Source organism: Salvelinus namaycush, chromosome 25 (genome assembly GCF_016432855.1).
Source record: "Salvelinus namaycush isolate Seneca chromosome 25, SaNama_1.0, whole genome shotgun sequence".
Classification (NCBI taxonomy): domain Eukaryota; kingdom Metazoa; phylum Chordata; class Actinopteri; order Salmoniformes; family Salmonidae; genus Salvelinus; species Salvelinus namaycush.
In genome coordinates this window covers 31,787,648-31,859,736 of record NC_052331.1, presented here as the reverse complement: position 1 = coordinate 31,859,736, position 72,089 = coordinate 31,787,648, and the positions used below count along the sequence as shown (strand labels likewise).

The 72,089-nt window shown below is 43.8% G+C and overlaps 3 protein-coding genes across 3 annotated transcripts in view; all 3 read right to left on the bottom strand.

Moving 5' to 3' along the window:
- zgc:154006 (uncharacterized protein LOC563016 homolog) overlaps positions 1 to 7,289 on the bottom strand; it is a 19,188-nt gene extending 11,899 nt beyond the window's left edge. Inside the window, exons 1-3 of the mRNA XM_038964193.1 lie at positions 7,085 to 7,289; positions 4,302 to 5,071; positions 3,742 to 3,903 (exon numbers count right to left, since the gene is read on the bottom strand). Of these exons, the coding sequence (XP_038820121.1) occupies positions 3,742 to 3,903; positions 4,302 to 5,051 (912 nt within the window). The 5' untranslated portion in view covers positions 5,052 to 5,071; positions 7,085 to 7,289. The remainder of the gene's footprint in view (positions 1 to 3,741; positions 3,904 to 4,301; positions 5,072 to 7,084) is intronic.
- A 776-nt stretch (positions 7,290 to 8,065) lies between these two features.
- Positions 8,066 to 13,805, bottom strand: LOC120019892 (MARVEL domain-containing protein 2-like). The gene is made up of 4 exons (XM_038963302.1): positions 12,684 to 13,805; positions 9,208 to 9,416; positions 8,853 to 9,024; positions 8,066 to 8,182 (listed from the first exon to the last, which is right to left on the bottom strand). The coding sequence occupies exons 1-4, from the start codon at positions 13,803 to 13,805 to the stop codon at positions 8,066 to 8,068; spliced, it is 1,620 nt and encodes a 539-aa protein (XP_038819230.1).
- A 9,639-nt stretch (positions 13,806 to 23,444) lies between these two features.
- On the bottom strand, positions 23,445 to 49,076 carry LOC120020422 (small conductance calcium-activated potassium channel protein 2-like). Its single transcript, XM_038964078.1, has 8 exons — positions 48,708 to 49,076; positions 45,950 to 46,045; positions 44,973 to 45,391; positions 34,168 to 34,309; positions 33,795 to 33,905; positions 33,082 to 33,209; positions 27,826 to 27,895; positions 23,445 to 23,759 (listed from the first exon to the last, which is right to left on the bottom strand). Exons 1-8 carry the CDS (start codon positions 49,071 to 49,073, stop codon positions 23,445 to 23,447), a joined length of 1,647 nt encoding a protein of 548 aa, XP_038820006.1. The 5' UTR covers positions 49,074 to 49,076.
- Positions 49,077 to 72,089: the final 23,013 nt, after the last annotated feature.

Below are 72,089 nucleotides of genomic sequence, written 5' to 3'. Positions count from 1 at the left end.
AGTGCAGTAATATCTAACAATACACACATTTAAAAGTAACATGTATAAAGTGAGCCTTCATTGCTGGTAATCATGTGAGAAAGTGGATGTGAACCCAGGTTCCCTGCTTGTCAAAACACTGCCTTAGGCCACTCAGCCAGTCTTCAGAAGGAAGCTGTTGTGCTGAACCACCTTTGTTACACTGATCACATGGGGCCTGATTCAGGCTTAACATGGACTCAATAAAACATTTACCGAAGTCCCATTTTTTAAAGTGCACGTTAAATCAACTTATCTCAAGTCTGAATAGGGCCTAAGGAGAATGTTTTTTGGTGAAATTCCACCTTTATTTTTTCATATCTTCATATCAGAAGACGAATGTTTAGATTAAAGGCAAAATGTGAACTTAAACATTGTGCTTCTGTAGTGTTCAGAATTCCCCCAGTCTGAAGCATAGCGGTGGAGGGAGGGCATTCAAAACTCTATGGTCCAGTATAAAAACAGACAAGTTTGCAGGCACCTTCCCTGTATTTGGGTCCTTCACAAACTCCGACAGGTGAGCGCAAATAAGAACATTTATTTTGTGTAGCATTTTGGATGCTAATTGTCCAAGTAAAACAGCCATTTTGTTTCATTGATCAGTTTTCTTGATGCTACATGTAGTTAATTGACACGTCATTGTTTGCACCTTTCGTGCACTTGTTTTATATGCAAATGAAGGCCAGCTTTTGAGATAATACTGCTGGCTTGTTTGCCTACTAGCTTTATGAGTTTTATCTACTGTTTGATGTATACCCCACATGCTATATGCTACACTTAACAGCCACTGCGATTGAAGCCCACTTTTGACATTCATATTGTTATCTTGTTGCTATATTTGCATAGCTTAATCAAGTATTTGCTTTTTGCATGTTATTATGTTTAATAATTGTATTCATATTGCAATTTATTAATATTATAGCATTTGATAACCTCATTTTACATTCATGCACTATCATTATGGCTTGTAATTTTTTGCTATTTCTGTCTCCCTGCAGAAAATCATACACACACATATATAGATATACATATATACTGTATATATGTATATATGCCAATATACTGTATATACACAACGTTACCCACCGGCTGGCCAATCAAGACCAGCATCAAAGACTAATGCCAGCTGAACTGTCAACTGTCAATCATATCATCTAACTCAACTGTACTGTGACTCAATTCATCTGAACAACCTTCCATGTACCATCATCTGAATTTAAAGACTCGGGTCAGGACATTAGCATAATGGATGACTGGTGGATCGCATTTAGCCCCGGGCTGAAGTTTTTTTACAAGTGCTTTTTGCCCTCCAGAACGTCCTCATTTCATCGGGGAATGGACTCTACAGGTGTAGGATCTTAATATGAGCCTGTTTGCTACAGCAGGAAAATAATCCTGCAGCAACAGCAAATGTGAATTATTTTGTGGATTTTTTTGTAGAGTTTGATACATTTTTCATTAGGGCAAATCAAGTCTGACATTTTAAAGTGTAAAATACAAACTTTAGAAGCCTTTTTAAACATAGAATACACTAAAAGTTAGCTTTTTCTGCTGTGCAGGAAAATTCTCAGCAACAAAAATGCTGAAATTAAGATCCTACACCTGTCAAGTTGGTTGGATGTCTTAAGGGTGGTGGACCATTCTTGATACATACGGCAAACTGTTGAGCGTGAAAAACCCAGCAGCGTTGCAGTTCTTAACAGAAACCGGTGCGCCTGGCACCTACTACCATTATACTACCTTTGTAGTAGAATGGTAGTAGGTGGTAGTAGGTGCCATTCTACCTCTACTACACCCTCTGAATCGCACACATACACAATCTATGTCTCATCTTAAAAATTATTCTTTAACCTGTCTCCTCCCCTTCATCTATACTGATTTAAGTGGATTTAACCTTTAAAAGTACATATGGAATTGTTTTAAGATGGTCATACCATCGTTCATTTAGCTATTCGATTTTGAATGTTAGGACCCCTTTAGCGTTATACATTCCTCTATTTCTTGCCTAATGGAATTCCTATCTCCTCCTTTCTCTAATATCTTTGGCAGAGCAGCCCAAGTGGAGCCATTGCTATGTATACACAGAGCCGCCATGAGCAGAGTGCATGCAGAGCGAGCTGCCTGCGCGCAGGGAGGGATAGAGTGACAGACAAAGAGGATTTCAGGTTTTCGGACAGGGCCTTAAATTTGGCAGAAGCAATCGGGCCTGGGTAGGGTTGAGCCTGAACGTCACAGGCATGGGTAGGACTCAGGCGTAAAATTCATGGCTGTGCAGGGGTCTAGTTAGCGCTCCCAATCTCTGGCAAGGTGTTGCACAACTCTTGATTATGTGGTGTTACATCACACCGTCATGTTTCAGAACACCTCAGGATGAATGTTTCAGTCCACCTTAAATCTGTCTCAATACACTCAGAACCATGTGTTTCAATACTCCAGCAAAGTTAACGTTTCATCTCCTTTAAGGTGGTAGCAGCTCAGTTGCCACTAGTTTTAGTGTTACAAAGCACTTCATTTTTAGTGTTGTGCCTGGTGTTTACACGCATATACCCCCTCTCATTGGCTAGAATGGTCCAACCTGTCACGTTCCTGACCTGTTTTCTCTTGTTTTGTATGTGTTTAGTTGGTCAGGGCGTGAGTTGGGATGGGCAGTCTGTGTTGTTTGTTCTATGTGGGAGTGTGTTGGTTAATTAGCCTTATATGGTTCTCAATCAGGGACAGGTGTTATTCATTTCCTCTGATTGAGAATCATTTATAGGTAGGCTGTTTTACACTGTTAGTTTGTGGGTGATTGTCTTCCGTGTCTGTGTATGTTGCGCCACACGGGACTGTTTCGGTATGTTTGTTCGTTCGGTTTTTGTGTAGTCTGTTTTCCCGGTTCGTGCGTTCTTCGTGTTACATGTAAGTTCTTACGTTCAGGTCAGTCTACGTTTTGTTATTTTGTAATCCTTCCAAGTGTTTGTTTTCGTGTTTCGTCGTTTGCTTTAATAAATCATTATGTATTCACAACCCGCTGCATTTTGGTCGAATCACTACTCCTCCTTTTCGGATGAAGAGGAGGAGGAATTCCGTTACACAACCTGACCTTGCCTCCTCCCAACTGCCTTCCATTTTTTAAGACATTTGTTTTCATTGTTCGAGAGGCCACTTGAGTATTTGGTCAATATAATGGATAATCTGTGACCACAGCCACTTAATGATCACACCACAATGCCATGTTTATTCTTCCAACCACTATGTTGAGAGCTTTTATAAACTGGGTGGTTTGAGCCCTGAATGCTGATTGGCTGACAGCCGTGGTAATTCAGACCGTATACCACAGGTATGACAAAACCGTTATTTTTACTGACCTAATTATGTTGGTAACCAGTTTATAATAGCAATAAGGCATCTCGGGGGTTTGTGGTATATGGCCAATATACCACGGCTAAGGGCTGTTCATAGGCACGACGCAACACCTCCTCGGGCCTTATTGCTTAAATATCACCACCACGCAATGTTTACTCTTCCAACCACTTTCTTGAGAGCTTTGCTATTGCTCTAGTTATCCAGGTGACAGGTTGGGACACAAAGGAATTAATTGTAACGCACTTGGTCAAACATGTGGGCTGTTTGTGATGTAACCAACCACATTATGGATGTTCTTGGCCAACGTGAGTAGGATAGGACTACTGCAGTGAATTTCTGGCCATTTTTGTACCGCAAGAAATCAAATTTTCCACTTACCCAGTCCTGTACATCATTTCGTTCAGGTGGTCTGAGCAGAGGTCGGTCCCAGATAATGTTGGGTTTGCCGTGGCGCCAGATCTTACTGCGGGTTTTGTAGGCGTAGTATGCAGCTACACACAGCGCCACCACTACTAAGAACCCAAGCACCAACGCCACAGCCTGAAACGGAGGGTAAATTAGATGTGTCCTCATCACTACATACAGTATGATTAATTTCTTTAGGTGAATGAAAGAGTATCTATAATTAAATGTAATATGATTAGCCACAATGATTGCCATTTATTACAACAGCTATCCAACTGAGAAAACAAAAAGGTGTCAAAAGTATTTCATAGCATGTACTGTAGTAGTAAACTGTTAAGGTTTATAAAGGAAAGATGTACAGTGCTCTCCGTAATTATTGGGACAGTGAAGCATTTTTTCTTCAGTCTGCACATTAACCTCATGGTCATTGTTTGATTTCAAATCCAAACTTTTGGAGTATAGAGCCATAAGAAGAAAAAATGCTTCACTGTTCCAATAAATACGAGTGGCATTGAAATAAAGCTTTGACCCACCTCTTCAGGGTCCATGTAGCAGTAGTGTTGGAGATACTGGTTGTACATGGGGAAACCCCCAGGGAACCCCGCTGCCACACTCCCACTCAGACTGGGGCTTCCCTGCATGTTCTGGCACATCATAAGCATGGGGTTATAGAGCATGCTCTGAGAGCTCTGCGACATGGGGTTGACACCGATCACAAACACAATGTCAATGATGCCCTGCAGCACCGCCAGTACGACGTCACAGACTAACACTGTCAGGTAAAACCTCCGACCGCGCATAGCAGGCGACCGAGAAAAACTCCCCACAAGGAAGCCCAGAGAAACCAGGAAGTTAATGGCCGCCATGGATATCATGGCTGACTTGGCCGAATACGGGGTCATGTAGGAGCTGGAATAGCCATAGCTGCCTCCGTAATAGCCACCAGTGCCACTGCCAACCCCCATAGACCCCGTTCCATAGCCCCCCATTCCTATTCCTGCTCCGTGCATGTCCCAGACCAACGTGGAGGCTACACAGGCAAAAATTAGGAAACACAAGATGACTGTTGCTCCTTCCATTGTTTTGACAAACCCAGGAGCAGAGAACCATTTGTAGAAGTGTTGAGGCCTATCTTCCATATAGAATGAGTCAGGGGGAGGAGGGTAGGGGTCAAAGTTGCTCCTTGGGGAGTGCACACTTCTGTGGGTGTAGAATCCATTGGAGGTAGCAGTGTAGGGAGGACTATAGATGGGTGGGTTGTCGTAGTGCCGCGGCTCATACATGATTCAGAGAGAAGGGAGGCCTGCAAAACAAGACATACATTTTATTATGTCACACTAATGTACTATCATAACAAATCACATCTTATCGCAAATTATATAAATGATATTATGGTATCAAATGACATCACGTGCTATTACATCCCATTGGACTGACACATTGGATAGATCTGGAGTGTCTCTCTTCTCTCTGTGTGTTTGCCCAACCGACGGTATTCTCATTAGTTTTGTTGCCAACAACACTCCCTCTCCCTCAGTGAACAGCACAACTCATCAGTCCACTGCAACTCAACCCAGTGGACCTCAATAATTTAGACAGCCAGCAGCAGCAGTGTGTGCAGTGATGCGTGGTGTTTTCCACTGTGCTCTCTACCTCTCAGCTGCTTAAGTCCAGGTGTCATGTGGGTACAATATAGGGAAGGGTACAATATAAGCCATGTAATGATGATAGTGACTATGCCCTCACGGTTACATCTGACTGTCACCACTCTAACCTGAGCTATGTTTAGGTCTACACACACACACACACACACACACACACACACACACACACACACACACACACACACACACACACACACACACACACGTTGGTTTTACTATCCAAGTGGGGACCAAAACATTTATTCCCATTCAAATTACTATTTTCCCTAACCTTAACCCTAACCTTAAACCCAAACGCCTAACCCTAACCATAAACCTAATCCTAACTCCTAATTCTAACCCTAACCCTAAACCTAACCCCTAAGCCTAAAATAGCATTTTTCCTTTTGGGGACAGTGAAATGTCTCCACTTGTCAAATGTTCCTTGTTTTACTATCCTTGTGAGAACTTTTGGAACTCAAAAGGATAGTAAAGTTAGAACACACATCTGTGGTCTCTGATAGGCAGGATACAGTAAATAATTCAAGAGCTGAACTCATGAAAGGCTGACAGGCATCAAAGCAAGCAAGTTCAAGGCTTCAGTCATACAAAATACACGATACTGCTATATTCACTGGCCACAGTCCATATCCTGTATGAAATTATTATTACTAATGGTGAAAACTAATTTAACATGCTTTTGCATACAATTCTAAAAATAGGCCTGCACGCCACAGTAAAAGCACAAGAATATGTGCCCAACCAACAAACATGCAGGCCTATAAATATAAACATGAAGGTCTAGTTTTTTTGCGCCTCTTGTGTGGCATGATCTCCAAAAGGCCTTAAAGTTGGTGGATTTGGTGCCTTTAGGACAGGGATGCTCAACTACTGATGGATGTGGGGGCCACCATTTCAGTAATGGGATAAGAATAACTACCAATTGGCTATCACGAAAAAGTGGTAAAAAGTACAAAATAAAGAATAAAAAATATTTTACAAATATATATTTTTTTAAAGTCAGCTGACATAGGCTAATTAAGTGCAGTCAGTGACTGACATAACAAGAGAAACTGCTGATGCACATAAAAAAAATCGAAATTGCACCTTGTGTATTGTACAGTTGAGACTGTTGAGAGTTGAATAGTAGAATACACAAGGTGCAATTTCTACAAAAAAAAAACAATGTATTTTATTTTGGGGGGGAAAGGATATGCGGGCCTACATAAATTGCCCATCCCTACTCTAGAGCGATTCAGGCTGATGTTAGAGGGCCTTTTTACTGAAGAATGTGTTCGTTTTATATGATTGTGTTTCTTTTTGTTTTTGCTTTTCATGTACTGTGTAAATGATGTGTAATAGATATGTTGTGCAATTGTTGTTTGTTGATGTGTTGTTTATTAATGTGTTAGACAGGTCGTCATTGTAAATAAATAACAATTTGTTCTTAATTTACTTACCTGTATAAATAACGGTGAAATAATATAAATTAACAAGAGAAAGACTAAAAAAACGCAACCCTTAAACGTTTAGCAGCAAAGAATTGTATCCTATATGCCACTTTAATTTTCCACGGTTTATCAGATGGAGTCATTACATTACATTCCAAATTTCGTGTCACCAACACAGCCTGTCAAACATAATTGTAGTACCAACTGATAACGTTCACTTACCTGAAACGTCTGTAGGCTAATGTTATTGAAAAACGGTCATTGTGCAAAAAAAAAAGTTTAACATTACAGCTATTATCACTTCGAATATAGGCCTAGTTTTCGAAGCTTTTTCACGCATGTAGGCTACATCTCCTGAAACTATTAAAACGTGTGCGTGCACTGCCTGTTCTCTTGGCTGCTCCAATGCGCATGGCGGTGCGCAAGGATCTCAACCAGTCTATGGTCTCAACACAGTAGACTTTTCAAAAACTATCGCGCTCTCCTTCAAAATGTGGAGACTGGAGAGAGAGCCTACCTTAAACTGCATGTCGCTTATCACGTTTTTCCAGATCAGTAATATAAAGGTGGAGGAGATACAACACATCTGGAAGAATGTGCATCTGCTGTATAGGCTTACCTGCAAAACTATTGACAGGAATAGATTTTTATAAAAATATATATACAAGTTACAAAAACATTTTTTATTTTTTATTCTTATGGATTCTTTAAAAAATGGAAATATTGCATATGTCATTACTGTGTTATAGATTCAAGTGGATTGTTGGTTCCCTACTGCCCTTTTAACGTTTCATATTTAACAATTCATATAAAGAAAAAACAAAAAAACTCTCCACGTTATGTAGTGTATATGTAAAGCCCTGCAAATGCAATGCTAGTCAATGAAATGTGAATTGACCCTGTTAGCATTGTCCACAAAAGTCCAAAGGTACACAATTGCGCTCTGGGTTGGTTTACGAGTTCATTCACTCCATGACTGAAACTCACTCACAATATTTCTGGGCAAGTAATCTTTACAGTAGCACAAAACATGCTGTAGGCTATAATGGAACAACACACAGTTACTGATTTGTACAGACATTTACTGAAATCTAAATAAACAACACACCAAAAAAACAAATGGTGCTTCAATAACAAAACAATCAAAGGCGTGACAGAAACAGAATAATGATGGTCCTTTTGTTCCCTCTGTATGCTATTTCTTCAGGTCCGACCCTTTGCCAAGCTGTCCTGGTCGAAATTGCGGATCCTGTTCTTGATGTGGCCTAATTTAGCTTTCAGATAGTCACAGCGTCCCTTCTTCTCCAGGAAGGCAGGGTCCTGTGAAGTCAAAAAGAAACACACGTCGTGTTGACTGCAGCTCCATCACTTCTCATCTTTCTCCACAGCCTGATTCTTTTTGTAATGTAAGCGGTGTTAAATGAGAAATCTAGAGGCCCCGTTTCAAAGTAGCAGCAATATTATTCACATGAATGGGCAGCTTTATTGAAAAAGCAAATATTACCTGGGTGTTTACACAACAGTAACAATTCTACTACATCTCAGTTGAACGTTAAAATGATTGCTGAATGATTTTTGGAATTGTTTCAGCGTGAGTGAGGAAACGTGAGAGGAATGTTAGGGGTCTCCATTCACCACATACACTTTTGTTTTGCTCATACTTCTTCAAAATCCGCTGGATTCTCTTCTGCTCCTACATAATGGACAGAACAAACACCCACAATTAAATTGGTTAAAAGGAAAGAAAGATATTCATGTTTAAAAATAATATTATGCAGATGTCACATGCTATTTTTAGTGGAAGCCTTTGTGCAGGGAATGGAATGGATTGTACCTCTCATTGCTCAGTGACAGTGACAATGAGATAACAAAAATATATTGAGTTCAAGCGTAGTTACACTTCCAGAAAAAAGGAAAGGGGTATCATATCATAGTGAGATCGAAAACACCATCGAGGCCCAGATTTGCAGAGTTAGATGAAATCACTCACCTCATGACTATTGCCATCTTTGAGGAGTTTGCCCATCATGGCATCCAGCTCTCTGAACTTCATGAAGGTGGTACTGATGTCTTTGTGAAGGTCCTTGTACTCCTGATACTGGTCGTTAAAAACAGCTTTGTATTTTTCCCTTTCTTCCATAGAGAAGATTTCTGGATATTTACTGAAGGGATAGGGTAAGACACAAGGCTATGTTAGATAATGTCTTATTACATATCATTATTACACCTAGTACAATTTAACCAAATATGAGCACTTCCTGTTGCTCCATGTGTACCTCAGCACGAGAGCCTCACATCCTTACCCAAAATCAGTGTCAGGATATTAGGCAAATCCTCTCACTCACATTATATAGTCTGCGATGACTCTGGGCTTCTGGGCATACCCTGTGTGGTTGGCTCTGTTCCGGCTGCCTGGCTCCTCCTGATGGAAATCTGTGATGTGCAGGCGTTTGGTCGCCCTTACTGAGCTGTCCATCTCATCCTCAAACACAATCCTCTTGGTCTGGCGATTAGGAGGTTTGGTCTGGGCAACAGAGATGGACCTCAGATGCTCCTGAAGCCAAAGTTGAAGAATTATGTATCATGCAACAACTCAAAGTATATTAGATACCAAAGCATCCAATGACACATGTACACTGTGCTGAAATGGTGAAAACAACCTGCCTCATATGATGATTGCAACTGCGTGAAGTTATGTACAGAACCAGTCAAAAGTTTGAACACACCTGCTCATTCCAGGGTTTTTCTTTATTTTTACTATTTTCTACATTGTATAATAATAGTGAAGACGTTATAACTATGAAATAACACATATGGAATCATGTAGTAACCAAAAAAGTGTTAAACAAATCAAAATATGTTTCATATTTGAGATTTGTCAAAGTAGCCACCTGTCACGATCGTCTTGAGGATAAAGAGTGGACCAAGGCGCAGCGTGTGAAAAATACATGCTCTTTTATTAGAGACGAGTGAAACACGAAACGAACACTTATAACAAAACTAAACAAAACAACAAACGACCGTGAAGCTACAAACGTAAGTGCAATACAAAAGCTACAAACGTTATACATAGACAATTACCCACAAACGCATAATGCCTATGGCTGCCTTAAATATGGCTCCCAATCAGAGACAAATCAAAGACAGCTGTCTCTGATTGAGAACCACTCAGGCAACCATAGACATACCTAGACACATTCACTAAACACAACCCCATACACTAAACCCAACACCCCCTTACCATATAACCACCCAAGACGAGACAAAACACAAACATTCCCCATGTCACACCCTGACCTAACTAAAATAATAAAGAAAACAAAGAATACTAAGGCCAGGGCGTGACACCACCCTTTACCTTGATGACAGCTTTGCACACTCTTGGCATTCTCTCAAACAGCTTCATGAGGTAATCACCTGGAATGCATTTCAATTAACAGGTGTGTCTTGTTAAAAGTTAATTTGTGGAATTTCCTTACCTCTTATTAATGAGTTTGAGCCAATCAGTTGTGTTGTGACAAGGTAAGGGTGGTATACAGAAGATAGCCCTATTTGGTAAAAGACCAAGTCCATATTATGGCAAGAACAGCTCAAATAAGCAAAGAGAAACGACATTCCATCATTACTTTAAGACATGAAGGTCAGTCAATGCGGAACATTTCAAGAACTTTGAAAGTTTCTTCAAGTGCAGTCGCAAAAACCATCAAGCGCTATGATGAAACTGGCTCTCATGAGGACCGCCACAGGAATTGAAGACCCAGAGTTACCTCTGGTGCAGAGGATAAGCTAGCCAGCAGCAGCATACCACCCTGCATCCCTCTGCTGGCTTGTTTCTGAAGCTAAGCAGGGTTGGTCCTGGTTGGTCCTGGTTGGTCCCTGGTTGGTCCCTGGATGGGAGACCAGATGCTGCTGGAAGTGGTGTTGGAGAGCCAGTAGGAGGCACCCTTTCCTCTGGTCTAAATAAAATATCCCAATGCCCCAGGGCAGTGATTGGGGACATTGCCGTCTTTCGGGTGGGACGTTAAACAGGTGTCCTGACTCTCTGTGGTCACTAAAGACCCCATGGCACTTATCATAAGGGTAGGGGTGTTAACCCCGGTGTCCTGGCAAAATTCCCAATCTGGCCCTCATACCATCATGTCCACCTAACCATCCCCAGCTTTCAATTGGCTCATTCATACCCCCTCCTCTCCCCTGTAACTATTCCCCATGCTGTTGCTGTAAATGAGAATGTGTTCTCAGTCAACTTACCTGGTAAAATAAGGGTTAAAACAAAAAAATAAACGTTTCTTAGAGTTACCAGCCTCAGAAATCAGCAATTAACTGCACCTCAGATTGCACCTCACAGAGTTCAAGTAACAGACACATCTCAACATCAACTGTTCAGAGGAGACTGCGTGAATCAGGCCTTCATGGTCGAATTGCTGCAATTAAACATCTACTGAAGGACACCAATAAGAAAAAGAGACTTGCTTGGGCCAAGAAACATGAGCAATGGACATTAGACTGGTGGAAATCTGTCCTTTGGTCTGATGAGTCCAAATTTGAGACTTTTGGTTCCAACCGCCGTGTCTTTGTGAGACGCAGAGTAGGTGAACGGATGATCTCTGCAGGTGTGGTTCCCACCGTGAAGCATGGAGGAGGTGTGATGGTGTGGGGTTGCTTTGCTGGTGACACTGTCGTGATTTATTTAGAATTCAAGGCACACTTAACCAGCATGACTACCAAAGCATTCTGCAGCGATACGCCATCCCATCTGTTTTGCGATCAGTGAGACTGTGATTTATTTGGCCCATTTGTTTTTCAACAGGACAATGACCCAACACGCCTCCAGGCTGTGTAAGGGCAATTTGACCAAGAAGGAGAGTGATGGAATGCTGCATCAGATGACCTGGCCTCCATAATCACCCGACCTCAAACCAATTGAGATGGTTTGGGATGCGTTGGACCGCAGAGTGAAGTAAAAGCAGCCAACAAGTACTCAGCATATGTAGGAACTCCTTCAAGACTGTTTGAAAAGCATTCCAGGTGAAGCTGGTTGAGAGAATGCCAAGAGTGTGCAAAGCTGTCATCAAGGCAAAGCTGTCATCAAGGAAAAGGGTGGCTACTTTGAAGAATCTAAAATCTAAAATATATTTAGGTTACTACCTGATTCCATATGTGTTATTTTATAGTTTTGATGTCTTCACTATTATTCTACAATGTAGAAAATAGTAAAAATAAAGAAAAACCCTTGAATGAGTAGGTGTGTCCAAACTTTTGACTGGTACTGTATATATTTAACTGTATTGTTCAACTTTATCAATCATATGTATTTCGTCTTCCTACAGAGATGAAACACATATGGTAGAGAATCATAATTTTCCTATATGTTGTCTTCAATTGAAAAACTAAGCTTATTTGGCTACATTGGCTACTCCTCCTGCTGTTGTTTTGAGATCTATGTAGTTTTTTTACTCATTCCTCTAAGAACTGCTTGATCTAACACCATTCCCAAAACAACTTCCAGATGGCAATTTTTTTTATTAAATTTTTTTATTTAACAAGGCAAGTCAGTTAATTATGAACAAATTCTTATTTACAATGACTGCCTACCCCGGCAAAACCCTAAAAAGGACGACGCTGGGGCAATTGTGCGCCGCCCTATGGAACTCTCAATCACGGATGGTTGTGATACAGCCTGGAATCGAACCAGGGTCTGTAGTGACACCTCTAGCACTGAGATGCAGTGCCTTAAACCAATGTGCCTCTCAAGAGTGCCCATTCTATTGCCCATTCTATTGCCAATGGGCAATAGAAATGCCATTAGTCAACCACCTACCTGGTTCTCAAAGAACTCCATCTCCCTGCGGGTGGCCTCATGCCTCCACATTTTCAGACACACCAGGAAGCTGATGAGGTACATCAGCATGTTGATGAAGATGAAAGCCGTGCCAGCCATCTGTCCTCCGTCAACCCGACACAGGCTGGACATTATGGGGTTAATGCCAATGGTCATGTAACACAACCCCCCACGTTTGAGGTCATTCAGGTACACGATACCAGCCGCCATGTAGAGGAGGAACAGGGCGACGTTGATGATGCCTTCTGTGAGCGGCCACCAGGGGGAGTCCAGAAGAATAGTACGGTAGTACATGGTCAGCCCTATCACCAGTAGGAGAATGGTTACAATCCACGTCACCCCAACCACCGCCATCACGAATGGAGTCATGGGTCCATTATAGGAGTACCCCGACGTGCCATGACTATTGTTATACAGTCCATTGGCGTTCGACCACTCACTGTCCTTATAGATGTAGGCACAGACACAGGCAAGGACCATACCCCCAAAGAGAAGTTCAAACCCAGCCAGGAGTCTCAATAACCCAGGCCAGGATTTCATATAGGAGTACTTAAGTTTGTAGACTTCCACCTTCTCCGCATAGTACTCAGCTGGATGGATACTGGTCAACTCTGATTCCTCTGGAAGATAATGTAGTTGGTCATTGTCTATGGGACTGTCCCTCAACAAGGGCCTACGGGAACTCTTGCTGGAGGTCCCCAGTGAGTCCTGAGTGTCCCAGTACCTCCTCTCTATTATTGGGCTGACAGGTGGACTCACCCTGGTGCCATTGGGCACAATCTTGACCCCATTGGAGCTCAGATCAGAGTCTGCATCACCTTTCCCCAATTTGTGGAGAATACTGCCCCATGATTGGGGGAGGAGGGTTCTCAACCTGCCCTTTAGAGTCCCCTCGTCCCCATCATCACCCACTCCTTGTACATGTGGAGGAGTGATGGATGAGTGGGCAGTGGAGTTTGCATCATGTGAAAGGTTATCCTCAAAGGTTCTCTGAGGTGTTAGCTCTGCTGGGCCATTGTTCGAGGAGATCCTCTTCGAAGAGGAGTTCCCATCCACACTCTCAGGGTCTCCGCTCTTGAATATCTTACTCCAGTTTTTCATGCTATGGGCTGATATACAGTAAGTGGGCTTATTTAATCATTGAGGATAGAAGAAAGATGAAGAAAGTTTAAGTTCATTTTCTTGTCGTAGAGGAACTGTGTGAATCAAAAAGGAACAAAAAACAAAACAGGCTTAGGCCTACTGTAATAGCGATTTAGCATTTTTGAATATGTATGCTGTGTATTTTTTCACTTGTAATAATTGTTGATATTAACTAACATTTTGACCAATTAATCCTATATTTACATTTTAATTTTAATCCTTTTGTAGATGCTCTTGTCCAGAGCGATTTATAGTTAGTGCATTCATCTTAAGATAGCTAGGTGAGACAACCACCTATCAAAGTCATAGTCAGTACATTTTTCCTCAAAGTAGCTATCAGCAAAGCAGTGCGACACTCTTCGAAAAAAAGGTGCTATCTAGAACCTAAAATAGTTATTCAGGTGTCCCCATAGTCCAAGTCGATATTCATGGCCTAAGAAGGAATTCCCCTCGACCACGACCAAAAAAATGGGGAAAACAAACATTATTTCCCATTGACCGCTATTGTAAAAGAGCCAACTTCGTTGTAATGTTTTTGTTTTACAGAAATAACAAAACATGCCGAAAAGCTGCTGTGTTGTTCAATGTAACCAGGTCAAAAATATCGACCTATGGTTCGCAACGCTCCCACATAGGGAAATAGATATTGCGAGAAGAGCCCTGTGGCTTCAGGCTATTCGGCGTGGTAAATGTGGGGACCTAGTGTCCAAGTAGGCTACACGTAGCTGTGTGTGTGGAAAACATTTCATCACAGGTAAGACATTTAACTTGTTTAGTATAGTCTGTTTGTAACTCCACTCATTAGTTGCAACTGTATACAGTGGTGGGAAAAGTACCCAATTGTCATACTTGAGTAAAAGTAAAGTTACCTTAATAGAAGATTACTCAAGTAAAAGTCACCCAGTAAAATACTACTTGCTGTAAGTAAAGTAAAATATATACGTAAGTTTCAAAAGTAAATGTAATTGCTCAAATATTTTTAAGTATCAAAAGTAAAATTAAAATCATTTAAAATTCCTTATATTAAGCAAACCAGAAGACACAATTTTAGTTTTTATTTATGGCTAACCAGGTGCACACTCCAACACTCAGACATCATTTACAAACTAAGCATTTGTGTTTAGTGAGTCTGCCAGATCAGAGGCAGTAGAGATGACCAGGGATGTTCTCTTGATAAGTGTATGAGTTGGACAATTTTCCTGTACTGCTAAGCATTTAAAATGTAACGAGTACTTTTGGGTGTCAGGGAAAATGTATGGAGTAAAAAGTACACTATTTTCTTTAAGAATGTAGAGAAGCAAAAGTATAAAATATATATAAATAGTAAAGTAAAATACAGATACCCCAAAAAACTACTTAAGTATTACTTGAAATCATTTTTGCTTGGCTGTGTAGTCCATTTGTTTGTGTTGTTGGTCTTGGCTAGTTTAATGTTCCAGTCGGTAGATAGTTATCACTCACGTGGCTGCTAGCACCATCATGAAAAGGGTCATGAGGGAAGCCCTACAAGATTTCGTTTTTTTTAAGAGAACACTTGAGAACAGGCAATGTTGAAAAGTAATCTTTAGATGTACTTTTCTTAAACGTAGCTTTGTAATTGACTAAAACAAGCAGACAACAAGAAAATAGTGCCTGAAAAAGGTCAAGTTTTTGCTGTGAGCCAATGGGGTAACCTAGGTAACCACAGCTTGTTTTCCCCACAGCCAGGCGGGGCTGCAACATTCTATTTAATACTAACTGGGACTATAGGAGAACCCTTTGAAGAACCCTTTTTGGTTCCAGGTAGAACCCTTTTGAGTTCTATGTACAACCCCTTACAAAGAGGGCTCTACAAAGACCCCAAAAGAGCTCTACCTGGAACCAAAAAGGGTTCTACTATGGGGCCAACCGAAGAACCCTTTTGAACCCTTTGCTTAAAGTGTAGAAAAAAGTGTGAGTGAGAGAGTGTTAGTGCAAGAAAATGGGTGTTAATTGTTTTTTATCTCTTATTTCTCCCTATATGACATCATTTTCTACTCACCCCCCTTTATTATAATGATGTGGCACAGATATGTTACTATAGGTCAGCTAAAAATAGAGCTCCACAAGAATGTTTGATCTTGAGAAAGAAAATTACTGTGGCGGAATGTTTATGAAACACTTTTTTTCTTTACAGCACATACAATAGCCTCTCCCTCACAGGAGTCTGAGGAAAACTCATTTATCACATTGTGCAGTCAATGTCAGAAACAGTTCAGGTTCTCAGCGGGAGCATGCTGTTTCCAGCTCCTCGCTTCCAACTCAAGAAAGGAGAAAACAAAATTGCTTTCTGGTTTAAACTGTGCATTTCTACATTTCTACCTGCTACAACTCACAAGACAAAAGAGGCTTAAAACGTACCTTTGGCTCACAATAAACTGACACGTAGGCTTAACGTCTACACAAATTATCAAACTATAACTTCAAACAAAGTCCTAATTAAATCCCGCTATGATTTTCTTTACATGGAAAGTTAGTTTTATATGTGATGTGGAAGTTAGAAACTTCCTTTAAAATGTAGGCAGCTTACCTTGTTGTTGCTAAGGACAAGTTCCACACTGAGTAGCACAACTGTGATGCAGAAACTGTGATGCAGAAACTGTTCTCAAAATGATGTGATGCAGAAACTGTTCTCAAAATGGCTGCCCCTACAGCAGGCCCAGCCAGCTCCTCTCAGGTGACTCTGTGTTATCGCAGGCGGTCGAGCTGAGAGGGAAGCAGAGCTTAAATATGAAACCTGAACAGTCCTTGTGTTGGTGCTGCCGGGTGGCTGGCACCGCTAGGCTAATCTCTGTGGGAGAACGGCTATAAATATTTACATCCAAAACCTAGATAGTGACAACTCTGAGAGAACACTGCTCAAACTTCTCTGACGCTCAGTGTATTTGACCTCGGCAGGTATTTTGAATATGTTTTGGAAGAGAATAGTATTTGACCTCAACAGGTGTTTTGAATGTGTTTTGGAAGAGAATAGTAATTTACCTCAACAGGTGTTTTGAATGTGTTTGGAAGAGAATAGTAATTTACCTCAACAGGTGTTTTGAATGTGTTTTGGAAAAGAAAATACTTCCCTATTAAAGAATTATGTTTATTCTGAAAAAGGTTATCTCCTGTAATACCAAATCTATTCTGTGAATTCATCAGGGGCATCTCTCCAGTTTGATATCAATCCTACCCTATTAATCATATTACAACCACTATCTAAGATCTGCAAAATAGCTTATCTCATTATCTATAATTCAATTATATTCTCATAACCATAAACATAGCCTAAGTCTGGCACTAGAGGCCAGCATACTCCAGTTATTAGGCTTCTCTCTCTCTCTCACACTCTCTCTCTCCCTTTCTTTCTCCACTCTCTCCATTTCTCATTCCCACTCTTATCCCCAATTGCACAGAGAGCACAACCCCAGCAGCGATGTTCTTGCCTCTCATGACCGTGTTTTCTCAGTCATGTGTAAAAAGGCTTTGGGCCTGATTCCTCCCCACCTGCTTTGGGCCTGATTCCTCCCCACCTGCTTTGGGCCTGATTCCTCCCCACCTGCTTTGGGCCTGATTCCTCCCAACCTGCTTTGGGCATGGATAACAGGGCTGTCTTTACTGACTCTCAGCTTCGTCAGGTTCAGTGGAACGATGCAGGCCCTGAATCAAACCGGCAGCTAGTAACACCTCACCTGTAGTGAGGTGTTTCCCTCCAGGGTTAGAATGATCTAGGAGCTGCTGACACTGAGCTAACTAGAGCTCACTTCCCTGCATTGATATAGAGCTGCTATAGAGTGTAAGGTATGACATTGGTGCCTTATGCTTGTCTCTTTGTGTGCATTTTCTTCAGAATCTGCCACGACTGTAACATTAGTCAAAACAATGGCCAGCGCTACCTGTATTGACTTGATGCAGCCATCCAGCCATCAGTCAATCAATTTGACTCAATCTTACACCACTCACAGAGGTTCATGTTACATTCCACACCATTTCCGTGTGAAATAAGATTTCAAAACCTAATGATATCAAGATATCATTCCTGTCTTCTCTCAACTTTGCACTTAGAGCAATTCAATTCTGTGGAACTCACTAACATTCCAACTGGCACTATCATGAGTGTGGGTAGGAGAGTGCACTGTGCAATGACATTGTTTAATCATCCAGCTAGCTTTTCCTCCACAGTCAACAGTATTGTACATGTGTGCACATTGATATGGGGAGAAACCTCAAGGCAAGGACATCTGAAGTGTGTACTGTACAATATTCCTCTATTCAGCTGCTGTTGTGTTGATGTTGTGTTCTTGTGGAAGGTGAAGGCCACTTGTTCAGTTGAGAACAATGTCCAGAGCACTGCAGATAGAAATGTAACATAGATAGAGAATGAACAGAAGGGAACTCTTTTCCGCACGACAGCCGATCTGATCTGTTTAATACATTACGTTTCTTCGTTACAAATATTGTTTTTATTCTAAGTGAATTTCCTGTTTATTAAATGTCATTTATTGGTTTCGGTGACTTTGATCACTGAATAGAGGTTGATGTATTATGGGATGTCAGAGTGTTGCCGAGTGATGTCAGTGTGCGGTATTACCGTAGATGGACATGTTCTGAAAACCAATTTGCAAAATTGAAAACATTTTATGCGAGGCTTTCTGAACGAGAAGTGAGATATGATCATAGATCTGAATTTATAGCCTTGGTTGAAGTGGTCGTGTGAGATGGAGGATATGTTCAACACACACACATAGGCACACACTGCTTCACGGATCAGGTCCTGACGCATGGTGCCTGAATGGGCGTCTCTCTCTTCACAGCTAAATTAAGCAGAGAAGCCATGGCAGCCTGCCACAGACAGACAAGCTAATTTGTAACATTTCATCCTGTTTCCCTCAGACCTTCTCCGGGTGAGCAGGATGATGGATGCAGAAATTGGAGATGCTCACTCCAAGAAACATCTCCACAGAAAGCCCCTATACTCCTCCCTCTTCTCCTCACCACTGTCCATCGAAAAAAAGACTTAAAATGTGGATCAATTCCTATCCTCTTTGATATCCCCAAGTGTGTGCCCAACCACATTAGCCGAAAGTGATTGGAGCAGCATTAGCATATTGCAGCTGGTAGTAACCTTCGGGGCAGACAGGGAGAGGCAGTGGGAACATCATTGAATAAATTCCTCCCTCTGCCAGCGCTGACGTCCCATAGGGACCTTTTCACACTCCATGTTCTCGGTGAGGGTTACATCATACAGAGGGGTGACACTTATTGGAAAAGAGGCGTGTCATCATTTCTCCCATCGGCCACTCTGTATAATTAGCGTCGAAGGATCATTTTATACATGTCGACATAAATAGCCTCGTTAAGCCGGGCCCGTACATTAATGGGTGTGGCCCCGTAGCCTTGCATTTGTGACGACAGCTCATAGTTAACCTTGGAACCGGGCCTAAGATGTCGGATGTCCCCCAGAACACTGTGTTTATGTTTCTATCAATAAGGACTTTGTGATCATGTTTTAGGACGTTCCCTTCCACAGTGTTTATTTACGGGAGTAGCGCAAGTTGTCTGTGGCTTACACGGGACCATTCTGTCTCTCTGTCGGCACTTGGCACAGTATGTTCCAGTTTCTCTGCTCCTGGAGGCTCCCCTCAAAAACAAAATTGCTCACGAAAAGTTGTGGAAACTGTAAAATACTATAGTAGGATTTACACAGGTTCCTAATAAAAAAGAAATCGAAGTAAAAAAACAACAACAAAAGTGACATAAATCTAAATGCAAATCGTCAAGCCATCCAAAAGGTTTTGCTCCATCTTCATTTTTGCACAGAACCATGCAAGGGACAGGGTTGGTTTCTCAGTTTGGTCGTTATCGTGTGCCAGTCGCCGTCTCCCAGCAAACTTCAAGACATGCCATTATTACTCAGAACTGATGCCAAAATCACACTCAGTTACATTTACCACATGAAATTGTGTTATGATACCTTATTCTATCTATACAGTCAAAAAGGAATCTGAGGTACTGTATGTAGGCTCTACTGTAGGTGTGGTTGCAGAGGAAGTGAGGGTGATCAGTTACACCTACTTGTTTAACCTACAGGTATTTACAGTACTTAAAGTCAAAATATTAGTTATCCCATTGATGACAAAAAATGGAGAGCGAAATCATAGCTGAAGATAGTATTTAATGACCAGACGTTCGTTCTCCTCTTTTTGGTACAACTGTCACCTGCAAAAGAAATAACAACACATACAGAGAACATACCATCACTGAATGCCAGCTATTAAAATTGGTTTATTCCGCTACTACAAATGCATTCTGTGGCAGTGTACACATAACAATGGTATACATTACTTAGTTTTCATCCTATTTTATCTAGTCTAAACACAATCAGATGCCAGCTTTGCCTGTTCTTTTAGATAGAAGTAAGAATGATTGTATTCAGATTATTTTCCTCACCAGATATTATCAGCATATTGATATGAATTTCCCTCTCTCTCTTTGAAAAATTGTGGCATTTTTGGCAAGGACTATTTTCAGAAAACGAGGACTCTATTTTGCTGTAACAGCTATTGGAATGATGTTTGGGCAGTTAACGTTTAGAAAAACCCTGGGGCATGTCATAAAGAAATATGATGTCTACAACTGAAATTCTCTATCATAATGTGAAATACAGAGAGCAATACCCTCTCTATACATTACTTTTCTATTTATATTTCTGTAATGTCCTGAAAGTTGCGCCTCGCTGCATCTGCCCCTTCGTTATTACATTTGTCCCATTTGTTCTGTGACATCCACAATGAGGTCATATTCACGGGACACCCACTCTTGCTGCTTCTAAACCCCATGGGGCAAAACGGACATCTGTCAGTAAATGAGGTATGGCTCGAATCTCTTTCTCTCTCGCTCTCTCTCTCTTTCTTTGCTTCCTCTCTACCAGCTGAAGTACCTCTACTCTCTGGAGAGGACATTCAAGCACCTGTGATGTCTGTTTACTGGTGCTATATTAAGTATCATGCACTAAATGCAATCTGAAGAGGGACAAGGGGGTTCCCCCATCTTTTGACCAAATTTTCCTACCATCAAAATGGTTGTTGGAACAAAAATATAGTAAAACATATAATTGGGTATGGAGCTTTTGTTTTTGGTGATGAAAGATGAAGGAGTTAAATCTCAAACATATGAAGAGGTTAACGCTGGTATGCCTGGAACAGGTGAGAGCACAATCGAGTAACCCTCCAATCAACTCAAAGGTGTAAAAGCTGATTTTAAAGAGAGACTATAAGCAGTGGCGGACTTGCCAGGTGGACTGGTCCATTTTTAGCACAATGGGCCTGTCCAACTTCGTTTTTTGTGCAAAATGACAATTATCTGGCTTATAATGGGGGCCTCAAGGGCCGTTGTGTTAGAAATGGCAGAGACGATTTCTGGTCCCAGTCCGCCCCTGACTATACAGTAATAGAGTGATATCCCTCAGTTGGAGTGGATGGTTAGTGTGTAGAGGGGCAGTGAAGAGTCATGCTTGATTAAGTCCCTTTCACAGCAAGCTGAACATGTTATTAAACCAAGAGCTCTCTCTCTGGACAGCCTGACCATTAGTGGATGCTTACAGGTACAGACTTGGTCGACTGTTTGGTGGACGACAGACTACAAAATGTCTAACTGACTTTCTGATAAGGTTTGTTCTCCTTACTAAAGTCATATCGTAATGCTGTGTTTTCTTGATTGATAACGTTCACTTGTTATTTTTTAAATGGGAGATCCATTACCCTTTTGAAGGAGGTCAAGGTAATAAGTAATTTGGACACCTTGTGGTACTGTGAACTAATTTACTGTCTCTAGCCATCCAAGTAGCTAAGTACTTTATTTGTATTCTTTCAGGATTTTTCTTTTATAGAGATTTTTCTTCACGCCAATTTCAGACAGGGAATGCATTTGTTATACTGTAACACATTACTGCAACTCTCTAGATTTTCAACTCTAGAAATCCTAGGTCCCCCCCAAAAAAAATAAATGGAAGTAACAACAACAAAAGTAACATAAATCTAAATGCAAATCGTCAAGCCATCCAAAAGGTTTTGCTCCATCGTAATTTTTGCACAGAACCATGCAAGGGACAGGGTTGGTTTCTCAGTTCGGTCGGTATTGTGTGCCGGTCACCGTTTCACAGCAGACTTCAAGCCATGCCATTATCTGAATACCTGTGGAAGCTCTGATTTGTACACTCTTAGAAAAAAAAGGTGCTATCTAGAACCTAAAAGGGTTCTTCGGCTGTCCCCATAGAAGAACCCTTTGATAAACCCTTTTTGGTTCCAGGTAGAACTCTTTTGGATTTTATGTAGAACCCTTTCCACAGAGGGTTCTACATGGAACCCAAAAGGGTTCTACCTGGGAGCAAAAAGGGTTATCCAATGGGGACAGCTGTAGAACCCTTTTGAAACCCTTTTTTGTAAGAGTATATTGAAAAGGTAGACTACATTTCATAGTTTTGTGTGAGTATGAGTGCGCAGCATCGAGCTGGAAGTGAACTCTCTCCCTCAAACACATTCTCTCTTTTTTTCTCTCTCTCACTCTCTCTCTTTCTGACCTATTCCGTTAGCATAAGTTTAAAAAAAAACGTTTTCAGAACATTAAGAGATATTGTGTAATGGAGGCAATGTTATGCATTACATTAAGACAATTTCTATGAGTTTTTGAAGAGGAATGTATCTGAAAAAGGAATGCAATGCTTGTATTCAGTGTTAACATCGTAAAAAACTTGCTCTGAAATTAGTAATTAAATAACCCTCTACTATTGTACATTCAGGCACTGAAAAATCACATGTCAATATGTAACTAAAAAAGATAGTCGCTCTCAGCTTTCCCTTGGTAAGAACAAGGAAACGGAAACTTCGAAATTGGCATTCGTGTACATTTTCCTACTCAGTAGTAATGTCATGTGCATTCCCCTTGCTCTCCTTTTGTGTGACCCCCCCCCCACCTTAAGTGCGATTCAACAATGAACTGACGTCAGAGCTTTCAGAGGCCCTCTTACACCGTCACCTTGGCTTACGGGGAAAAACCATGACACCTGTCTTGTAAAAGGGAAGTCCACCAGTTTGAAGTGTCTCTCCGTGTGGACAAAGGTGTCATCTAACCTCCTCAGACCCCGTAGACTGATCTGACCAGGCCAGGCAAGTCCAGGCAGACCCTCCACGGACGGACAACCCCTATCCCCCCCCACCCCCACTCCTCACTGGGTTAAGGACGCTCCGGTGTGATAGCCAGCTCTCACCCCAGCAACCCTGAACTCAGTCAGTTTAACTATACAAGGGCTTTTACAAAAAAAGCTAACTTGAACAGCCATACAATGGCTAAAACATAAACCATATCTCTACTTGTCTCGGTTTAAGTCGTTTAGGTTGTTGTTTAGTGGATGTGTCAAAGTTTTTAATGGTTTGCATTGGAGCAGTTTCTATTTCAGTCCCACGCTGGAAGTTCAGTCATAATGGTGTTGGTTTTTGGATGTGACGTAGAGGGGGGCTTAGGGGGGTTAGGGGAATGTTATGGGTCGTCATCGGGGTTAGTGCGGTTTAGGGTCGTTTTGGGCGGTTCCGAGGGCGGGGGCTAGCCGCTGTCAGAGGAGGTGTGCGGTGCCGTTGAGGGCGAGCGACGCCGGCGGGCTGTGGAGGTCCAGGAACGCTCGGAACGTTCGGAACGTTCCGAGCGCTCTGAGCCCAGTGAGGTGGGCCGGAAGCGGTGCAGGAAGCCGTCCAGGAATTCCTGCTGCTGCTGGTTTATGGCTTGGGAGATGAGGCAGGGCAGAGCCTGTAGGCTGCCCGTCACCGAGTCCAGCTTTTCCTCCAGCATGCCGATCCGCTTGTCCAGTTCCTCGCTACGCTCCTGCAGCTCCGACACCAGGTCATACATCACGTTCTGGGTCTGCAGAAGGAGGAGGAGAGAGACGAGGTGATGGATCTATTATGGTATATGCTAAATGTATTTATTGTGTATATGAAATGTAGTCGTTTGACACTTGCCATAAATTGCTCTCAAAGCATATGCATGTCAATTCTGTATGGTATCATTATCACTATATGGTGCATATTAGACTGGTAGCTTTGAACTCACATCAGTTGCAAATGACCCCTTAAGAGGTAATAATAATGAACAAGGTAATAAATAAATAAATCATGCTAGAGTAAACAACTAACTGGAATCAGAATCTATGGATGTCAATATGAGAGTTGACAGGAAAGAGAACTATCTGGGTTAGAATGGGTAGCAACTAGGGAAAAAACTAATTGGTAGGGATCTTTTCTTATCAATATCACCACAGCTTTTGAACACTCAATAAATTAAACTGTATTTTTTGTTTTTTATACTGGGAGGTGATTATGCAACATTATTATACAGCATAACACAGCAATACAAGTAAAGTAATACACAGTAATACACAAAAATGACAAATGGCAACATAAATAATTTAGTTATGATTATTTATTTAATATTAGCAGCAGATTTTCCAGAGGGAAGCGAAAAACCATAAACCCATTTAAGCCAATATGGATATGATAAAAAATTATGTTGGATGCTAACCGCCGATAAACTCCACAGAAGAAGAGGCTGGGGTGACAATGCCGGTAGCTACCTAGGGACAACGGTAGACAGTGTCCTTCACCCCCCCACCCCCGACTGTCGGCACTGTTTCCGCAGTTCTGTTAATGACAGTGAAGGCAGGTGTTCTGGCAAGCGTTAGAGAAGGACACTGGGTGCTAGCTAGCTAGCCAATTAGGACTCCGGTAGTCAGCAGGCGGGATGGGTAGCTAGCTAACACACCGGTAGACCGTGTACTTCGCCCCCGCCTGTTGCCCCACTGTGTGCTAGCTAGTTAGCTAGCTAGGGGGACTCTGTTACACAGCAGGTGGGAGGTGGGGGCAACACCGGTAGCTAGCTAGTTAGGACACCGGTAGACAGTGTGCTTCGCCCCCAAAAAACTCAGATAATAATTTTGTTTCCCTTTTCTTTTGACCCACATTTTAAGTCGGATAGACAGTCCAAGGGAAATCCAGAATATCAAAAGTGTCACACACGGGGGGAGATGTTCCTGCAGATGCTCACATGCTCACAACGCCCTGAATTGCGAGCCGTATTAACACACTATTGTCAAGACGTGCGCAGTAATACACACACCACAGTCCCTGGCCATTGCCACTCAACGATGCTCTTTTAAGAGCCACCTAACACTGTGCGTGCGTGGCCCGGGACCTTCAGATCCCATGGCGGTGACGTTAACGCTTATTCTACGAACCCTGTCATGAACACATTATCTTAACACTATTTAAATGGACAGTCTGGTGATGACAGGAAGCTTTTGTTGTTGTTCATTCAGTCAGTACTGATTGAATATTTATTTGTCTTGCTTGGTTAAAAAAATAATCTAAAACAGTTGATGTGTTAAAAACAGTCACATAGCTAACCAAGTTAACAAGCATGGCATTTTCTTTGGACTGCCCAAAGGTCATGCAAGCAAGCAATTACAGTATGTTAGTGTTGTTTAACTTGGCTGCACCCGCACCCCCTGGCTACTTTTTACATGGATGGCGACTTCAGGTTTTTGGGAATACATTGAAAAGTAACTTGACACTGTGTTAGTCAGTCTGCGCAAATTTGGATTATAATGACAATAAGAAAATTGCATTGACAGAGGATGGAGTGTACTGAATAAAGGCATAAGGTAAGGGCTGTAACGTTAGCTAGCTGAGCAAGCCAGGTTGACTGGTGTATGGAGTAACGTTAGCTAACGTTAACATTAGATGAGCAATAACGTAAACTCACCCCATTCCGTACAAATGTGCGTGACCGCGACATTCAAACGAGGCTACAAAGAAAACTAATGGGACTGTAGCGACTGTGTTGACTTCAAAATCGGGGGTGTGAACTAGGTTTCTATTCAAGCGTTGATCGACATGGTAATGGCTCTATAGTATTGGAGAAAAGTTGAAAAAACTGACCCTCCGTTACATCTTGACATGTCATTGACTTGTCGTAACGTACAGCAGGCATAAAGCAACTATTTCTGTCTTACAATCTCTCTCCACCAGGTGTAGCACTTCTCTCATCGTTTAAAAACAAGAAATGAACAGTGACAGGGGTAAGGGGGATACCTAGTAATTTTTTTCGTCATCATTGCATGCGATCATCATTCTCAAAGCCGCTGTTTACTTCTAAGATCACTTTAGCACCGCCCTAAAAACCCGATTCAAGTTCGACACAAACCTTCAAATAGGTATATAGTGACACATTATATAAACTCTTTATAGTGTTTTATTTACATTTTAGAGGCAATAAGGTGATAAGTTGGACAGATCGAGTGAAAAAAGCAATTTCCCCACACGACATCTGTCCTTCTCACTATCACGCATTAGTTTAGCTTCCCCACCCGCCATTTTTAAAAAGACCTGAAGGGGCTCATTGCCTCCTTGAATTATGCAGAAACGGGCAGTGTTTAGGTCATGTAACTGATTTTGTTGGAAAGGGGAGAAATTGTGCTTTACAATGGTATTGACATTACAGTTGATCTGGAAGTATTACGTTTTTGGGGCGCTAAAATAAGGGCAATTGTACGGACCAAGGCGATGTACGAGTTTACGTTACTCATTGCATGTATTATACATTAGCAGCATGGCAGTTTCCCAAAGTTTAGTGTTGACTATGAACTTTACTAAGCTAGCTAGCTGTGCTTTGTGGAAGAATGTGGGAGATATTGTTGTGCCGGTGCTTCGCTAACTGTCCAGACAGCTAAAGTTACAGCCTTGTTGGCTTGTAGCTAGCTAGCTAACATTACTGGCTATTGGTAGTTGGCTAGCTAACTGGCAATGGCAGCTATCTAAATTGTGCTTATTTGTTTGTGCTGTGATTGCATGCAAGTGCCAAGGCCAACAGTTTGCACAGATGGCTTTAGCCATGTGAAAAACTTTCGATAGAAAAATATAGCTAGCTAGCTTCCTTTCCTTGTAGCTTGCCTCATCCGAATGGTGTTAGCTAGCTGCTAGCGCTGTTGCTGCGCAACCTAAGTGCTTTGGTCCTATTTTAGAACTGACATTTGGCTGAAAAGATGTTAGCATAGTCAGAAATGCTAGAAAAGGGTAGAACATCGTTGGTTGTTAATGGACATAAATGAGAATGTGAGAGTGATAAATTATACATTTAATATAAACTGTTTACCCTACAAACTTGTTTTGTCCAAATGCTGGAAAGTCTAATGGTCACTTTATGGACGCTGTCGTTCGGGGCAAGAAATTGTCTTTTAAAAATATGGTATGTGGTTCTCGGGCGGCTCATGACAAGAGTTGTGTTGTGTCCCTCCAGTCAAATTGATTTGTGAATGTTCATCGACTTCGGTGTCATATTGGCATAGATATTATGGTAGGGAGATTTGAATTTAACATTGGGCTTCAACCAATGCATATACTGTTAGGAGCTATCGCCACCACAATAATACAGTTTGTGTTTTGGCAGTGTTCTACCTCCTTATATTCCACCGGTCATAATAGCAGGACAATTCAGGATCAAGGATGTCTTGTCAGGATGTTGACTAATACCACAGGACTCTAGCCCCTCAATTAAGTTAAGAGAATGCATTTCTCTGAGCTAATTGGTCATTTTTCATCATCTGTCATTAGCTGTCATTAGCTGAGTCATAAACTGAGGGGATAATCTACTAACGAACATAAAAGAGTTTAGGTGTTATTTACATGGCTATCCAATGCTCTATTCCCTAAGCCAAGACAGGCTGCTTTAACTGCAGGTGAAGAGAGACCGGTGGGGGTCTGGCAGTGCAAACACACATTAAAGCACCAGCTTCTGAACATTTTAAAATAGAAACCTGGAGTGCAAATGCCACACACATCAATGCTGCGGCCGGCGTCCAGCTGCGAACCTTTGAAAAACCCTGCCGCATGGCCTTTATAAGCCAGGGCAGTGGCCTGGATCTGGGTCTTCTTACCTTAGCCAGGTCCACTAGCGTGTTGGCCTGATCATTGAGTTTCCTCTGCTCCATCTTCACACTGCGCAGTCTGGGCAAAGGCAGGGGGGGTGAAGAGGGTAGAGAGTGGGGATAGGGGGCAGAGGCAGGCGGGGTGAAGAGGGTAGAGAGTGGGGATAGGGGCAGAGGCAGGGGAGGTAGAGTTGGGATAGGGGGCAGAGGCAGGGGGGTGAAGAGTGTAGAGAGTGGGGATAGGGGGCAGAGGCAGGGGAGGTAGAGAGTGGGGATAGGGGCAGAGGCAGGGGAGGTAGAGAGTTGGGATAGGGGGCAGAGGCAGGGGGGTGGAGATGGGAGAGAGTGTAGAGAGTTGGGATAGGGGGCAGAGGCAGGGGGGTGGAGAGGGGAGAGAGTGGGGATAGGGAGCAGAGGCAGGGGGTGGAGAGGGGAGAGAGTGAGGATAGGGGGCAGAGGCAGGGGGGGTGGAGAGGGGAGAGAGTGGGGATAGGGGGCAGAGGCAGGGGGGGTGAAGAGGGTAGAGAGTGGGGATAGGAGGCAGAGGCAGGGGGGTGGAGAGGGTAGAGAGTTGGGATAGGGGGCAGAGGCAGGCGGGGTGAAGAGGGTAGAGAGTGGGGATAGAGGCAGGGGAGGTAGAGAGTTGGGATAGGGGGCAGAGGCAGGGGGGTGAAGAAGGTAGAGAGTGGGGATAGGGGGCAGAGGCAGGGGGGTGAAGAGGGTAGAGAGTGGGGATAGGGGGCAGAGGCAGGGGAGGTAGAGAGTGGGGATAGGGGCAGAGGCAGGGGAGGTAGAGAGTTGGGATAGGGGCAGAGGCAGGGGAGGTAGAGAGTTGGGATAGGGGGCAGAGGCAGGGGGGGTGGAGAGGGGAGAGAGTGTAGAGAGTAGGGATAGGGGGCAGAGGCAGGGGGGGTGGAGAGGGGAGAGAGTGTAGAGAGTGGGGATAGGGGGCAGAGGCAGGGGGGGGGTGGAGAGGGGAGAGAGTGTAGAGAGTGGGGATAGGGGGCAGAGGCAGGGGGGGTGAAGAGGGTAGAGAGTGGGGATAGGGGGCAGAGGCAGGGGAGGTAGAGAGTGGGGATAGGGGCAGAGGCAGGGGAGGTAGAGAGTTGGGATAGGGGGCAGAGGCAGGGGGGGTGGAGAGGGGAGAGAGTGTAGAGAGTGGGGATAGGGGGCAGAGGCAGGGGGGTGGAGAGGGGAGAGAGTGTAGAGAGTGGGGATAGGGGGCAGAGGCAGGGGGGGGGTGGAGAGGGGAGAGAGTGTAGAGAGTGGGGATAGGGGGCAGAGGCAGGGGGGGTGAAGAAGATAGAGAGTGGGGATAGGGGGCAGAGGCAGGGGAGGTGGAGAGGGTAGAGAGTTGGGATAGGGGGCAGAGGCAGGGGGGGTGAAGAGGATAGAGAGTGGGGATAGGAGGCAGAGGCAGTAGAGAGTGGGGATAGGGGGCAGAGGCAGGGGGGGTGGAGAGGGGAGAGAGTGTAGAGAGTAGGGATAGGGGGCAGAGGCAGGGGGGTGGAGAGGGGAGAGAGTTGGGATAGGGGGCAGAGGCAGGGGGGGTGAAGAGGATAGAGAGTGGGGATAGGAGGCAGAGGCAGTAGAGAGTGGGGATAGGGGGCAGAGGCAGGGGGGTGAAGAGGATAGAGGGTTGGGATAGGGGGCAGAGGCAGGGGGGGTGGAGAGGGGAGAGAGTGGGGATAGGAGGCAGAGGCAGGGGGGGTGAAGAGGGGAGAGAGTGTAGAGAGTGGGGATAGGGGGCAGAGGCAGGGGAGGTGGAGAGGGTAGAGAGTTGGGATAGGGGGCAGAGGCAGGGGGGGTGGAGAGGGGAGAGAGTGTAGAGAGTGGGGATAGGGGGCAGAGGCAGGGGAGGTGGAGAGGGTAGAGAGTTGGGATAGGGGGCAGAGGCAGGGGGGGTGGAGAGGGGAGAGAGTGTAGAGAGTGGGGATAGGGGGCAGAGGCAGGGGAGGTGGAGAGGGGAGAGAGTGGGGATAGGGGGCAGAGGCAGGGGGGGTGGAGAGGGGAGAGAGTGTAGAGAGTGGGGATAGGGGGCAGAGGCAGGGGGGGTGGAGAGGGGAGAGAGTGTAGAGAGTGGGGATAGGGGGCAGAGGCAGGGGAGGTGGAGAGGGTAGAGAGTTGGGATAGGGGGCAGAGGCAGGGGGGGTGAAGAGGGTAGAGAGTGGGGATAGGAGGCAGAGGCAGGGGAGGTGGAGAGTGTAGAGAGTGGGGATAGGAGGTGGAGAGGGTAGAGAGTTTGGATAGGGGGCAGAGGCAGGGTGGGTGAAGAGGGTAGAGAGTGGGGATAGGAGGCAGAGGCAGGGGAGGTGGAGAGTGTAGAGAGTGGGGATAGGAGGTGGAGAGGGTAGAGAGTTTGGATAGGGGGCAGAGGCAGGGTGGGTGAAGAGGGTAGAGAGTGGGGATAGGAGGCAGAGGCAGGGGAGGTGGAGAGTGTAGAGAGTGGGGATAGGAGGTGGAGAGGGTAGAGAGTTTGGATAGGGGGCAGAGGCAGGGTGGGTGAAGAGGGTAGAGAGTGGGGATAGGAGGCAGAGGCAGGGGAGGTGGAGAGTGTAGAGAGTGGGGATAGGAGGCAGAGGAGGTAGAGAGGGTAGAGAGTGGGGATAGGGGGCAGAGGCAGGGGGGTGGTAGGTGGGTGGAGGAGGAAGGTGGAGGGGGGGAAGAGCAACACATGTTTGTCAGAAGAACTCTCTCTGGTAGGATGTTGAGGAGAGAGAGCAGCCTGCATGCATATACAAGCATTCCCAATCCTGATCATCGCCAAACCAATACATGCAAAAACGCAAAAAATATCTATGAGTCAAATAAAAGTCCAAACAAAATACACCCCCCCCCCCCAATAAAAAATACAATAAATGTAAATATTATCAAAAATAGAGCCTTTCATAAAGGTGACATGCCTTTATGTGTGCTCCCAGCTGTCACACCCTTACAGCTAGCTCAGTGGCAGGCTGTCAGAGAAACGTCAGTCATTGGGTGAGCTTGCAGTGACTTGAGAGTGACGTGCACTTATGGTGTGGAGGGTGTATGTGAGGGAAGGGCCATACCCTGTGAATGTGTCTTACAGTATCTATACCAGTGGCACTTTTCTATGACAATGGCTGATAAAACACTGAAAAAAGTGATTACTTTAAATGACTGATTTATGATATTTATGTACTGTACTACACTTCCTAAACACCGCATCTGCATTCTTGATCTGGTCGCCTTTGGAAAAGTGATTACTTATATCGGATTAGGTAAATAAAGGTTAAAGATTTTTTTTATCACTTTCAATGAATATTTAAATACCTTGGGAGGATATTTGTGCATTGGTTTAAAGTAATGACGTCAGTGATGACATCACACCAGTCAATCAAATGGGTCAGAGCAGCTCACAGATCATTGCACCTGTACATAGCCCATCTGTAAATAGCCCATCCAACTACCTCATCCCCATACTGTATTTATTTATTTATTTTGCTCCTTTGCACCCCAGTATCTCTACTTGCACATTCATCTTCTGCACATCTATCACTCCAGTGTTTAATTGCTATATTGTAATTACCTCGCCACTATGGCCTATTTTATTGCCTTACCTCCCTTATCTTACCTCATTTGCACACACTGTATATTTACTTTTTTTCTCTACTGTATTATTGACTGTATGTTTTTTTATTCCATGTCTAACTCTGTGTTGTTGTATGTGTCGAACTGCTTTGCTTTATCTTGTAAATGAGAACTTGTTCTCAACTAGCCTACCTGGTTAAATAAAGGTGAAATAAAAATGGATCGACATCCTGGTGACTTGAGGCAGGCAGAAAGTTCCCCAAAGTGCTAATTCTGAGGCAAGGGCATTCATCGATGTGCAAATGAGGAGATCACAGCAAAGGCTCTGTTTTCAGCTTCATCTAACTAGAGAGGCTACCAGCAAGGCCCGTTCTTTCCTATCTAGCGTCTGTGAAGGAAAGGCATCTGAGTTGGGTACAAAAATGACTCTAAAGCTGGTTTCCAGGGTACTTCCTGCTAGGGTGAGTTAAGATACTAGGCCACTGCAGTTGTGTTCTTTATTGTGAGTGTCTGATATGTCTGAGTGTTTATGGCAATACAAAAAATATCCTCAAAACAAAAACAGACTTTTCAAACCCTTGAGATAAGTGTTAACCACAAAGTCAGGAGCAAGGATGGGTCTGCCAATGCAGGTTAATATAGCCTACATATTGTATCTATATTAATCATGGTAACATCATAGATGGCGACTTCATTGATGAATGGACTCCGGCCAAGCCAACAAGCCCCAACAAGCTCATACTGCCAGATGCCTCTGACTTTCTTCAGACACCCCACTACCATGTCATCATCAGTGGTAATGTTGATGCTTTTTGTCATTCCATTCAAAGGATGGGGGTAAATGGAACATTAAAATAAAACCAAAACAACCGGCATCCAGCATTTTGAAGGTTCATGCATGTCAAAACGCAGACATGGAGAGAGAGAATGTAGAGGAAACAGGAGGAACATAGAAGACTTACTTCTGAGCTCTGCAGTGATAGAGCAAAACAAAGACAGAACACAGTACAAAGTTTTAAACCCCACAACATCCACGAAACAAGTGAACCATTACACTTCTCACTGTAAGCACAGGGTAAGGGTTGAGGAGGGGAAGGGCAGGGCAGGGGGAGGAGGGCCATTACATTACAGGGTGTGTGTGTGTGTGTGTGTACATAGCATTTGTTAGGTGCGGTATCCAGTGTGTGTGTGTGTTCGTGTTTTAGTACACAACTAAATAACACATCTAGCTAACCGAACACACAGAATATTGTCACAGGAAATGGCTGAGAGTAGGAAAGGAAGGACATTATAACAAAGACCACCAGTGACGCCGCTGACTAAGAGTGCTGTTAATTAAGAAAACACAAGAGTGGAGGCTGCTGAGGGGAGGACGGCTCATAATAATGTCTGGAATAGAGTCAATGGAATGGTATCAAACACATCAATCACATGGTTTCCATGCGGTTGATACCATTCCATTGACTCCATTCCAGCCGTTATTATGAGCTGTCCTCCCCTCAGCAGCCTCCACTGATGCACATCTACACAAAAATACAGTTAGCAGTGCAACTAAAACCACTACTACTGTTACTAGCTCTACAACAAAGAGCAATAAAGACAATAACATGTATTTAACAACTTAACAACAGGTGGTAAAAACAACTGTATGTGTCCACGTAGGCTTCAGACATGCTTACGATGGAGTCATGATCTTTGGGAAACAACACTTACTGATGGATAGCCTGTAGAAACTTGCGCTGGTGTTTCCGCACCTTGGCATGATCGATCTTCTTGACCAATTTAGTGTGTTTGTAGATGAGCCATGTTTCCCTGAGTACATTGGCAGCTGTGTTCTTTACCTGCCGACCAATGAGGAAACGCATGTGAACCCTCGGGCAAAGGCAGGGTGTCCCGAACAACTGCCTGTTCATAACATAATAGTCTATGTGGATTTACTTTTAGGGAATTGAGAAAGGTAAACTGAATTGAGAAAGGTAAACTGAATTGAGAAAGGTAAACTGAATTGAGAAAGGTAAACTGAATTGAGAAAGGTAAACTGAATTGAGAAAGGTAAACTGAATTGAGAAAGGTAAACTGAATTGGGAAAGGTAAACTGAATTGAGAAAGGTAAACTTAATTGAGAAAGGTAAACTGAATTGAGAAAGGTAAACTGAATTGGGAAAGGTAAACTTAATTGGGAAAGGTAAACTGAATTGAGAAAGGTAAACTTGTAGGGAATTGAGAATGGTAAACCGATGAAAATGAAAAAAAACTTCTTATCGGGGACATAAATTTGTTTTACCCTGTTCCATCAGGAACTATAAACGACAGTTATTGTATTATTGTAATATAACCTCCCGTACAGTAAGGGATGTGACATTTACAGTAGTGCTCAGTGGTGGAAGATCAAAGATGCCACTAGAATGAGAGCGTGAGTGACTCACTCGTTTGCAGAGTTGTGTGTCCATCATGAAGTTGTGGACATGCTTCTCAGCCTTGGTCAACTCCAACTTCCTGGCTACCACGGCGACCACCAGCGCAGTGCAGCCAGCTCCCTATTGGTCAGAAACATAGTCAGGCCCAGAAATGAAATAATGTGAAGGGTGACTGTTGAGTTATTGTATTAATAGTGAGGTGACTGCTTGGAGGGAAACATTTCAAGACGTTGAGCTGCTCTAGAATAAAGCAACAAGTTGAAGAAATACATGATGTCAGATTAAAAACATGGCTGTTTCGTGGGAATAATATGTCTGTTAGTCATGCAATACTGCATGAAACACACACAAAAATATGAATTTCCAATGACAAGTAACATACCATGATCCCTGTAAGCAGACATACGCCTTTCCCACAGTACGTGTTAGGTACCATGTCTCCGTAGCCAATCGAGAGGAAGGTAATAGAGATCAGCCACATGGCTCCCAGGAAGTTACTGGTCACTTCCTGTGTGTCATGATACCTAAAGTAAGGAAGAGAGAAACAGAGGAAGATACCCATCAGTGACACCCAATACTGTAAAGGAAACCTGAGCATGCTGGAGAGGTCGTGAACTAACAGAGGTGGTTGAAGAAGCAAGAAATGACATGTGCATAGTGTTTCACCTTTCGTCATGCCTGCACTACACATCTAAAAAGCACCCAATCCATGTTGGAAACAAAATGGTGAAACGTTATGAAGTTGTGCCGTCACATTCCAATATACTGTAGCTGTTCAGTCAATGCTCTGTGGTAAATTAAGATACACATTCAATCATTCAATGAGTAGCCAAATTAAAATGATATGGAAGGGAAAACAAAATTGATTTCAATAATCCTTTTAAAGAATCTAATTAAATGCTGATGGCGGTTTGAGAATTCTCCACAGCAAAACACTGAACATTTACTGTATGTATCAGTGTCTATAAAACAACTTGAGACGATGGATGATATCAATTGAGAAGCATTTAAAAATAGACATGAATCCAGGCATACATCTGCTACTCATTAGCATAGAAATTAAAATATTATGGAAGATGATTGGAATAAAGAAAGTGACATACATTAAGTTATGCAGCTATGCATTTAAGCGTTATGAGAACCGCAGGCAATTGATCTTTTAAGTTTGAGTCTTACAGGATTTGAATCCAAACTAACCACTTTCATCAGCACTCATCCCCAACAAATTCTAAATCACCCAAATCATTTGCTCTACAAGAGAGGAAAATATATTTGACCATCGACATCATTTTGTTTAAAGAAAGGAGAGTGTCAATTCTCATTTCTTACAACACAATGGGGGAAAAACTACTTTGGATCTGTAAGTTTGAACTGCCCCAACAAAGGTTTAGTTATGAACATCATCCCTTCAAAATGTGTCACTTCATTTCATCATTCTGTTTGCTGAAAATGGCAGAAAACCATGCGATAGCCAATGCCCCTTAAAACACACCGTCTAAACGGGACCCTTGGGACGTCCCAACTGACTTCACCCCATTGAAGTTGACATTTAAAACGGTTAACGTAAGGGTTAAGGTTAGGGTTAGGTAAGGGTTATGGTTAAGGTTAGGGTTTAGGGTAGGGACATCCCAAGGATCCATGATAGCACTAACCCTAAAACCACAGCAGATAGATAAAAAACACCACCTCAAATGTCAACATTGATGATGACATTACCATCCCCTTTGCATTGTGGGATAAAGTCCCAAAATTAACCCATCCAGCCCAACCCTACCTTTCTTTACATACTACATCCCTGATTGGCTAAGGTGCTGTCTAGGAGGAGTCATAATACTGAGGGTCATTGTTCACCTGGTTACTAACAGCTCTCAAAAGTACACAGGATGACTATTAAGGATAAAGAGGATGACATTTCTGCTCCCAGAGATTTTCTTCGAAAGGGATCTCCTAATGACTTGATTATCCAGCAGTGACCCAGCATGTGGAATTAAAATGGCCGGAACAATTTAATCTAATCAATGCAGAAATACAGTTTGTAACACCTGGGGCAGATGAACCAAGTTTGTAACTCTTGAAAATTCTTGAAAATCTCCTCCTAGACAGTTCACTTTCATTAAGGAACTAACCATGCATTCAGCAGTTGTTGCTGAACTCTGATCTCCTTAAAAGAAAACTCCATTCAAAAACTATCTTTTGGTATTTCTATCATTAGTTCACTGATGATACAGTCGCAAAATGTTTTGCATGTCAACAGTCAAGTTTTCAAGGTGCTGGACTTTCAAGAAGCTCAATATACAGTGTGTCACCAGCCATATCATTATTTTTGACCTTTATTTAACTAGGCAAGTCAGTTAAGAACACATTCTTATTTACAATGACAGTCTAGGAACAGTGGGTTAACTGCCTTGTTCAGAACAACAAATTTTTACCTTGTCAGCTCAGGGCTTCGATCTTGCAACCTTTCGGTTACAAGTCCAACGCTCTAACCATTAGGCTCCCTGCCGCCCCAATCACGACGATCCAAAATGCATTATATGATGATGTGGCCGGTGACACTTTGCTTCCTGAAATTCCAGCATCTTGAAAACATGACTGTTGACATCCAGAACATTTTGGGACTGTATCAACAGTGGACTAATTAAAGAAATACAGAAAGATGGTTTTTGAGTGGATTTTTCCTTTACGTCAACTCTGCTTTCATGCTCAATGTCAGGAAAAACAACATGATCCTTTTTTCCTCAGAGTCAATAGTGTGGGTTCAAGCGACTGTATGGCATGCAGAAAAGCACGTCGATACAATACCATGCAGGCATTAAAAAGATGTTTGCATCCTGCATGCTGAAAAGCCAGTATATTGAGAGCAAAGAGAGCAACGACAAAGTGAAAACCATCCTTGACAAATATCACAATATTGTCAAGTGCATGGGGGTTGAATATTTATATAGCCAGTCTCTTATCTGTACGCTGGAAACCAGTAAAAACGCATTAAGAAGCTCAATGTTTTTGACTTCCCTGTCTCTTTCACCTGGATTGTTAGGGCTGGATTCAATCCGTATCGTGGAAGTATGGCGGAAAATTAGTGTTAAAATGTAAATGCGTTTACCATGAATGCAGTCTCCACGAGGGAGGGAACATTGCCTTTAAATTTCAATCGAGCTATAACGTGACACTTCTGCGATACGCATTGAATCCAGCACCGTTAGCCTTCAATAGCATTCTCTCTGACAAGGCTTAGAGCAAGGGGGACAACACTATAGTGACTAATTCGCTAATTTTAGACAATCTGTGACTAAAACAGGCAAATACATGAGTCATTCCAGATCACTAACTCTGTGACAGAACCTGGTGGAAGTCGTGTCTGTCAACATATTACACTGCTTCTTATTTTATCCCCTGATTCATGTGATTCATGTGATTCATGTGAACTTAAGTTGTAAAGAAAGAGGTGAAATATGTCCTGAAAGTTATTTGCTTCTACAGTGGTGTTAATTGCTTATTGTATCATGATGAGTTCCACTCAATCACTGGCTTCATCAGGGTTGGGTAAATATCTGGTTTACACACTGGGACTGTCTCAAATTGCATGGATGCTCTTGACGGCACCAATTACGCCTTTGTAGGAGGAGTACTTTAAGTGCCGTAGTGTCCAAATTATTCTAGGCTGGTGCAAGCGATTAGAGCACGACAATGCTAGAGGTTTGTTTTCCATTTCCGCAATGGTGTAACATTGCACAGTGTATGGTTTCCCTGTATCACCATGTATTTGCTTTAAGAATACTCTTATTGTGAATCTCTACATTTATGACTGGACATGGTTTGGTGTGGATTTTTTGTTTTTAGATGGGTACAAAACTGTAGATAGGTTTTCCCCCAAATCCTTGAATCTTGAATAGGACTCAGACAAATGTCCATAGACTACAGTGATATGGGCACTAGAAGCTACGGATGCAGAGCCAGTCGATGGCATTTTGAAGCTCTCAATATACTGTGTAGAGTGTTGGCATAGCATGGACAAGAGCTGGCACCACTTTCGACCTAGTGTGAGACCAGAGGTCTGAAATAAATTGTCTCCCACCCTTGCAAAACATCCCATAGAAGTAGGCTTTGTGTTGTAGACATGTCATTGTTTGTAAGATCGCTCCCTCAAAAAACTCTGTGTTCCCTTACTTTGTCAGCAACTCTATTTGCAAGTACGCACAGATGAGAGCACTAGACCTGAATGACTCCTTCCAGAAAGGGCTTTAATGTGTGTTAGACTACAGGAATACCACTTGATTCACAGTGTTGAAAACAACCTAACCGGTGACACATTGCAATATATCTACTGCGTCAGCCAACACAAGAGAGACCATTGAAGAATGTCAACATCATAAACAAGTCACTGTTCTGGGTGGTATTGAAGTACACAACTCACCCCTGTATGTCCCGTGTGGCTCAGTTGATAGAGCATGTTGCTTGCAAAGCCAAGGTTGTGGGTTTGATTCCCATGGAGGACCAGCACAAAAAATAGTATGAAAATATTTGCACTCACTACTGTAAGTCACTCTGGATAAAAGCATCTGCTAAATGACTAAAATTCACGGGAATTGGTTAAAATGGATGCAGTGATGCTTTTTCCTCTTCATTAAACCCTGGCCATCCCTTCATGTCATCTGGTGTTTTAACCCTGGCCATCCCTTCATGTCATCTGGTATTTTAACCCTGGCCATCCCTTCATGTCATCTGGTATTTTAACCCTGGCCATCTCTTCATGTCATTTGGTATTTTAACCCTGGCCATCTCTTCATGTCATTTGGTATTTTAACCCTGGCCATCTCTTCATGTCATCTGGTATTTTAACCCTGGCCATCCCTTCATGTCATCTGGTATTTTAACCCTGGCCATCTCTTCATGTCATCTGGTATTTTAACCCTGGCCATCCCTTCATGTCATCTGGTATTTTAACCCTGGCCATCTCTTCATGTCATCTGGTATTTTAACCCTGGCCATCCCTTCATGTCATCTGGTCTTTTAACCCTGGCCATCTCTTCATGTCATCTGGTATTTTAACCCTGGCCATCTCTTCATGTCATCTGATATTTTAACCCTGGCCATCTCTTCATGTCATCTGGTCTTTTAACCCTGGCCATCTCTTCATATCATCTGGTCTTTTAACCCTGGCCATCCCTTCATGTCATCTGGTCTTTTAACCCTGGCCATCTCTTCATGTCATCTGGTCTTTTAACCCTGGCCATCTCTTCATGTTAACTGGTGTTTTAACCCTGGCCATCTTCCCCAGAATTCTTTATCTCTGTCTCTCACCGTATGTGGATGAGCTCATGCAAGAAACAGATGGTTTGTCCCAGGGACATACAGCGGCAATGCCTGACAATGTGTCTTCTAAGCCAGGGTTTCCCAAACTCGGTCATGGGGCCCCCCTGGGTACATGTTTTGTTTTTTTGCCCTAGCACTACAAGATTTGAATACCCTGGTCTATGCTGTATATTATAGGTTGAAGCTTAAGCTTTAGATTTTGGGAAGGACCGAGCTTGGGAAACCCTGATCTAAGCTATTTGAGGAATGAAATCAAAATGATGAGTATTCTGAATCTTCCAAACCCTGTTGTCAGTTGTGGTACTAAAAAGTAACATAGAAACATTTGCCAAAAACATTGGTTGGAAAGAATTGTTAGAGATCTCAATAACTGTTAGCTATAAAGACAACATTATACAGGAGTAGACAATACTGCCAAATCAATTATTCTTTGTTCCTTCTATGGCATGCAAGTCTGATTAAACCTGAAATTGAGAAAAACTGGTTTAACCAGTTATTGAGAACGCAATACTGTATATTGAGCAGCAAGCAGTATTTTTATTAGTATTACCCTGAGCAGGCAAATTGTTGGACAGGCTAATTTGCTCCTAACATAAGCCACTGCAGTGGAAAGAACATTAAAAGGGGACTTTTATATGCCTTAGCGTGTCCGTGTACTAACAACAGTCTTCTCTACAGGAATTCATCATATCAAGCAAACTCATCGTAGCACATTAAAATAATTTTAAGTAGTCTCCTTGATTTAAATGAGAATTTGAGCAGTGGCAAAGATTATTTTGGGACAAATTTGTTGAAATGTAAGAGGGGAGGGTGTCAGAGGCGGTAAACATAAAGATAGGATTAAACTCAACTGGGGATGACCTAATTAAAAAAACTGCAGACCTAATTGTGCTCGCATCATCCAGCCAAAATGCAAAGCAAGCACTCCAAATGGATTCTAGCAAACATGTCGAGTCAAGATGAAAGTCTATCTTTTCATTATCATTTACTGAACAAAATGGTAATAAAATGTATTTGAAACTAAGTCTCACAATATGACGCAAACGATACATGCCGTAGCACAGCCAACGCAACAAAAAATAGCAAAAGTAAAATTATCAGATGGCAGAAGACATAACAACACAGAACTTCCCTACAGGATATCTCCTTCAAACAGCCATTGTGGACTTAAGACCAAAGCTAAAACTCTTTCGTATAGCCTTATAGCCAGCCTCAAAAGCTTTCTTTGATGAACGTCAACATCATCGTGTTCCGGAACTTTGTTAGGTCATGCTTGTCCATTGTCAATAATAACTCCTGCATGGAATATCAACAGGCATGAAGAACAGAGTGTGGAGGTATACTCCAATGGTACACAAAATACAACTCAAACTCTGCTTGAAGGTCTACCTGGACTATCTGTCACACAACATTCCGTGTGTACAGTTAGTGTGTGTACAGATCATTCTATATCACAACATAATGAGAAAGATTATTTTGCAAGTTTATGAATGTCTAGGCAATTCATTCCTTCATATAATCCTTCTGAGGAATTTCAAGGTTTTACACACATCTCTCAAGTCACGATATGGCCTGCAGTTCATTAACAGCCAAATCCCAACCTGAGAAAAGCACACAGAACATGACCTTTCACACGGACACTAATGTGGGATTTACACAAAACTTTTAGTTGTGGTGAAAGTTGAAGCGCACAAGTATCTCTGGTTAGGATTCCGCTCTACATGGAGCTGTGTACTGTGTCTTCCGGTCAAGTGACAACACACACATGATATCGGTCTGTAACCGGCCAGTAACTCAACCCTGTTAATCTGTGGTGAGGGAAAGTCTCTTAACTTTCCAAAGCTTGTTACATGGCCAGAGGTCCCCAGGAAGACCGGGGTGAGAAACGACTGTCTCATGTAACCTCGGAGAAAAAAAAGTGTTTAGTTTCAGAGCGAGAGAGAGAGTTAGAGAGAGGAGATAGGACCGGAGGGGGGACAGGCAAGGCATGCAAGTGTATCTGAGTTCTGACTGGTTTAGGCCTGCTGGTTATGAAGAAGGAAAGATAAATACGTGGGGGAGGGGATGAGGAAAAACTGCAAGCATGCCACGTTAGATGGGTACAGTAGTAGGAAATCTGCAAAGGATCATGATGCCAAAGAGGAGGAGTTTGATAAGAACGCCAAGAGACTGAGGATCTTAAATAAAGTAGGGGAGCTCTGGAGCTGTATCAAGGGGGGCAGAGACCCGCATTGCTTCCCTCTACTGTACCATCACGGTTTCTGCCAACTCCGCCACTCAGCCAACCACCCCTCCTGTCCCCTCCACCCACCATGTGTCTTTCATTCGGCAGACTATTCCAGACAGACTCCGTGCTCGTCCAATCTCACACCGTTCTGCCCTTTGGCTCAGGAGCGTGGTCAATGTAACAGTGCATCAGCAGATTCATTTCCAAACTCACGCACAGCACTTTGGAAAACAAGCGCCTCTTTTTTTGAGTGGGTTGGAGTGATGGGATCGAGAGCAGTAAACATGAAGACTCCCATGCTGTTTCATTGTTTACCACGGGTGAGAACTCAATCCATGTTATGAAACTTCAAACTGGAGCCACTGCATTTGCCTTGAAGAAACAAACTCCTCATGACTCAATTTTGGAAACTGTGCTAGAACGGATAGCAACACCCTCACTATTCATCATCCTAGCTGAAGAGCTTTTCGTGAAACACTTCCGGGTTAATGGGGTTATTATAATATGGTTAAATGTTAGAAATTTGGTTTAAAAAAAATCTAAATCGAGCTTAAGTCCACATTAACGACTTTGTACCAGACAAATGGCTTGATATTTGTTTTCTCCTCAAATAAGCACGGATGTTTTGTATGAATATGTATCTCAGATTAAATTCCTTTGCCACGTCTTGAGCAAACTGAATCAGCTGGCAGAAGTGACAAAAGCCTGTAGAATACCTAACGATTACGACATCATTCAATCAATTATTCGAGGGGAGACACATAATGGAATGGTAATGTGCGAGAACACAAAGGACTAAAAAGCTTTTGTTCCTCAGCAAATCTTGGAAGTAGATGCTGAAAAGAGTGGGCACCATATGGATCTATAACAATTACATAAGGAAGAGGAATGAAAAAAGACAATTGCCCTCAGGCTTGCTGGTGAAGGTGACTTGAAGGAGCTGCTCCATTTTAGCACAATCTCCCTCCTCCTCCTCCTCCTCCTCCTCCTCCTTTTTGTTACCACAAAACAGTTTAGAAAGAGACGCTTGGTTCAAAGTGCTGCTCAAATCATAGGTTTCGCCTATGCTCCTAGCCACTGAATGTATTTTTCTTTGTTGACATATTTTTGGGGTTTTGAGGATGGGTGCCACATTCATGCCGACTAAGGGGGGAATACCTAGTCCCCCTTTGCCTTACTCTGTTTGGAAAGGATAGCAGTTTTTTGGGGGGGGCTGCCCCTCGCCCAATCCCACCCCCATCCCTCACCCACTCAGGGCAGCAGTGGCGCCAGCTCGGTGCAAAATGATAGGTTTTCCACGGCTAGAGAGCGAGGACTCACATGGTATCCCTATGGAGCAGCATAGTGGGGAAATAGAAAGTACAACATAACATTATAGACACTCACACACACACACTCACACTCACTCACACACAAGACACACAAACACTTACCCAAACACACGGAAACATGTTATTTTCAAATTGAAACCATAACTGGACTGCCTTATATTGCAAGCACTGCTGCGGACTAGTTTGGCACGGAGCGTGTGGTGGGCATATCATCTATCCTGACCCCATTAGCCACTCGAGATATTTCATGGTGTTGACTCCAGCCGCATGTTGCGTCCAAGTACCATAGACATCCGACTGTAGAGCTTGGTTACATTTCCCTGTGGTTCTATGGTTTTCCTTTGTAATGTTGAAAGATTACCAGACAGATACAACACCATCAACAATGTCATCCATACGTTCTATTCATGCTTTTCACAGTATTTGGCAACACCTGTATCTTTCATGGTTAAATCTAAGACAGGAAAAAAACAGTGTGTCCATCCTTGTGACGGTATCTCTTTAAGGCTTTATGCAAGTACCTTCAGCAATACACTATTCATTCCTGTAGACTTGATGAACAGAGTGTTCTTTTGAATGTGTGCCAACAAACTATTTGGTGAAGTTGGATTCGAGTTGCACCTCACGCTACTTCTTTTCCATTTCATGTGGAGGTGGAGCCAAAGGTCAAACACTGTTTTCTCTGCTGGTCCTTACGTGGCTCCAGGGTGTAGGGGGAAGTGGTTAGTGAGCGGTTAAGAGAGCAAGGAAGTATGGGATGGAAAGGGAGGAAATAAAAAGCAAGCAAAACGTAGGAGAGCAACTCACCGTCTGACTGACTGAAAGATTGGCAGCGAGCGTTCCTGTTGACTGATTTGACTGTTTGACTTACAGCCCTTTTGTCATAACGAAGTATTACAGGAGCTGACGTCAACCCATCCCACCTCCCTCAGCCCCTACACACCAAAGAAGACAACTTAACATCAAAATAATGATAAACTTCTAATTGGTCTGAAAAAGCGTGCTGTTCCCTGCCTCCTCCCTTTACTCTGAGATCTGTGAGAATCCCCACCGCCCCCTTGAGAAAAAGCCTGATGTGAACGGGGATCCTTGGGGCTGCTCAGCATTACCAAAACAAACCATTCAGCAAACAAACAATTAGACACTCATGAATTATGGAAAAGTTGCTAAAATAGCGTTAAAACAAGGAGTAGGGACTCGTGGAGTGATCGCTGAGCTAATGAAACCCTCTTTTTTTTTGTTACCCAGGCAGTGGTGTGTGTGGGGGTACGACACATCAATACATTACTTTGGGCTAGTGAGCATGAACAGAACACGACAACACAACTGGACACAGAGAACAGAAAGCGGGAAGGAGTGAGAGGGAGAGAAGGGGGAATGAAAGAGAGAGAGAGAAGAGGGCAGGAGAGAGACAGAAGTGGGGGAGGGAGGGAGAAAGAGAAAGGGGGGTACGGAGGGGGAGAGAGAGAGTAGTGAGGGAGAGAGAGAGAAGTGGGGGAGGGAGAGAGAGAGAGAGAAAGAGGGTACGGAGGGGGAAAGAGAGAGAAGTGGGGAGAGGGAGAGAGAGAAGGAGGGAGAGAGAGAGAGAGAGAGAGAGAGAAAGGGGGTACGGAGGGGGAAAGAGAGAGAAGTGGGGGAGGGAGAGAGAAGTGGGGGAGAGAGGTGTGAGAGAAGGGGGAGAGAGAGAGGTGAGAGAGAGAGAAGGGGGGAAGGAGGGAGAGAGAGAGAAGGGGGGAAGGAGGGAGAGAGAGGAGTGGGGGAGGGAGAGACAGCAAGAGAAGGGGGGAATGAGGGAGAGAGAGAGAGAGAGAAAAGGGGGAAGGAGGGAGAGAGAGAGAGAAAAGTGGGGGAGGGAGAGAGAAAGAAGGAGGGAGAGAGAGAGAGAATGAGGGAGAGAGAGAGAAGGAGGGAGAGAGAGAGAAGGGGGAAGGATGGAGAGAGAGAGAGAAGGGGGAAGGATGGAGAGAGAGAGAGAGAAGCAGGGAGAGAGAGAAGGGGGAAGGAGGGAGAGAGAGAATGGGGTAAGGAGGGAGAGAGAGAGAAGGGGGAAGGAGGGAGAGAGAGAAAAGTGGGGGAGGGAGAGCGAGAAGGGGGAAGGAGGGAGAGAAAGAGAAGGGGGAAGGAGGGAGAGAGAGAGAAGGGGGAAGGAGGGAGAGAGAGAGAAGGGGGGAAGGAGGAAGAGAGAGAGAAGGGGGGAAGGAGGGAGAGAGAGAGAGAAGGGGGAGTGCCGACACACACAGTGCACAACGATGGGGGTGTGCGTTTGTGGCGATTGGCTGGGTTTTTCCCTCTTTAGGGAACTCCCTAGCCGTTTACCTCTCGCAGACTCGCACCGTCCAGGCGGCGATGATCCAGGAGGAGATGCTGAAGACCAGCAGCACGGTGCCGGGGCAGATGGTCATGAGCGTCTTCATGACGAAGCGTGTGTTGAAGTTGATCTTGTTGAGGGCGCCGATGCTGCGCGACGAGGCGTCTGTGAAGAGCTTGCTGTGCAGCAGCATGACGCGGCCGATCAGGTAGAGCCTGAGGAACATGGGGATGGAGAGGATGATGTCCACGTCGGCGTTGGCCGTCGACGGAGTGTAGGTGAAGGCGATCCGCGCCGTCCAAGTGAAGCGGTAATGGCCCGGGATGGGGTGGATGGCGCACACCAGCAGCTCCAGAACGATGAAGAAGATGCGCTCGTACGTCATGGCTATCCTCCAGTCGTCCGCCCCATTGTCCACCATGAACAGCTGCGGGAAAAGCAAAAAGTAGTTTAGTTATGCGTTATTTTACAGACTTTACCTACTTTATTTTACAGTAGTTATAAACTTTATTTTTCAGTCTTTATATACTTTATTTTACAGTAGTTAAATACTTTATTTTACAGTCCGTAGTACATACTCTGCTGTTCTATCTCGTGTGTAATGATGTTCAAGATGTCAGAGACCTCTTTGTTGTTGTAATTTTGCAAACAGACGTGGCAGTTTCACCGCTGTGGATTACAGCTTTAATAGATGCCACTCTTTACATTTTAAAGAGCCTTAAAAAAAGTACCAGTTATTTCAGTCATTTTCTGTAAATATCATAATATAAATCAGCTGAATTAGGACTGTAAAGTATCTAACATACCCAATTAAGTCGACCTGTTTAAATGTTGAATACTTTTTTTTAAATCCTCAATATTAGGCATCATCACACTCAATAATCAAACTCAATTTTCAAGCAATTCAGGCAATCACCACACCAGCCCATAAATTATAACAATGAAATGGTATTTCCTGCCAAATTGTTGCATTATTTCGACTCACCTGGATTTCCCGGGCATGGTACATTATTATAAGACCAAGCAATATAACAGTGGAAAGGCTGATAAGGCATTTCAGTGCAAATGAGTACGAAGATTCCTGTAGTGAGAGACAGACACACAATACATATAGTTTAGAGATACAGTGATATTGAGGAGAAATATAAATATATGAAATAAATTATGAATATTTATTGACGATTACATAGCATCTGCAACCTATGTTGACTTTCAGAGGAGTAGTCATACCTGGGCTTCACCTCAGAACTGTAAATGTAAAAGCATTAATATAAGAAATCTTCAACTTAGATGTTTTTGTTGTGTGAAATAATTTAGGCAGTCTTCATGGTGGGCAAAACATGTTGATTTTAGAAATATTGTTGGATGGAGCGAACAAGAGCAAAATAAATCCATCTATCTTCTATCTTCCAAAAATGTTTCCCTCTGGAGTGAACGTAGCTAGTAGTAGGGAGAGGAACACTGACACTGAAAACACCACATATTATTAGCTTAAAACGAGAGAGCTGAGGAAAGGGGTTTGAACTAAAAACAACAGCACCACAAAGTGTTGTCTCAAAACATGACAGTAACAGGAAGTAAAGGTCAAACATTGGCTCTAAACAGTACACAAACGATTTATTCATCAAACCCACCACTGGATATTTTCAATCTAATAGTAGCCTAGATGCAGAAACAGAGCAGTTATGTTGTGCATCTTCTACAGCAGCGTTAGCAGGAAGAGAGACACCGTGAGCGGTGCATGTGATGAATTGATCGTTTGAATGCTAGAGCTGCAACGCCTATAAAGGGGTCATAGATCTTTGGAATAAGGACCTGCACTACTAGACTTCCCTCTGTGGGTAAAAAGTGATTTGATGAATCAGCTGTAATAATGGTGGGGAATAAAACATGTTATATAATGATGGGGGGGGGGGGGGGGGGGGGGGTTGTAATCACAATCCTGACAACAGCGACAAAAACAACAATAGGAATCATTGTAAATAATCGTCAGGGGCGATTGTAAAAGCTGCCCATTGCTATGTTGTCAAGGCCCGTGGACGACCAAGTCGTTATAAATGGATATTGATATGCTCTCTTGGGGTGGGGTCAAGTAAGCATGCATTAGAATATGAGCCATTACACTGATCATGCAGCCCCAAGATATAATAACAGGCGGGGAGAAAATTAGCAAATGTATTTTTAGCAATCAACTAGATTGCTTTGCCTCTCAGGTCTCTGGCACCTCTCAAGACCCTATAATGTCTGCAATTGTTTTGAGAAGTCTCCAGTGAAATAACATTGAGTAAAACCAATTCATCCACCTGACAGAAGTATGAAGGGGTTTCAGTCCCTTTAACACATCAACCCCCCACCACACCTCTTTAAGGGTTGGGAAAAATCTTGACTGACTCACATGTCCATGTGATGTGACATGCAAGATGAAAAATGACTCGTCCTTATTGTAGCACATTCTATATGGTAGGAGTGCTGTGTCACTCAGGGATAGGATCAGTTCAACTTAAACTCAGACCAACTCGACAATTCATCTAAATTTACTACAAAAATTGGTTAATAGAAACCTTACAGACACCTATATGCAATATTGAATTTAACAATCCAAATAAATGTGTAGAATTGGCTGGACTTAACCAAAACATTGCTGCTCAATCTTACTTTACCTCATGCAGTTGTAAAGAAATTCAGTAGCCGTTCCAGCTATTACTTAGGCCAATCAATACTGGCTCGTTGCATTGACTATGTGGTGACGCTAGCCAACAGTGCAGTCTTGTAAACATCGGGGCCAAACCTTTCCCTAAGTGCACTGTGACAAATGTTTGGTACAGAAAGTACTGCTCAAATCCAAATTGATTGGTTGATGGAGCTAACGACAGGTCAGGGAGTTGTGACCAGGTCATGGCGACCCTGAAATGACAACAGCCTGCCGCCATGTTGGGTTGTCCTGACACTCCCACGTGCTGGTCAGAGATAATGTCAGACACTTTGAAGCAGCTCTCTCTATTCTGATTGGGCAGCGTTGTGTTTGCCTGCAGGGCAGGCTTCAAAGTGACTCTCAGAATACCAGCAGCAGCCGAGTGAAAACAGTCCTTTGGCCAAGCTCTGACCTTTTTTGAATCGCAAGCATTGTCATTCTACTTACACAAATATCTCTGAAGATCACTATGTGTTCACCATGTTTAACATGACTTCCTATCTAAACATAGCATACTCCGAGTCGTTATTCACGTCATAAACAAGTATGGGGGAAAACAATTGCCGTTTGCCATCTGCAGCCATTAAACATAGCCTAGATTTAAGTAGTTATAACTTCAAGACTAAATCATTTTTGGGGGAGCCCTCATAGGATTACAATGTTGTTTTGATTATTGCTTGAACAGTTGCTAAGATTACATTTGGCTGTGATAGTTGCAAAAATCCTATTTTTGGATGCAGCAGTTAGCTAGAATGCTAATGCTCATTGACATTTTACTGGTTGAATTTGAAGTGTTTAAGTGTAATGCAGTTGATTTGTGAGGATGACACAAACAATATATTAAGCAGGACATTCATACGAGCCTTACAATCCAATTATAATTCAAAAGTAGTGTGAAATGCATTCATAAGCAACATGAGGCATTTTTTGCTGCCGGTCTATGAGAACTCCCTCGTGTTTTCCCCCACAGTGGGGAAATTGTGTATAGCGACTCAGAGAATTGCAGCATTGGAGGTATTCAACAAACAAAAAGACCACCCACACTAATTACCTTGCCGTAAACTCCCCAGGACAGTTCAGTCTCAGTCACCATGACGACGATCCCGAACATTCCAAAGATGAGGGCGTAGTCACTGAGTCTCTTCCGCTTCTCAAAGAGCGCCCTCCGGTGGCCGAGCCTATAGCCAATGTCCTTGTTCTTCTTCACAGGAGCACCGTTTCCGTCCCTGACCAGGCTCTCGTTGGACGCCTTGCTGGGGTCCTCGCCGTTGCCCTTGGATACCACCACCTCCAGGCCGGAGCTGTGCAACGTCTGGAGGGGCTGCGTCTCAGAGTCGAGCTCTGCTAGGTTGCGCCGCGACGACGCCAGGCTGCCCAGTGGTCTCACTACGCCGCCATTGTACTTGCAGGTGTTCATGGCTATCTGAGGGAGTCGGCCGCTGCTCTCGGAGAGGCAGGGCTTGGATCCAGCATGGCTCAGCTTCTCCTGCTCAGTGGTTGCCTGGCAACAAAAACACAAGAGGTTGTTAGAGAAACAAACCACCAATCAGTCTGGTGTCAGAGAATGGGAGGAGCACCTTTCCTTTATAACTTCAATTTGACTAATGTCCCATGGACCGGAGCGGTCCACAAACCAGAAGCACGAACCAGAAACACTGCCCTGCACTAAATCAGTGCAGTCTCTGTGTTGTGTGTTCTGTTGTACATTGCACTCATATCAGCTGTCCCTCAAGAAAAGCGCATCCACATCTGCAGGGCAAAAGCACATGAATAATGAATGGAGATGAATGTATAAATAAAGCCATATAACTAATAGTGGACCCTACAAAGTGCAGAAAATGTCCTCTTTGCGCAGCACAAATTTAGTCATGAAAGATTAATGTGCTGCGTGACCTTGTTTCCTGTTAAAGAAACACTATTTCCTGCAGAGCCCAGAGATGGGGTGTCCAAAAAGACTGAGTGACTGAGTGAGTGGTGCTTCTATAATCAGAGAAGCAGGAAAAACTGAATCAAGAGTTTCTGCAAGAGGAAAACAAGAACATTCTTTACTCAAAGATGTGTCTTCGTCTCCTCTCTGTATATCAAAAACTGAATCTAAATTGAAGAGGGATCCTGCTCAGCCCTTACTGTGCCGTCCTGTGTGGCTCAGTTGGTAAAGCATGACATTTGCCACTCCAGAATTGTGGGTTTGATTCCCACGGGAGACCTATAAGAGAAAGTATGAAAATATATGCACTCACACTACTGTAAATCACTCTGGATAAGAGCATCTGCTAAATGACTCAAATGTAAATCCTTGATCCAGAGTGTGATTGTATTGCAGCGCAGGTTCAAGGAGAGGTGAAAATTAAATTTGGTGGGAAAACAGAGGAACTGAGGAGTTCCACGGACCTTGGAAGTGGAGGCATGTACAATGGTAGTTGAGTGTGCATTCCAGTGGCATCTACACAGCTCTTCTGGGACTTCACTTAGATTATCATAATGGCTTGTTAAACTTCACATGGAACAGTGCATTTTCTGAAATAACGGGGGGTGTTTGACAACACTGCCTTTCATTTGGCTTGAGTGAGCTCCCTAATGCCTCTAAATGTGTTCGGAAATAAACTCTGATTCCCCATAATGGAAATGTACTACAGTAAGTCCGGCCCACTGACGCTATCTGCTAACGCAGACCAGACCAGACTAAAGGTTAAGGATTAGAGGGAACCATAGTGTTCTAATCCCCTTTACTCTTTTAAATAGCTTCATCATCGGAGCCATTAAGACCCTCTCTATGAAACATATCTCAGATAGGGGCGCATTCCTACTATAAACGCAGCACCAATAAAGGTCGCTTGAAAGACCTTAAATTTCATTTGATATTATAGCACCTCTCCTTTCGCTTACAAAGATGGGACAATTACAGTTCCCTGGTGATGGCTATTTGTCATCATTATTTTCCCCAATAAAATAACCATTCATGTGTTTTATTTCATGAAAATAAAACACAATGACAAAGATTGTCATTTAATCGATCAAAGCAAATAGACATGACTTGACTGCCGTATCAGACCAAGGGAAGTCAACTAAAAGCAGCCATGGCAGGTTATTCCAATAACATAATGAACAGGATTGATGGAGAGAGATGAGAGATGGAAGAATGCGCTTCTGCCCTTGGCTTCGGTCTCCATTTCTGACCATTATGCTGCAGACTCTCTTGGTGGTTGAAAATATACCACTGACTGACTGACTGACTGACTGACTGACTGACTGCTAGATGGGGGTGTCCATATCGTCTAGGAGACAGCACAAGAGAAATACAAGAAGGTAAGATGGAGGTACAGTAATACATAACCTTTTTCTGCAGGCAAATCTCACATGGATATCCCAAAAGAGCTCACACTGTACCTTCCTCTCAACTGACAACACATAATATACAATTTACATCTTATCTACTGATTCTCTATTGTGATGTATTTCAGTTCATCCTATTTGACTTCCAAACAGAATAAACAAAACATATGATGTATTTAATAATATCCACGTAAAACCACACTCTTTGCCTTGCTGAGTGTGCTCTTTCCTGTTTCTCACCCCCGACAATAATGCTGCGTCCCAATGGCACCCTATACCCTGTATAGTGGACTGAATGAGGAATAGGGTGCCATTGGGACACAAAGTGTTCCATGAGGGGCACAACAGGCCGCGGTTGACCTTGTCCGCTGATCCTCCTTCAGAAGGAGACACAGGATGGCTGTCTGCCCCGGCGAACGCTTCAATTTCATTCTGAATGGCACACAGCATCCATCCCGTATGAAATGGAGCCTCCTAATCAAATTGAAAAGCCACAGTGCAGAACAGTTTAAATGAAGCACTGCAACTCTCTGCCTATCTCCTCCTCTAACTCCCTCTCTCTGTCTTCTCTTTCCCCACTCTCTCCTCCTCTAACTCCCTCTCTCTCCCTTCCTCCCTCCCTCCTTTACCCGTCCCTTTAACCGGCTCCAATCTAATAGAATACCCTCCTCCTTTACTCGTCCCTTTAACCGGCTCCAATCTAATAGAATACCTTCCTCCTTTACTCGTCCCTTTAACCGGCTCCAATCTATTAGAATACCCTCCTCCTTTACTCGTCCCTTTAACCGGCTCCAATCTAATAGAAGACCTTCCTCCTTTACCCGTCCCTTTAACCGGCTCCAATCTAATAGAATACCCTCCTCCTTTACCCGTCCCTTTAACCGGCTCCAATCTAATAGAATACCCTCCTCCTTTACCCGTCCCTTTAACCGGCTCCAATCTAATAGAATACCCTCCTCCTTTACTCGTTCCTTTAACCGGCTCCAATCTAATAGAATACCCTCCTCCTTTACTCGTCCCTTTAACCGGCTCCAATCTAATAGAAGACCTTCCTCCTTTACTCGTCCCTTTAACCGGCTCCAATCTAATAGAATACCCTCCTCCTTTACTCGTTCCTTTAACCGGCTCCAATCTAATAGAATACCTTCCTCCTTTACTCATCCCTTTAACCGGCTCCAATCTAATAGAAGACCTTCCTCCTTTACTCGTACCTTTAACCGGCTCCAATCTAATAGAAGACCCTCCTCCTTTTGGACGTGAAGGAGCTACTGCACCACCGTTTTTAATGCACACACAAACCCGTGAAATTGAAAAAGTGCACTGTACAGCCAACCTGTGTGTGTGTGGGTTTGTGTGTGTGTGTGTGTGTGTGTGTGTGTGTGCATAAGCGTGCGTGCGTGCGTGCGTGCGTGCGCGTGTGTGTGCGTGTGCGTGTCTTGGCCAAGTATCGGACAAGGCCTGGAGATAGACTGTCTGTAGCCAGGGATAACTGAAAAGCTCAACTGGACAATGGTGGGGAGGGAAAGAGGCAGGAGTGTGTGCGCGTGTGTGTTTGCCTGCCTGCTGCGTGTGGCTGCATAATATGTGTATTCGGACATGTGGCACATGTGTGGAGGGGGCCAACTCATACAGAGAAAATGGAGGGACACGAGGGGGGGGTGGAGAGAGCGAAGGAAATAAAGAGAGGACAGACCCCTGGGGACCTCCTCAGCCTGCCCCTGTTGAGACGGAGAGCTATAGGCTATAGCTGACGGTTTGTCATGTTGTCATATTTCTGTGACAGGCTAGTAGGCACCAGGGCTGGGCTTTCCTACCCAACCAACAGGGCCAGCCAGGGTCTCTGTATGTCTTACTAGTAAACATGTAAAACACCACCACCCATTCATACTATGCCTGTCTATGTGGCCTTGAAAATGGTCTAAGGAAAGGTGTAAACGTACTTTTATAGACAGTATAACAATGACGTTTCAATGTAAACGGTGCGACCAATTGCTTATAGAATCCTTCCTGTGTACTACACTGTATGTATAGTGTACACGGTAAACAGCATAGCCTCAAGGTTTACTAATATATATATACTGAACAAAAATATAAACGCAACATGTTCAGTGTTGGTCCCATGTTTCATGAGCTGAAACAAAAGATCCCAGAAATGTTCCATACTTACAAGGAGTATTTTTGTCTGTAATGAAGCCCTTTTGTGGGGAAAAACTCATTCTGATTGGCTGGGCCTGGCTCCCCAGTGGGTCGGCCTGGCTCCCCAAGCGGTTGGGCCTATTGCCTCCCAGGCCCACCATAGCTGCGCCCCAGCCCAGTCATGTGAAATCCCCAGCCCAGTCATGTGAAATCCCCAGCCCAGTCATGTGAAATCCCCAGCCCAGTCATGTGAAATCCCCAGCCCAGTCATGTGAAATCCCCAGCCCAGTCATGTGAAATCCCCAGCCCAGTCATGTGAAATCAATTGACTGTCTTCCTTGTATGAACTGTAACTCAGATAAACAGTTGAAATTGTTGCATGCCGCGTTTATATTTTAGGTCAGTATATTTGTAGTCTTTCTAAGAAGGTACAACCCCATGTACAACAGTCAGCGTTTCACCGGAGAATAGACAACCCAGTAGGAGTTCAGTATGGGTCGTCCTTTCAGCCAATCCTGTGGTTAAAATCACTGCAGTTTGATAACAGGCACAATTACAGGCTTCCTGAAGCGGCATTATCATCCCCCTTGTCTCCTCAGATGAAAAGAAAAATGAATTATGTCCAAAACAAGAAGGGAAAAAAACAACAGAGACGACAAGACAGGTATATTGCCCGTGTTGAAGGGTCATTGTTCGGGCTAATAATGCACTGGGCGTTCAGCAGCATCACAATAGTGCACTAATTAGGACACACAAAGCTGTCCCCTCGAAAGGAGACACACACTCTTAGAAAAAAAGGTGTTACAGTATCTAGAACCTAAAAGGGTTCTTCGGTCGTCCCCATAGGAGAACCCTTTGAAGAACCTTTTTGGTTCCAGGTAGAACCCTTTCTTCGAAGAGTGATCAGAGTGTTCAAACTAAAGGTTGTGGGGCTCTCTTGGGAGAAATATACAGTAGAAACTCATTAGTAGCATGTCTTACTTTATCAATTCCAGACAATTCAGAGAATGATTTGGAATTCAGTTCTCGTTTTCTAAAATTGTTCATAGATCTATGAGGTGTTCTCATGAAGTCATGAATTGAAATTTTACGGAATTTCCTGGAAGTTTTCATTGACTTGACTCCCTGAATTTATTGATACGTTGATCACGACATATGTGCTGAACACATTCAGGGAGTCAAGTCAACGATAAATGTAAACATAGATAATGCTGGTGCATACTACCCGGGTATTAGTAGTGTTTAGTACCCGGGTATTGCTAGTATGCACTACCAATACCCGGGTATTAGTAGTTGTATGTACTACCTGGGAATTAGTCATGCGTACTACCTGGGTATTACTCGTGCAGACTAATACCTGGATATTAGTCGTGCGTACTAATACCCTGGTATTAGTCGTGCGTACTAATACCCTGGTGTTAGTAGTTGTGCGTACTACCCGGGAATTAGTAATGTGTACTACCCGGGTACTAGTCGTGCGTATTAGTCGTGGGTACTAACACCCGGATATTAGTAGTTGTGCATACTACCTGGGAATTAGTAATGTGTACTACCAGGGTATTAGTCGTGCGTACTAATACCCGGGTATTAGTCGTGCGTACTAATACCCTGGTGTTAGTAGTTGTGCGTACTACCCGGGAATTAGTAATGTGTACTACCCGGGTACTAGTCGTGCGTACTAATTAGCCGCGTGTTCTACCCGGGTATTAGTAATGCATAGTACCCAGGTATTAGAAATCATGCGTACTACCCAGGTATTAGAAGTCGTGTGTACTACCCAGGTATTAGAAGTCGTGTGTACTACCCGGGTTTTAGAAGTCGTATGCACTACCCGGGTAGTAGCTGTGCGTACTAATACCAGGGTAGTAGTTGTGCATACTAATACCCAGGTAGTATTGTGCATACTGCCCGGGTATTAGAAGTCATGTATACTACCCGTGTATTAGTTGTGCGTAGCAATACCCGGGTAGTAGTCGTGCATCTTCAAAGTGGTAGGCAAACGGGCATTTCAACAGACGGTAGGGAGCAATATGCCCTTAACGCTTTTCAGGGAAGATCGTGGCATGGAGATAATATTCTACTCCGGTATTAGTTGTGCGTGCCACCCCAGTATTAGTTGTGCGTGCCACCCCGGTATTAGTTGTGCGTGCCACCCCGGTATTAGTTGTACGTGCCACCCCGGTATTAGTTGTACGTGCTACCCGGGTATTAGTTGTGCGTGCTACCCGGGTATTAGTTGTGCGTGCTACCTGGGTATTAGTTGTGCGTGCTACCTGGGTATTAGTTGTGCGTGCTACCTGGGTATTAGTTGTGCGTGCTACCTGGGTATTAGTTGTGCGTGCTACCTGGGTATTAGTTGTGCGTGCCACCCCGGTATTAGTTGTGCGTGCTACCTGGGTATTAGTTGTGCGTGCTACCCGGGTATTAGTTGTGCGTTCCACCCCAGTATTAGTTGTGCGTGCCACCCCAGTATTAGTTGTGCGTGCCACCCCAGTATTAGTTGTGCGTGCCACCCCGGTATTAGTTGTGCGTGCCACCCCGGTATTAGTTGTGCGTGCTACCCGGGTATTAGTTGTGCGTGCTACCCGGGTATTAGTTGTGTGTGCTACCTGGGTATTAGTTGTGCGTGCTACCTGGGTATTAGTTGTGCGTGCTACCTGGGTATTAGTTGTGCGTGCTACCTGGGTATTAGTTGTGCGTGCTACCTGGGTATTAGTTGTGCGTGCCACCCCGGTATTAGTTGTGCGTGCTACCTGGGTATTAGTTGTGCGTGCTACCTGGGTATTAGTTGTGCGTTCCACCCCAGTATTAGTTGTGCGTGCCACCCCAGTATTAGTTGTGCGTGCTACCCGGGTATTAGTTGTGCGTGCCACCCCAGTATTAGTTGTGCGTGCTACCTGGGTATTAGTTGTGCGTGCCACCCCGGTATTAGTTGTGCGTGCTACCTGGGTATTAGTTGTGCGTGCTACCCGGGTATTAGTTGTGCGTGCTACCTGGGTATTAGTTGTGCGTTCCACCCCAGTATTAGTTGTGCGTGCCACCCCAGTATTAGTTGTGCGTGCTACCTGGGTATTAGTTGTGCGTGCCACCCCGGTATTAGTTGTGCGTGCTACCTGGGTATTAGTTGTGCGTGCTACCCGGGTATTAGTTGTGCGTGCTACCTGGGTATTAGTTGTGCGTTCCACCCCAGTATTAGTTGTGCGTGCCACCCCAGTATTAGTTGTGCGTGCTACCCGGGTATTAGTTGTGCGTGCCACCCCAGTATTAGTTGTGCGTGCTACCTGGGTATTAGTTGTGCGTGCCACCCCGGTATTAGTTGTGCGTGCTACCTGGGTATTAGTTGTGCGTGCTACCCGGGTATTAGTTGTGCGTGCTACCTGGGTATTAGTTGTGCGTGCTACCTGGGTATTAGTTGTGCGTGCCACCCCAGTATTAGTTGTGCGTGCCACCTCGGTATTAGTTGTGCGTGCCACCCCGGTATTAGTTGTGCGTGCTACCCGGGTATTAGTTGTGCGTGCTACCCGGGTATTAGTTGTGCGTGCTACCTGGGTATTTGTTGTGCGTGCTACCTGGGTATTAGTTGTGCGTGCCACCCCAGTATTAGTTGTGCGTGCCACCCGGGTATTAGTTGTGCGTGCTACCCGGGTATTAGTTGTGTGTGCTACCCGGGTATTAGTTGTGCGTGCTAACACGGTATTAGTTGTGTGTGCTACCCGGGTATTAGTTGTGTGTGCTACCCGGGTATTAGTTGTGTGTGCTACCTGGGTATTGGACTTGCGAGCTAACCAGGTATTAGTCATGCAAGCTACCCGGGTATTAATCGTGCGTTCTACCCGGATATTAGTCATGCGTGCTACCCGGGTATTAGTTGTGTGTGCTACCCGGGTATTAGTTGTGTGTGCTACCCGGGTATTAGTTGTGTGTGCTACCCGGGTATTAGTTGTGCGTGCTAACACGGTATTAGTTATGCGTGCTAACACGGTATTAGTTATGCGTGCTAACACGGTATTAGTTGTGCGTGCTAACACGGTATTAGTCATGCGTGCTACCCGGGTATTAGTTGTGCGTGCTACCCGGGTATTAGTTGTGTGTGCTACCCGGGTATTAGTTGTGTGTGCTACCCGGGTATTAGTTGTGTGTGCTACCCGGGTATTAGTTGTGCGTGCTAACACGGTATTAGTTATGCGTGCTAACACGGTATTAGTTATGCGTGCTAACACGGTATTAGTTGTGCGTGCTAACACGGTATTAGTTGTGCGTGCTAACACGGTATTAGTTGTGTGTGCTAACACGGTATTAGTCATGCATTCTGCCCGGGTATTAGTCGTGCGTGCTACCCGGGTATTAGTTGTGCGTGCTAACACGGTATTAGTTATGCGTGCTAACACGGTATTAGTTGTGCGTGCTAACACGGTATTAGTTGTGCGTGCTAACACGGTATTAGTTGCGCGTGCTAACACGGTATTAGTTGCGCGTGCTAACACGGTATTAGTTGTGCGTGCTAACACGGTATTAGTTGCGCGTGCTAACACGGTATTAGTTGCGCGTGCTAACACGGTATTAGTTGCGTGTGCTAACACGGTATTAGTTATGCGTGCTAACACGGTATTAGTTGTGCGTGCTAACACGGTATTAGTTGTGCGTGCTAACACGGTATTAGTTGTGTGTGCTAACACGGTATTAGTCATGCATTCTGCCCGGGTATTAGTCGTGCGTGCTACCCGGGTATTAGTTGTGCGTGCTAACACGGTATTAGTTATGCGTGCTAACACGGTATTAGTTGTGCGTGCTAACACGGTATTAGTTGTGCGTGCTAACACGGTATTAGTTGCGCGTGCTAACACGGTATTAGTTGCGCGTGCTAACACGGTATTAGTTGCGTGTGCTAACACGGTATTAGTTGTGCGTGCTAACACGGTATTAGTTGTGCGTGCTAACACGGTATTAGTTGTGTGTGCTAACACGGTATTAGTCATGCATTCTGCCCAGGTATTAGTCGTGCGTGCTACCCGGGTATTAGTTGTGCGCGCTACCCGGGTATTAGTTTTGCGTGCTACCCGGGTATTAGTTGTGTGTGCTACCCAGGTATTAGTTGTGTGTGCTACCCGGGTATTAGTCGTGGGTGCTACCCGGGTATTAGTCGTGCATGCTACCCGGGTATTAGTTGTGCGTGCTACCTGGGTATTAGTTGTGTGTGCTACCTGGGTATTTGTTGTGCGTGCTACCTGGGTATTAGTTGCGCGTGCCACCCCAGTATTAGTTGTGCGTGCCACCCGGGTATTAGTTGTGCGTGCTACCCGGGTATTAGTTGTGTGTGCTACCCGGGTATTAGTTGTGCGTGCTAACACGGTATTAGTTGTGTGTGCTACCCGGGTATTAGTTGTGTGTGCTACCCGAGTATTAGTTGTGTGTGCTACCTGGGTATTGGACTTGCGAGCTAACCAGGTATTAGTCATGCAAGCTACCCGGGTATTAATCGTGCGTTCTACCCGGATATTAGTCATGCGTGCTACCCGGGTATTAGTTGTGTGTGCTACCCGGGTATTAGTTGTGTGTGCTACCCGGGTATTAGTTGTGTGTGCTACCCGGGTATTAGTTGTGCGTGCTAACACGGTATTAGTTATGCGTGCTAACACGGTATTAGTTATGCGTGCTAACACGGTATTAGTTGTGCGTGCTAACACGGTATTAGTCATGCGTGCTACCCGGGTATTAGTTGTGTGTGCTACCCGGGTATTAGTTGTGTGTGCTACCCGGGTATTAGTTGTGTGTGCTACCCGGGTATTAGTTGTGCGTGCTAACACGGTATTAGTTATGCGTGCTAACACGGTATTAGTTATGCGTGCTAACACGGTATTAGTTGTGCGTGCTAACACGGTATTAGTTGTGCGTGCTAACACGGTATTAGTTGTGTGTGCTAACACGGTATTAGTCATGCATTCTGCCCGGGTATTAGTCGTGCGTGCTACCCGGGTATTAGTTGTGCGTGCTAACACGGTATTAGTTATGCGTGCTAACACGGTATTAGTTGTGCGTGCTAACACGGTATTAGTTGCGCGTGCTAACACGGTATTAGTTGCGCGTGCTAACACGGTATTAGTTGCGCGTGCTAACACGGTATTAGTTGCGTGTGCTAACACGGTATTAGTTGTGCGTGCTAACACGGTATTAGTTGTGCGTGCTAACACGGTATTAGTTGTGTGTGCTAACACGGTATTAGTCATGCATTCTGCCCAGGTATTAGTCGTGCGTGCTACCCGGGTATTAGTTGTGCGCGCTACCCGGGTATTAGTTTTGCGTGCTACCCGGGTATTAGTTTTGCGTGCTACCCAGGTATTAGTTGTGTGTGCTACCCGGGTATTAGTTGTGGGTGCTACCCGGGTATTAGTCGTGCGTGCTACCCGGGTATTAGTTGTGCGTGCTACCTGGGTATTAGTTGTGTGTGCTACCCGGGTATTAGTTGTGTGTTCTACCCGGGTATTAGTTGTGCGTGCTAACACTGTATTAGTCGTGCGAGCTACCCGGGTATTAGACGTGCGTGCTACCTGGGTATTAGTCGTGCATGCTACCCGGGTATTAGTCGTGCATGCTACCCGGGTATTAGTCGTGCATGCTACCCGGGTATTAGTTGTGCATGCTACCCGGGTATTAGTCATGCGTGCTACCCAGGTATTAGTTGTGTGTGCTACCCGGGTATTAGTTGTGTGTGCTACCCGGGTATTAGTTTTGCGTACTACCCGGGTATTAGTTGTGTGTGTTACCCAGGTATTAGTTGTGTGTGCTACCCGGGTATTAGTTGTGGGTGCTACCCGGGTATTAGTTGTGCATGCTAACACGGTATTAGTTATGCGTGCTAACACAGTATTAGTTGTGCGTGCTAACACGGTATTAGTTGTGGGTGCTACCCGGGTATTAGTTGTGCATGCTAACACGGTATTAGTTATGCGTGCTAACACAGTATTAGTTGTGCGTGCTAACACGGTATTAGTTGTGCGTGCTAACACGGTATTAGGTGTGCGTGCTAACACGGTATTAGTTGCGCGTGCTAACACGGTATTAGTTGCGCGTGCTAACACGGTATTAGTTGTGCGTGCTAACACGGTATTAGTTGTGCGTGCCAACACGGTATTAGTTATGCGTGCTAACACGGTATTAGTTGTGTGTGCTAACACGGTATTAGTTGTGTGTGCTAACACGGTATTAGTTGTGTGTGCTAACACGGTATTAGTTGTGTGTGCTACCCGGGTATTAGTTGTGTGCGCTACCCGGGTATTAGTTTTGCGTACTACCCGGGTATTAGTTGTGTGTGCTACCCAGGTATTAGTTGTGTGTGCTACCCGGGTATTAGTTGTGGGTGCTACCCGGGTATTAGTACATAATGCTTCACAGCTCTAGACTGGCTGGCAGATTTGCAATGGTCCTCACCAAATGTGGAATTTTAATGTGACAGAATGTGACAAAAAAAATAAAAAATCCTGACTTTTCTCACCAAACTAAACATTGATGTGTGACTCCAATCCTAGTATAATTTAGTCTTGCTGTTGAATATGCAAATGCAACGAGGCCAGCATTCTAATGTTCTGCTTATCCTCTCTAGCACGTTCCTCTTTGTTAATCTTTGCTATTGGCCCATTCCCCTCCATAGAATCCAATTAACGCTTGATTGCTTGATTGATGCTAGATTGTTGTATATATTCTAGATTAGGTGGAATACCCTACTAATACACACACATGAACACTAACAGTCTCTCCCAGCGTGTCCCTCTGTTTTCGCAGTAGGAGTCGGCCCCCCTCCACACACACACACACACACACACACACACACACACACACACACACACACACACACACACACACTTTAAACCAGTAAAGGTCCCTCTGTTTTCGAATGTACAACATTTGCCGACTCATTAGACTACATCATCCTATTATGCAGCCTTTGACTATTCATGACATCATAGGGACAAACAGTCATAAATTCTACTCTGAGGTTATTAAAACAGGGAATAAATACCCTTTCATTGGTGCAGTCAGTGCTTGACTTGGGCAGGAGATCACCGGAGCTGAGTACCGGCACCTCAAATGTTCTACTGCTTAAGCTCCTATTCCTCCTATAGAATATTAGCTCAACAGTATATAAAACAGTACCCGGAACCTATTTCAGTCCAAGTCAAGCACTGGGTGCAATCACACGACTTTGTCTCACAGTGCTGAACTTACTGTCTCAGAACACAACTTCAGTGGTCATTTTGAGCCTCCACTAAATTCCGACAGTGGCCGAAACATCCATAGCAGAGAGTGCCCAGCACAACCTATAGCATAGGATGGATCAATACCATAACAAACTCAGAAAAGATTGACTGGAGAACTCTGTGGATACGTCCAGCCTTAGATTTATGATATGAAAAGGACAAGAAAACAGAGTTTTAGTTTGGAGAGGGAAAGAGAGAGAGAGAGAGCGAGAAAAAGAGAGAGAGAGACAGCAATGCAAAGAGCAATGGATTAACGTGGAGATTAGACCCTAGTTGTACTAAGTGCTTCACACCTGTTTTTGTGGTAGGCTTTACCCTAATGCTGTATTCCTTCTTGTAACATTAGTTCTACCCTTTTCACCTTTATGTTAAATTCTCTTGGGGAAAAGACAGCTGCGAACCTTGTTCCTGGTGCAACTGTAACCACCTTCACAGTACATCGAGACCCTACCCAGGCAATGGCCGCTATACCTCAGAATCCAGATGGAAAATGACAGAAACACACAAGACAAAACAAGATATCTGTCCTTCAGGTCTATTCTAAGAGAAAGCCCTTACGACGTGTGACGTGGCTCTGACTCCGGCAGCACCCAGCAGAACCCCCCCTCCCCCCCCGCACTGCCCGGACAATTACAGTCAGTACACTAACACACAATACTACTCACACAACCTGTGTTGTTTTGATTTTGGGAGGCCCAAATATAATAGAATCCCTATATTCTCCATAGGATTCTCCCAATGCCTGGCTATTACGTCCGACATTCTCCAAAGTTCTGGGAATTGCGCTCACAGTGCCCAGATACAGTTTGCTTCTATGATGTGTTTTTAATTGTAATACAATTAATTGCTGCTGTTTTTAATGCCCTCGGGATCCTTTAGTGTACATTTATTATTTAAAAAGGTTTTTCACTTGAGAAGAGAAAAGAGAGAAATAGGATGGAGGCGGTTAGAAAATGGACACCCCCGGAACTGGCCATGAAAGGGTTAAAAAATAAGCTGGCACAGTGACAAAAGGACTCGTGAGGGAGTCTATTAAAGGGGTTAAGAATCAGAAAGCCCGAATGCAGAGCGGTGCGCAGCTGTATCGCACTGGTCACACACTGGTTGAATCAACGCTGTTTCCACGGCATTTAAAAAAAAAAATACATTGTACCAACATGGAATAGACGTTGAATTGGCGTCTGTGCCCAATGGGGACCACAACGGGGGCCTTATCTAGAAACTCAGATAGGGGAGGTTCCATATTCTTCTCATCTATACTTGTTTTAGTGTTGCACAACACAACAAGGCCTTAGCGATGGAAATGTCTATAGCTACACTGACTGCTCACCGTGATAATCAAACCACGTAGTGACCACTTAGCGATGAACATCATCATCGTGTGTGTTTAAACCAGCATACCAGCATATCAAACTACATAGCTATGAACATTGTGTGTGTGTGTGTGTGTGTGTGTGTGTGTGTGTGTGTGTGTGTGTGTGTGTGTGTGTGTGTGTGTGTGTGTGTGTGTGTGTGTGTGTGTGTGTGTGTGTGTGTGTGTGTGTTTACAATAACAACACGCAGTACCGGTCAAAAGTTTGGACACACCTACTCATTCAAGTTTTTTTTTCTACATTGTAGAATAATAGTGAAGACGTCACAACTATGAAATAACACATGGAATCATGTACCGTAGTAACCCCCAAAAAAGTGTTAAACAAATCAAAATATATCTTATATTTTAGAATCTTCAAAGTATCCACCCTTTGCCTTCACTACTAATGTAGAAAATAGTACAAATAAAGAAAACCCCTTGAATGAGTAGGTGTGTCCAAAATTTTGACTAGTACTATATATCAAACCACATACAGTGCCTTGCAAAAGTATTCATCCCCCTTGGCGTTTTTACTATTTTGTTGCATTACAACCTGTAATTTAAATTGATTTTTATTTGGATTTCATGTAATGGACATACACAAAATAGTCCAAATTGGTGAAGTGAAATTAAAAACGAACTTGTTTAAAAAAAAAGCTCCACAGCGGAGACTGGAGTATCTGTCCATAGGACGTCTTTAAGCCGTACACTCCACAGAGCTGGGCTTTACGGAAGAGTGGCCAGAAAAAAGCCATTGCTTAAAGAAAAAAATAAGCAAATACGTTTGGTGTTCGCCAAAAGGCATGTGGGAGACTCCCCAAACATATGGAAGAAGCTACTCTGGTCAGATGAAACTAAAATGTAGCTTTTTGGCCATCAAGGAAAACGCTATGTCTGGCGCAAACACAACACCTCACATCACCCCAAGAACACCATCCCCACAGTGAAGCATGGTGGTGGCAGCATCATGCTGTGGGGATGTTTTTCATTGGCAGGGACTGGGAAACTGGTCAGAATTGAAGGAATGATGGATGGCGCTAAATGAATGGAAATTCTTGAGGGAAACCTGTTTCAGTCTTCCAGAGGTTCAACTTCCAGCAGGACAATGACCCTAAGCATACTGCTAAAGCAACACTCGAGTGGTTTAAGGGGAAACATTTAAATGTCTTGGAATGGCCTTGTCAAAGCCCAGACCTCAATCCAATTGAGAATCTGTGGTATGACTTAAATATTGCTGTACATCAGCGGAACCCATCCAACTTGAAGGAGCTGGAGCAGTTTTTCCTTGAAGAATGGGCAAAAATCCCAGTGGCTAGATGCGCCAAACTTATAGAGACATACCCCAAGAGACTTGCAGCTGTAGTTGCTGCAAAAGGTGGCTCTACAAAGTATTGACTTTGGGGGGGTGTATAGTTATGCACGCTCAAGTTCTGTTTTTTTGTCTTATTTCTTGTTTGTTTCACAATAAAAAATGTTGCATCTTCAAAGTGGTAGGCATGTTGTGTAAATCAAATAATACAAACCCCCCAAAAATCTATTTTAATTCCAGGTTGTAAGGCAACAAAATAAGAAAAATGCCAAGGGGGTGAATACTTTCGCAAGCCACTGTAGCTATTAACATCACCACGAGGAATCGTGTTGGAAATCCCTCTTCTTTGTGACAACATGGCCAGAGATGCATATGGAGGTTGTTGTTAGAACTCGGAGGGAGAATCTTCCCAAAGACAAATGAAATGCATCCCAGTATCTTTGTGGAGGAAACGGGCATTTCAACAGACGGTAGGGAGCAATATGCCCTTAACGCTTTTCAGGGAAGATCGTGGCATGGAGATGACAATGGTATGCTAACACCCAGGGGCATCATGCACCCATGTATTTATTTATTTATTTATTTATTTTTCACCTTTATTTAACCAGGTAGGCTAGTTGAGAACACGTATGAAGTACGTGAGGTTGGAAACAGCTATTTCCTGCAACCTAGAGCCATAATCTTTATGCCTAATTCTATGTCGATTTTTTTTTTGCCTCAGTACAACTGACACACTGGTATAGCTAAGCAATAAGGCCCGAGGGGGTGTGGTATATGGCCAATATACCACGGCTAAGGGCTGTTCTTAAGTGCGACGCAATGCGGAATGCCTGTATACAGCTCTTAGTTGTGGTATATTGGCCATATATCACAAACCCCTGAGGTGCCTTATTGCTATTATAAACTGGTTACCAACTTAATTAGAGCTGTAAAAATAAATGTTTTGTCATACCTGTGGTATACGGTCTGATATACCACGGCTGTCAGACAATCAGCATTCAGGGCTCGAACCACCCAGCTTATAATTTATCATAACCCAAGAATGAAAGACAATTTGTATTTTCTAAAGTCTAGCAACCTTGCCAGTAGGCATGCCAGCTAAGATAGTTAGACAAGCTACTCTAACTTGATTGAAACCTGAAAATGCTTGGTAGCTAGTTATGAGTGTTTTATTTATTCATCAAGAAGGAATCATAGGGTACATAGCTTAATTTACAAACATACCTTCTGTGAGGCCTGCCCATCACTGGCAGCTAAAATCAAATCAAACGCTGTGTGTAGCTCGACACTTTCTCTCCTCCTCCACTGACGATACCAAAGATTTTTATAACAAAGATTGACCACAGCCTGTCGTTTCCAATGGGAGCAAATAGTGGGCAGAACAAACAAGGAGGTGGGCAGAGCCAAGCAGAGCTAGCGAGATCCTATTGGCACGTTCTAGCATAAATATTTCTGTTTGAGAACGCCTACTCTGTGAAGTAAGCATGTGCAATAACTCATTTTGCCTTTGCAATCCTTCTAAGCAATGCAATTTAATTTTTTTAGCAAAGGGTAAAGCCTACAAAACTTTGTCCACTCATAACAGATTCTAGTTGTGGGAACAGAAAACTGTATTAAGAACAAATGTTCCATTGATGAGATAATGTTCAGAATGTCGGTCAAAATATCTGTCCCATTGTACTATCTGTGACGATACAGTCTGCGCACACTAGAGTATCTAGTGTCCTATCTAGCATATCTTTGCTCTGTGGTGCACCTTGGAAGGAACCACTTACTGGTCCAGTCAGTGTGCCCCCTCCAAAAAATATCACTGACAGATATTTTTCATAAATAATTATGATAAAAACTGGGCCTAAAAAAGAAGTTTAGTAATTAATTCAACATCTGAAAAATAAAAAGACTGGACAAATCTGAGGGGGCACTTGCACCTCTGCTAACACCCTCCCACACACATAAGTAGCCTACACAGCCTCTCTCTCTCTCTCTGCATTTCTACATCTCGCATGCACTCATGCACACACAGGCGCATACAAACACAATTATATACGTGACATAACATGTTCCATTTAGCAGACGCTTTTATCAAAAGCGACTTACAGTCATGCGTGCATACTTTTTATTTACATACGGGTGGTCCCGGGAATCAAACCCACTATCCTGGCGTTGCAAGCACCATGCTCCATCCAATTCAATCTCCTAAACAGATACTGGCACTAATGAAATCATACTGTACTGCGATGATTCAATCAACTGAGACTGTGGATCGACAGAGTCCCATTGGAATTATGTGCAAGTAAGAACAACGGTTTTAACACTATGCAAACAATGATTCACCATTGTGATACTCATTACAATGGCATGTATTGTACATTTGTTCTATGATGGGTACACAGATATGTAACTATTCTTTGCATTCTGAATAGTTCTCCTTGCTTTCTATAAATTCTAATAAATACCACACCATGTCCAGTCTGTATAATAAGTCCATGGCAGAAACAGCTAATATGCATATTTCAGTGTGAAAGGGGTTTAAATATCCTCCTACTACCACAGGTCTCTGTGGAAATGTTACAAACTCATATTCGTATGCTTTGTAAACAGTGGTTCAAGGCAGTTTGAGCATGAAAACTCGACTGCACCTTTTGTTTTACACAGAATATGTATTCATCTGCCCAAGGGTTTTTGGTGAGGTTTACAACAGCACCTTTCTGTTTGATACAGAAGAAAATGAAGTCGTCTCCAGTCAAATCAAAAGCTTAGGGCCCCAGGACCTTAGCCGGGGTTAAGACTTCAAACCGAAGGGGTGGAATACAGTGCCTGGGTAGCCGCACAAAGGCAACACGCTACAGTACACATGCACTAACTGGGCTAAATGTAATTCACAACGGTGAGAGATGCTTTCAGACACGCATATTTTAGTGCAGTCAAGGAACCGTGAGTTGATTTAGTGTAAGAGGCACAGTAGTATGAAATGAGACATACAGTATCCTATCTCTGCTGTAAGGGCTATCTCATTCAATCTTACAGTGTATTACAGTGAATTGCAATTTGCTGTAATATGAACTAGTGTTACAATAATTTTTCAGAAACACCTGCCAACTGGTACGGTTTCACTATGGCAGATGTAATGAAACACATCCCAGCGATAAGTTTTTCCAGTCTCTATCTCATGATGAATGATCAATATCAAATTGCAGTGCCATTATTCATACTCTCCCGGTTCCTGACCACTGATCATGGCCCTAACACAGGACATAGGCAAGATCAATTACATAATTAGCCACCAAGCATATGCATGGCTGTGATACATTATGTGGTTGACTTAACTTGGCTACGATTGCACAAAAATTACCATAAATGAACCTGGGTCATTTGTTACGCAATGTGCTATGGCGATTGTGTGGACACAGTAAAACATGTAAATACAAAATAGAAACTAAAGAATAATGTCAGGTTACAACATGTATTAAAAACAGGAAACAAGAATCAGAGGTCAAATATGCATGAGACAAGCAGCAGAGGTCAAATATACACGAGACAAGCAGCAGAGGTCAAATATACATGGAACAAGCAGCAGAGGTCAAACATACACGGAACAAATTGCACTTGGGTAACCAGAGCAAAAATATCTTACATATAGAGTGATGGTGGGCTACGGCTGTACTGCTCTGGGCTATTGAGGAAACCCCCCACTCTTTGTATCTAACTGGACTCTGCACGTAATTCAATACACCTCTTCTTGTGCAAAATCACTCAGATGAAACGCAACAGAGCCATGTGAACTGTTGAGCGGATAAGAAGCCACCTCCTATTAGGACCCTAGCAGTCGCCCAGTGTGTGTGTGTGTGTGTGTGTGTGTGTGTGTGTGTGTGTGTGTGTGTGTGTGTGTGTGTGTGTGTGTGTGTGTGTGCGCGCGCGTGTGCAATGTGTGTATGAGCAATATGTGTGTACAATGTATGTCAAACCTTGGAGGGCATTTTTCCCTTCATTCTCTGTACGCAGGCAATGCCATAGAGAGGCCTAGATATACAATGCCAGGTTTTCCTCACCATAGCAACAAATATGGAAACACAAATCTATTTCAGTGAGCGAGCGTAGAGTAGCAGCACTTAAATGCAGAACAAAAAAATGGGAAAAACCACAATAAATTAGCGAAGGCCTTTAGGTTAGTACTCACTCCCTCCTTCATGCCGGACGCACAGGAAAATGGTGTTTCCCATCCACCTCCCCAATACAATGTGAATGTGTTATCAGAGATTGTGCCATTCACTCCCAGCATACAGGATGTGGCCTGGGTTCCACCCCTGTTAATGAAGGAGGGTGATGCTTGTTCATTGGTGTGTGTTTACTTACAAGGTGTTGGCTGCGCTGAGCTTGAGGACGGGAAGGTAACCAATGGAAACATGCACGACACTGCACGCCTAATGGAGCTAAAACAAAGGGCCTTGTACAAGAGGCCTGGTGATGACCGATACAAGAGGCCTGGTGATGACTGATACAAGAGGCCTGGTGATGACCGATACAAGAGGCCTGGTGATGACCGATACAAGAGGCCTGGTGATGACCGATACAAGAGGCCTGGTGATGACCGATACAAGAGGCCTGGTGATGACCGATACAAGAGGCCTGGTGATGACCGATACAAGAGGCCTGGTGATGACCGATACAAGAGGCCTGGTGATGACCGATACAAGAGGCCTGGTGATGACCGATACAAGAGGCCTGGTGATGACCGATACAAGAGGCCTGGTGATGACCAATACAAGAGGCCTGGTGATGACCGATACAAGAGGCCTGGTGATGACCGATAGAGGAATCAACAAATCCGTTTCTTCTGGCAAAGGTTGGAGCCTTAACAGCACCGCTAATCATAATAAAATAGGGGATCTGTCGACATGACAAGCTCTTGAATCACACAATAGTATTAACTAAGTTTAATCACATACCCAACATAAATACTGCACTAATAGTGATAGACTTGATTAGACAACTCTTGGAAAACAACTAGTCTTGATAAGCTTCTGTTTTTTTTATAGAAAAGAACACATAAAAAAACTGAGCAAAAAAGCGAAAGCCAACAAGGGAGCAAACACAGCAGCACAGCCTCGATATAAATACAAGCAATATGTCACACGGTATCAAGTTGTTGGCAGTGGCACGGTGATATATACAGTATTGACCTCCTATAGCTCATATAGGGTGATTATAACCAGTTTGTCAGGAGAAGTACAAAGGCTTTACTGTAATAGTGTAATAGCTTTCTCCTTCATCTCTCCACCCATCCTGCTGATGACACACGTGACCCCATCTTCCCTTTAGAGGTATACAGGCTGGCAACAGGAGCCAGTCAGCAGCCGGAGCCACTGTCCTGTCCAAGGGGACACCTCTGTACCAGTAAGTAGAAAGATTTAAAGAGTACTTACACAAGGCTCACAATGGGACCAGCAAGGTACCTTTCAAAACACCAATGTTATTGAGGCTGGACACAATATCAGACTGCCATCAATATGGAGCAGCTATTGAGTTTCGGGGTGAGTTGCAGGATACTGTAATTGTATACACTTTATCTGTCTCGCGCTGTCACAATTGTTTTGTTTAAGGGATTTCAAAACGGGGGAGCCAACCTCATTAAGGGCAAGTCAATAAGATTGAAGCAGGAAGCTCGAGGGAAACATGAATAGATAAGTATGTGAGTCTATCAGAATAGTTGCAGTAGTTGTTAACATGTCTGATAGACTAGAAAAGCTTTTAATACGATTGTATAATGTAAGTCATTCAAAAATAGTTGTAATCATTTTGGTTCTGGTCATTTTATGATGAGTGAGAACGCATGCACAATATGAAAATCCATAGTTGAATGTAAAAGCTATATAAATTCACAAGAGGGACATTTCTTTAATGATTTAAAGCCAGATTTAAATAAAATAATTATATTACTTACAATAGCACAATCTCTGATGCAAAGATATTTTGGCATTTATTTCCCACCCTGAATTTACTGTTAGGCTACATGTATGTTATGTCATGGGTTAGCTTTTTCACAGTATGTGTATCCAAACATTTCATTAGTTTGTACATTGCAGTACAAAGCATCCAATGAAAAACGGGACTATGGTAAGGTGCTTAAACACAATACGTGTTGTCATAACTGTGGCACTATGCCAAAACGTGTAACAGGAGAGAGAAGCCTACTGTGAAGATGCAACAGACAGTTATCTCCGGCTGCGAGAGAACAGATGACATTTTTTCAACACGCAAAAAAAAAGACTCGCTGTTCCTGCAACATGGAACAGGTGTGTATGTGTGTACATAGATCCTTAGTAACGTTACCTGTGAAACATATAACTACTGTCTCCATCCATACAAATAACCCACATACAGCGCTGTTATATTTAAAAAAAAAAAAAAAAAAAAAGGGTTAGGGTTAGAACTATGTGGCAGGCGTGGCCATGGACTAGAAATGTTATAGGTTAAAGTCAATTTACAGGTTACAGCTTTCTCAGACCCTAATTGTTAAATCTCAACGGTGCATGAGCAAATTAGAAATGTACCTGATAATGATCGATTAGTATCCGCTCTTCTCCCTTATGCGGGCTCTCCGGCCACAGGTGATAGCTGGAGCCGTAGTTAGGGCTGCTCTTGCTGCTACTGCCAGTCGCAGACGAGTTCCCCCCGTACGGCTGCGTTGGTGGGTTTACACGGGAGTCGCGGCAATGTTGTTGCGACTGATTGGCTTGGTTCGTTCGCCCCGGCTTATTGCAGTCTTGGTCACAGTGCTGCGGACGCTGGGGACATAGCCCCAGTGCGACTTGCTGCTGCTGATGCTGTTGCAGCAGTGATGCCTGGTTATTCCTACATACCTCTCCTGAGCCGTTGGCGCAGTAGTTGATAGGCAAGCTGCTCCCCACCAGTAGCTGTTGTTGAGCTCGCAATAGTGGCTGTTGCTGTAGCTGCTGCAGGTCCTGAGCCTGGGACTCGAATGCTCGCCGATTAGCCTCGATTGACTCACATACATTTACAGTGCGCCCTTTCTGCGAGTTTGCTCGGATTGCTTCAGGGGAGGGGTCCCTGTGTCGGAGTCTTTGACTGTGTTGCTGCAACAACTGCTTCTGGTCTCGGTAGCCTCCTCCTCCTCCCCTGCAGTGTTCCACGATGCTCGCCTGTTGGTAATTGGCACTGCTTTGGAAATGTTCCCCGCGATTAGATTCCTGCAAAAACGGCAAAGAGGAAGACGTTGGCGGCAGCGGCAAAGATAGGGAGGGCTGCGGCGGGTGAGAAAGGTTCGCCTTCTCGGAAAAACTGCAGTGGCAGCTCTGACTAACAGGCTGTTCCGACTGCGGCTGCGAGCCGACTGCGGCCCAAAGGTTCTGCTTCAGGTGCGCTGGCTGCCCGTCGGGTTCACAGACCCGGTGTGACGGTCGCTGGGCGATGTCGTAGTTTGTCAGAGGTGGGGGTTCGCCGTGCTGCGACTGACAGGCATGGATACCTCTCCGAGGGGGTTGGCTCAGACAAGGCAGTTCGTTGTTCTGGTAGTGCGAGGTGGTAGTTGAACGCTCTCTGAAAGACGGAGGAGGGGGCGGCAGACTGAAAACTGGAGAGACTGGGTTTGGGTCTCGGCTCTGCGCGCTGCCTTGCTCTTCGTCGGGGATTTGGTGCTGATGGACAGCTCCCGCGTATCGATGCCGCATCCCCTTAAAAGCCGAGTCTTGCTGTGGTTGCTCGTTTGCCTTGTATAGCTCCGACACCCGTTCATTGCGATCAGTCCCAGCAGAATAGAGCCGACTCGTCTCATTGGTAGGTTTGACCAGGACCTGCATTAAAACGCCACCTTACGGACAAAACACCGCCTTCGTTAGAATATTGGTAACCAAATATGCACACAGGTTAGAGGATATTCTTAACGAAAACAATACGCGCAATAGATTTATCATATTTGATGCGATTGCGAAATAGTGATGAAAGTGATCTACACAGTATAAGGCCAATCGTTTATAAACGCATTGGATCTTGACTATTGACTTTCCACTGTTGCCACAACAACCATGCAGA

What these genes read in the sequence shown, in the direction of transcription:
- LOC120019892 (XM_038963302.1), bottom strand. Translation starts at nt 13,805, where the DNA reads ATGAAAAACTGGAGTAAGATATTCAAGAGCGGAGACCCTGAGAGTGTG. An exon ending in TGGAGTTCTTTGAGAACCAG is followed by an intron (nt 9,417 to 12,683) that starts GTAGGTGGTTGA and finishes CTTTGGCTTCAG; the next exon opens with GAGCATCTGAGGTCCATCTC. An exon ending in GTCATCGCAGACTATATAAT is followed by an intron (nt 9,025 to 9,207) that starts GTGAGTGAGAGG and finishes CTATCCCTTCAG; the next exon opens with TAAATATCCAGAAATCTTCT.
- LOC120020422 (XM_038964078.1), bottom strand. Translation starts at nt 49,073, where the DNA reads ATGAACACCTGCAAGTACAATGGCGGCGTAGTGAGACCACTGGGCAGC. An exon ending in ACCATGCCCGGGAAATCCAG is followed by an intron (nt 45,392 to 45,949) that starts GTGAGTCGAAAT and finishes CTTTTCCCGCAG; the next exon opens with CTGTTCATGGTGGACAATGG. An exon ending in TTTCTACAGGCTATCCATCA is followed by an intron (nt 27,896 to 33,081) that starts GTAAGTGTTGTT and finishes GCCTTTGCCCAG; the next exon opens with ACTGCGCAGTGTGAAGATGG.